This window comes from Triticum urartu, chromosome 1A (genome assembly GCF_056163025.1).
Source record: "Triticum urartu cultivar PI428250 chromosome 1A, HENAU_Tu73, whole genome shotgun sequence".
Classification (NCBI taxonomy): Eukaryota; Viridiplantae; Streptophyta; class Magnoliopsida; order Poales; family Poaceae; genus Triticum; species Triticum urartu.
The window spans coordinates 556,989,984-557,062,072 of record NC_141873.1 but is presented as its reverse complement, the minus strand read 5'-3'; the positions used below and the strand labels follow the sequence as shown (position 1 = coordinate 557,062,072).

Here is a 72,089-nt window from a genome sequence, read left to right as displayed (position 1 = left end):
ACTCCCTTGTTCTATGTGATTTTGGTTTAACCGCCTGGAGTTTTAGTTATGTCGACCACAGGTATGAAGACTGTGTCATGCCCCATCTTTGACGGTCACGAGTATCCCAAGTGGAAGGCCATGATGAAGAAGCGCCTCATGGGGACAAACAGCGAGCTGTGGACCATCACTGAGATTGGTCTGACCGATCTGTGCAAGATGGCGGAAGCTGATGACATTCGCAAGTACACTCTTCTCAACCTCACGGCGAAGGACGTCATCTGCTCCTGTCTATCTCAAAATCAGTTTAGGAATATCATGCATATCGATCATGCGAAGCTTATCTAGGACCGTCTCTCTGAAGTCTATGAAGGTCATCGAACTCGTCATGATCCTTGGTTCGAGGACTTTAAGGAGTCTCTCAAAGAGATGACATTCGAACCAGAATCATCATCTTCTGCATCATGCCTTATGGCAAATGATGCTAAGGTAATTGAATGCTATCTATCTGAATCCAGTGATGATGAATCTGGTGATAAATTTGGACCCAGCTATGCAAAACTTGCTTCCCTTATCACTAAACAACAGAAAGCTATGGAACATATTCAAAAACTGTTAGACAAAAGCGATGACCTGTTGGACGCTGAAATGACTCGATCTCAGTCCTTAGTTGAAGACATAAAAAATCTTCATGTTAAGTATGAGGAACTTGAAAGTCGTCATGAAACGCTCTCAACAACTCATGAAAAGCTTTCCTATGATTATCTTCAAAGGAAGCAAGAACTCGAGAAATTGAGAACGACTCATGAAGATCTTCAAACGGAAAACGAGTCACCTCATGTTGAACAGATCAGTCCCGCTCAGGAAGGATTTGAACCACCATGTCTTAAATGCCTTGAGCGTGATAACTCTACTTCTGTTGCTAAATGTTCTACTGCTGCTACTGTTGCAATATCTTCAACTATTGATGTGGTAACTAACTCCTCTGCCGAGGATACCACTGCTATTGCTGATGAGGATGCTAGGTTGAAGACACTGCTTGAAATAGGGATGTACAAAAGTCTCAAAGGGCATCAGACACTATGTGATGTCCTCAAAAGGCAGATCCTGAGCCGAAACCCTAGGAAAGAGGGTGTTGGGTTTGAAAGGAAAATGAATGATGATGGCTCTTACTGGAAACCTGAGCAGTACCCCAAAACCACATGGGTTGCTGCAAAGGAACCTTCAGCGGATCCATCCACCCTATCTGACTTCACTTGTGCTAATCCCATTGTTATTGATGAATCCTTTGATACAAACTATAGACTGTTTAAGAATCAGAATGGTGAAGTGTTTGCCAGGTATATTGGTACTAACTGCAGGAATGGACCACCTATGAAGAAGATCTGGGTGCCGAAAAGGTGTTTGGAGAATCTTCCTGTGAATGTCATCATGACACCACAGGGAAGCCATACTCAGGCCTGTGAATATGAGCGCGGTTCATCAAAGCGCCATGTTCATAAGACCAAGAACTATTCTGCCTATTCTTATGAGTACTATTGTCCACCTGCAAGACTTTTTGCTAGGGCTCCAAAGCCAAAGTTCTCAGATGTTGCACTTAGACTCATTGCTTCAAAGCCACCCTTGAAGATGTGGGTGGCTAAGAAAGCTTAACTCTCTTTTGCAGGGAAAGGTCTCCAGAAGAAAACCAAAATCGCCTGACACTATTGCTGGGGACCTTAAACATCTTGTAGGGCGCAAGATCAAATGCCCAAATGGTCTTATTATGTACTTTGTTCCCGAATCGCTTGCTACTTGCCCTATTAGTCCTAATCTCGATCTAAGCTTTAATAATCCACTGGTTCGTCAAATGTTTTGCTTCACAATTCTCTTCGTGAAGCCTATCCCCCTAACTACAATGTAGGGTACGACACCAGCTGCTTCAGAATGGATTATTGATAGTGGGTGTACAAATCACATGACTGGCAAGCGAAGCCTTCTCATGGACTCAACTTTACGTCCATCTGACAAAAGTCACATCACATTTGCTGACACTGGTAAAAGCAAGGTATTGGGTCTAGGTAGAGTTGCAATCTCAAAGGATCAACACATGGATAAAGTCATGCTTGTTGAATCCCTTGGTTTCAACTTAATGTCTGTCTCAATGCTTTGCGATTTAAACATGATTTTGATGTTTGGAAAATATCGTTGCCTTGTACTAATGGAATCTGACAAGTCTCTAGTGTTTGAAGGGTATCGGAAAGATGATTTGTACGTGGTAGATTTCTCAGCAGGACCACAACTTGCAGTATGTCTTCTAGCAAAAGCTTCTAAATGCTGGCTCTTGCATCGAAGGCTAGGGCATGCTGGCAAGGAAGAAGCATGTCATAGGCATCGAGGACGTGAAGTTCAAGAAGGATCACTTATGGGTTGCCTGTGAAGCAGGAAAGATGATGAGGGCCAAGCATCCCTCGAAGACAATCATGACAACGACTCAACCCTTCGAACTACTCCACATGGATCTTTTCGGTCCCACTCATTACTCAACTCTTACTACTACTGCTTGTCTCCATGGCTTTCTCATTGTTGATGATTATTCAAGATATACTTGGGTGCATATAATCCTCTACAAGACTGAAGTGCAGGATGTCTTTAGACGCTTCGCCAGTCGAGCAATGAACAACTATGGCGCCAAGATAAAGCACATCAGAAGTGACAATGGCACTGAATTCAAGAACACTGGCCTAGATACATATCTTGAGACCTTAGGCATCACACATGAATTCTCAGCTCCATACACGCCATAGCAGAATGGCGTCGTCGAACGCAAGAACAGAACACTTATTGAGATGGCCCGGACGATGCTTGATGAATACAAGACTCCAAGAAAGTTCTGGCCCGAAGCCATTGATACTGCATGCCATATCATCAACCGTGTTTATCTTCACAAGCTTCTGAACAAGACATCCTATGAGCTCCTTACTGGCAAGAAGCCATATGTCAGTTACTTCAGAGTATTTGGTGCTAGGTGCTGGATCAAGGATCCACATCACACTTCAAAATTTGCACCAAAAGCACATGAGGGTTTTATGCTTGGATATGGAAAGGATTCACACTCCTACAGAGTCTTCAACCTTTTTCACTATAAAGTGGTTGAAACAGTGGATGTGCGGTTTGATGAGACGAACGGCTCACAAAGAGAGCACCTGCCAAATGTGCTAGATGAAGTTCCATCCAGTGAATCAATCAAACTTATGGGAACTGGAGAAATCATACCGTCTGAAGCTCAGCCTGAAGAGGAACTTATCATCTCCCCACCTGATCAGCCTGAAGACAATCCCTCTAACAATGACAATGATCAGCAAGAGCAAAATCTTCGTCCTGTACATCCTCGTGTTGCAAATGAAGTACAAATTGAGAGAATAATTGATAGCATCAATGCACCAGGTCCACTCACTCGTTCAAGGGCAACACAGCTAGCTAATTTCTGTGGGCAATTCGCATTCGTCTCAATATCTGAACCCAAGAAAGTTGAAGAAGCCTTCATGGAACCTGAATGGATTCAAGCTATGCAATAAGAGCTTCAACAGTTTGAGCTGAATAATGTATGGGAACAGGTTAAGCATCCTGATCCTCGCAAGCACAATATAATAGGCACCAAATGGATATATCACAACAAGCAAGATGAGCATGGTCAAGTTGTCAGAAACAAAGCTTGTCTCGTTGCTCAAGGATACACTCAAGTTGAAGGGATTGACTTCGATGAAACATTTGCTCCTGTGGCTATACTTGAAGCCATACGCATACTGCTGGCCTATGCAAATCATCATAACATACTTTTATATCAAATGGATGTGAAGAGCGCTTTTCTCAATGGCAAGATTGAAGAAGAAGTGTATGTTGCACAACCGCCTGGCTTTGAAGATCCAAAACATCCTCACATGGTGTACAAGCTCAACAAGGCACTGTATGGCCTCAAACAAGCCCCTCGGGCTTGGTATGACACACTCAAATACTTCCTGAAGAGCAAAGGCTTCAAACCTGGTTCCCTCGACCCCACTCTCTTCACGAAGACATATGATGGTGAACTGTTTGTGTGCCAAATATACGTGGATGACATTATCTTCGGCTGCACCAATCAGAAATACAGTGAAGAGTTTGGATATATGATGCGAGAGCAATATCAGATGTCCATGATGGGTGAGCTGAAGTTCTTCCTTGGTCTTCAAATACGTCAGCAACGCAACGGCATCTTCATATCTCAAGAGAAGTACATCAAAGATTGCCTGAAGAAATTTGGTATGCAAGACTGCAAAGGCTTCACGATGCCAATGCCAGCCAAACATCATCTGGGTCCCGACGACAATGGTAAATAGTTCGATCAAAAGGTATACCGCTCCATGATTGGTTCTTTACTTTATCTATGTGCATCTAGGCCAGATATTATGCTTAGTGTTTGCATGTGTGCTCAGTTCCAAGCGGCACCAAAGGAATCGCATCACTTAGCTGTGAAGCGAATTCTTCGATATTTGGCTTACACCCCATCACTAGTGTTCTGTCCTCTACAGCATTCACTTATAACTATGTCTTCTTGTTGAATCTTTTGAACTAAGTGAATGTGATCGGACCCTAACCTCTCTATGCTTTCTATCTCAAACTCTATCTCTCCAAATCATATGTATTCTCTTTGAAACTGTCGAATGTCTACTCTGCGTCCTTGTCAGCAGAAGATACAGAGACAAACATTAAGTCCGCTTTCAATGCTAATTCCTTCACCTGAAACCCAGAGAAGTGGGAACGACCACCCGACAATCCAGGCGTGCATGGGAACGTGGAACAACCTACGATATGTTGCATGATACCCACGTGTCCTTCAGATGTGAATCGCCAGGGGCACCTGTGTAATAACGTTGTGCCATCCCTGTCCCTATAAATACACGCCTCACCACAGTCATTATCCTTTCTTCCACTCTCGCACAAACCCTAGCGCCACTGCTAGCCCTCGATGACGCCGGCGACGAAGCGCTTAGCTGCCGCGACCTCTCCGACACCGTCTTCACGCCGGCCGTGGACATCGTCATCTCCGCCGTCGTCGTAGGTGTCCTCCGTCGCCAAGTTAGGGCACGGACGATCAAACTGCTCGGCCTCCTCTTCCACTCCGTCTAGCAGTTCTTCATGTGGTAAATAAAACTTCCTTTTTACGGCCCCTTTGATCCTATAGATTCGTCACTTTCTATCACAAGCAGTTTCTGTTCACACAAGTCGGATCTATTTCATACTGCATCTCATAATGCCTAGTATGTTCACTTATGCTTCACAAAGTAGTTAGATTCCTCACTTGTACTGATCCGTGGATTCGTACAAATCTGGAACCAACTCCTTATCTATGAGTGAATGTCTTCGCACGATGAGGTCAATGTCTTCTAAACTGATTTATCTTCAAAATATTCTGAGAATGCATATGACATCTTCCCCTTCCCTCGCACCTTAATGCTGTCACAGGTACATGTCCGTGGGAGAATCCCTTGGTTCTCATAGTCTGCATTCATTTGCAGAATTCTTACAGCATCATATAAATTCTCCCGAAACCAATTCTTGTTTGTCCAGCAAGCGAAAACCTTTGAAGCCTTTGAACGTATTGAAGCCATTCAGTTTAAAGTTAATGGCTACAGAGAAATTAGTAAGGAAGGGTGGCAGAAAGCATCGAGGTGAAACATCAAGAGATCTGCCCGATGACCTCTCAGAGCTGTACAAGACAGATCCAGAAGAGGATTACAATCGGCGCAAGACACGAATCCAATGGATTCGACGATATTGGGCAGAACAGTGGTTCAAGTACAGGTTTGTGACCAAGGAATATGCTGAGAAGAATGCCATCAAGCGACCATGGGGAGACATCATATACAGAAATCTTCAACCCAGGTCCAGAGATGAAGCCATTGAACAAGGCTTCTATCCCTGCATGGTCCGTGGACCACAGCCTGCGGATGCTGACCCATCGTCATTGCTATGGTGTCGTGACGACAATCTGTTCAAGCGCAACTTCTAGTTTGCCCAGAATTCGGCGAAGCAGAACAAGAAGTCATTGGGACTAGACTTCAACCCTGGTCCCTCTGCTCCCCGTGCCGATGGCACACGCGAAGTTGAACCCAATCTTGTTGGGCCCTTCTACAACCTGGAAGGTCTCATCACTCATATCATGGTTCAAGGGACAGCCGTGGATGAGCCTGCAGATGACGTTGAATCTGATGAAGCGCCTGCACCTCCGAAGCCAAAGAAACTGAAGCAGCCTAAAGCTTCAAAGCCTGCCTCAGCACCAGAAATCTCACGGGTGAAGCCACTGGCTACTGCACCTCCTGAAGATAGTGTGCAGTCTGAAGATTTGTCACGCATCTCCAAGCCCTCGAAAGTCAAGATGCCTCTGCAACACACCAGCCAAGAACTGACTGCTGCTGCTATTCTGCGCAACGACGCCATTGATCTATCCAGCGATGAAGATCTTGCAGATGACGCTCTTGAGCAACTGATCAAGAGCAAAGAAGAAGCAGAAATCTTCAATGATTTGCCTCTCTTTGACGTGGCAATCATCCACAACTTCATTGATGAGTGGTTTGACACACCCAACCTCAGCTTTGAAGATCTGCAACTTCCAATTGGCCTCAGTGTCGCCTTCCATGGCGCCATTGCTTCAGAGCTAGCTATAGCTCAACGCATCGTTGAACTGAAGCAAAAGATCGACTTTGAGAAAGCTCAGTTCAAGAAGCACATGGCCAAGCTCAGCGTGCAAGAGGTCAAAAATTTCAAGATCATGCTACACGAGCTCAAAGAACTCAAGAAGCGTGAAGAAGCTCAAGGTTCTCGTGAGCGCATGAAAAGCCTGGCTGACAAGTGTGTGCAAGCCTACAATGAGGTTGAGAAGGGCAAGGCCCTTGGTCGTCCTGGCATCGACCCCTGGATGGCTGCAAAGAAGAAGAAGAAGCCAACTGTGGCCGAACCCGAAGCACCACGGCAGGAAGCACATCCCATTGTCTTCCCAGCCAGCATGACTGGCTCGGAGCCAAAGGTCAGGTCAACCGCTTCAGAACTGAAGAAGACGAGGACTGCTGAAGCTGAAGCGAGAAAGAGGAAACATCCTGAAGCCTCTGCTGCTGCTCCCTCCAAGAAGAAGCGCAAGACCAAGAAGGATCGGGCTGCTCCCACAGAGCCCTTAGTTGTTGAACCTATCTCCATGGTTCGCCCTGCCGTTGAACATCAAGAGTGCCAACTGACTGTCCATGAGCCTGCTTTCCTAGAGGCTCATGAAGCTGAAGACATTCCAGCAGTTGATCCCACTGCTGCTGAAGACATTGGTCATCATGACAATGTTGAAGATGATGTAGTTCTTCCTCAGATCGAGCACAACTTGGTATCATCGCCTGTGCTTACGCACAGCGAACTCATCAGCATTGGTCGTCCTCTGACGCCAATTGCTCAGGATGCATCATGGGCTGATCACCCACAACAACAAGTCACACCACCCCGGCAAGAAGAAAAAGATGACTTTGAGGCCCAGCCAACTCCGTCTCCAGAGGCGTCGCCAGTGTTACGCAGGCTTCGCAAAGGACCAAGGTCTCAAGTCCCTCTTTCGAGCGTTTCAGAAGGAGAAGTGCCCCACCAATCCGTTGCACGTCAAGTGTCTCCAGATGCCACTCCTACTGTGAATGTCTCCGAGTCTGAGGCTAAAGCAGCTGAAGACATTCCGGCTGCATCAACCGATGACACACAAGAAGAAGAACATGTCCCTACTCCCCCCCACTACTGAAGAAGCTGTTCTCGAGGAGAACGTGTCAGTGCCCGACCCTCCAGCTCATCAAGTGGAGGATGAGAATCTTGAGGCTGCCACCCCCAACACAAATGAAGCCAATGACGTAGTCATGGCTGAAGCAAATGTGGAGCCTGCACCAATGCCAGAAGTCATTGAAGCCAATGATACAACTGCTCTTGAAGCCTCTGCTGTGCAGCCCAATGCCTCTGCCACTGCTCCTGTTCCTGCACGTGCTGCTGGTCCTCAGTTTGATTATCATGTTGAGCACAGGCCTCAGGTACAGAAGCCAATGCCAAGGTTGCCCAGGTTTCCAGGTCCTACATCAGCATCCGGATCCTTTAATGTCAAGGGCTTCAAAGCAGACAACACCTTCTTCAATAGCGCCAAGAACCCCAACTCAAGGGAAAGAATATCTTCTGATCGGTTCTGGAGATATCCGCAGCGAAGTTATTACTCATGCATTCTGTACAATCAAGGTCGCATTTTCCCTCATATGCGTCTTGATACTGAAGCCATAATTGGTCTGCCATGCTTGGAAGAAGATCTGGATTGCTTCAAAGAGTCTGGACTGTTGCCTTTCGTCACCGACCAAGAGCACTGGAACGAAGACTTGCTGCTCCAATTCTATGCCACTCTTCACATTCATGGCTACAACAGAGATCCGAAGACTTGGGTCCTTGAGTGGATGACCGGCAATGTTCATCACGAAGCCAAAGCCTTTGATATCATTGAGCTCACTAGTCTGCCCACTCCGGGAGATCTTTTTGAACCTGGTTGCCAGCTTCACAGTGCAGCTATGGAGAGCATCTTTCAGAAGCCTGAACCGAACATGAGTCAGATGCTTAGCATGATGAAGCCTTTGCCTCCATATGCTTCATATCCTAAGGAGTTCTTTGTGGAAGACCTTGAGTATCTGCCACGCACTATCTATCACATTATCAGGCGAACTCTCTGGCCCATCAAAGGACATTCTCCACATGCAAAGCTGAAAGGTGCAATGAAGACTTTGGTCTTTTATATTCTTCACGGCAAATGCTTCAATGCACAAGACTTCTTCATCCACCAACTTGCTGCATCAGGATCTGATCTTTTTGGCTTGAAGTTTTACGCTCCATGGATAATGCGGCTGATCAAACTACACTCAGCTGTCTCATATCAGCCCTCTGCTCGCAATCATCGGATCTTTCTGCCTGACGTTAATATGTCCGTTGAAGCCATTTATCCAGAGCCTACCAAGGAGCCTCTTAGTCTTCAGAATGCTGAGCATCAAAGATTCTCTCAAAACATTGAAGGAGTTGAAGCAGTCACTCGTGTTTATCCTCTGGCTGGTACCACACATGCACCTCATCATGCCCTCACTGAAGCCACTGAAAGCACCATTGCCCAACGGCCCAAGAAGCGGTCTCGTGTTCTTAATGACCAAGAGCTTCTTGTTGCCCTTCATCAGAAACAGGATAGGCATCATGACTGGCTGAAACGCCAAATGCAAAGCCTCTTGGTGGATGTCAACCGCATTCGCAATCTTGCCACCAAGAATGCCTTTATTACCCATGAAACCTGTCGGCGTACATGGAAATGGCTAACGCTTATGTGTTCTGAGGATGATCTTCAAGAGGATGGCTTCTCTGAACGTTTCAAGTTTGACTCCACACCTCCAAGAAGGACTGTGCTGCGACAAACTCCGTCTCTTGAAGACTCTGAGTTCTCTTCCTCCGCGGCAACTGAGAGAGTCCTGGATTAGGGGGTGTCCGGGTAGCCAGACTATACCTTCAGCCGGACTCCAGGACTATGAAGATACAAGATTGAAGACTTCGTCCCGTGTCCGGATGGGACTTTCCTTGGCGTGGAAGGCAAGCTTGGCGATGCGGATATTTAGATCTCCTACCATTGTAACCGACTTTGTGTAACCCTAACCCTCTCCGGTGTCTATATAAACCGGAGGGTTTTAGTTCGTAGGACAACTTCATCATACAACAACCATACCATAGGCTAGCTTTTAGGGTTTAGCCTCCTTGATCTCGTGGTAGATCTACTCTTGTACTACTCATATCATCAATATTAATCAAGCAGGACGTAGGGTTTTACCTCCATCAAGAGGGCCCGAACCTGGGTAAAACATCATGTTCCTTGCCTCTTGTTACCATCCGGCCTAGACGCACAGTTCGGGACCCCCTATCCGAGATCCGCCGGTTTTGACACCGACATTGGTGCTTTCATTGAAAGTCCCTCTGTGCCGTCGCAATCAGGAAGGATACCTCTTCCCGTCTTTAAAGACGGCACCGTTACTATGGGAGCCTTGGCTGTCGGCCAAACTCTCCGGCTAGGCGGTTTTCTCATGACCGCCTGTTCGGCCATTGCGCCGACGGTGACCTCTCGGGTCATCAAAAGCAATCTTCACGTCAGCTCGGAACTCGTCGAGCAGTTAGATCCAATGGAGCTCTCTTCCGTAAACGAGCTCTTGGATCGCATCGCCGCCTTGGGGGTCACTACGGATTATGACCAGGTTGGGCTTAAACCCGATCTAAGAGAAATTAATTCTCCCCAAGTCACCCATCACGTTGCCGTGGTAGAGGCACAGTGCGGCGACTCTTCATCTATCTTAAGGACTACCTACGTCCGGATTCCCGATCCCTCCTGATACCCGCGGAGGGGAGGATGTAACTCAAGACCTGAACTTAGAATCAGGCAACGGGCTAGATTCACTGGACACCATCCAAGAATCCAAACTTCAGAGTTCGGAAACTCCTTGGCCTGTGAGTCTTAGATTGGGTGAAGTTCCGGATTTAATTCCACCCACCCACCCGAACATAAGCGATCTATCCCAAATCAGGCAAAAGCCCGAAGAAACAGTACATCATTACTGGGCAAGGTTCCTCCTGGTTATGAACAGGATAAAGGACTGCCGCGAGGAAGACGCAATCTCAATCTTTTTGCAATAATTGCACGGACAAGGGAATCCTCAACGCCACAGGTCGTCGTGATATTACACGCTTCTCTAACTTGGCATCCATAGTACAAAAGTACTGTGCGATGGAAAGCGCCCGGAAAACCAAAACTAAATTTTGGGACAATCCGGCCCTGAATAGAAACCTCGTCCGAAATAAAAGGGTGCATCATCATCAGACACCCGGGTTAAAAACCAAAAAACCAAAACCCTCTACAGGGCATGGAACCGTACTGGAGGGATGGCTTAATGGACCTTGTAAAATTCATAGTACAGAGGACGCCACACCAACTCATAGCCTTAGAGCATGTTGGATACTCTGGCAGGTGGCCAAAAGGGGCGAAGATCTCCTAATTTCGGAGGCTGCAGAAAACCACCTCAGGGACTCCAGTACAGTCTTAACAGTCTTCGAGACTTTCGCATCAAATAATATGCGAAAAAGAACACTCCGCAGCCTCGCCGAAGTCTATCAAGTCGCAACAATAAACCCATGGAGTGACACGGCTATTACTTTTAATGCCAGTGATGAACCTAAAATCCGAACAGCTCGAGCACCAGCCGCATTGGTACTCAGTCCTATAGTGGACAGCTTTCGCCTCACCAAGGTACTCTTGGACGGAGGCAGCGGATTGAACCTCATTTATGAGGAAACCCTTCAAAAATGGAAATAGACTGGAACCGCATTGAGCGAAGCAGCACAACCTTTAGAGGAATAATCCACAGTCGGGAAGCGCGCTATGCAGGAAAAATCACACTAGATGTGGTGTTCGGCACGCCGGATAATTATAGGTCCGAAGAGGTCACATTCCAAGTGGCCCCGTTCAGTAGCGGATACCAAAGAAGGACAAATCCTGGCGCCTGGCACGCCGGATAATTGGAGGCCGTATTCATCAGAGATATAGAACATCCGGACTGGCTAGCAAACTTGGTGATGGTACCAAAGAAGGACAAATCCTGGCGCCTGTGCGTTGACTTCAAAGACCTTAACAAGGCTTGCCCAAAGGATCCCTTCCCCCTCCCCCGCATCGATCAAATTATCGACGCCACTGCAGGACACGATTCGTTGTGCTTCCTCGACGCATACTCCGGTTACCATCAAATCAAGATGGCCGAGTCAGACCAAGCCGCAACGGCATTCATCACCCCATACGGCCCATTCTGCTTCAACACAATGACTTTCGGGTTCAAAAACGCCGGCGCAACATATCAGCGCATGATTCAGACATGTCTGGCAAACCAGATCGGCAAAACAGTAGAGGCATGCGTGGATGATGTGGTCGTAAAAACAAGACATGTCGAATCTCTAGTAGACGACTTGAGGCTTATATTTGACAACCTCCGAGCATATGACATCAAGCTAAATCCGGAAAAATGCGTTTTCGGCGTTCCAGCCGGAAAGCTCTTGGGCCTCAGTGTATCCGGTAGAGGAATCGAAGCAAATCCAGCCAAGATCCGAGCTTTGTCATAATTGGATATCCCAAAGGACCTCAAACAAATACAAAAATTAACCGGATGCGTGGCGGCTCTAAGCCGCTTTATCTCCCGGTTGGGAGAAAAGGCGCTACCCCTCTATCGCCTCCTTCGGCGCACCGAACACTTTGAGTGGACGGATGCCGCCACGGACGGACTCGAGGAAATAAAAGCCATATTGGCAACAAACCCCATCCTGGCCGTGCCAAACATCGGCGAACCAATGCTATTGTACATTGCAGCAACCCATCAAGTTGTCAGCGTAGTACTCGTCGTCGAGTGGGAAACGGACGGACACAAATTCCCCCTTCAAAAGCCGGTTTACTATGTGTCCACTGTCCTCACCCCATGCAAATCACGATACCCACATTATCAAAAGATTGCATATGCGGTATTCATGGCATCCCGGAAGCTACGACACTACTTTCAAGAGTGTTTAATCACAGTAGCACCGGAAGTACCACTCAACGATATTATAAACAACCGTGATGCAACGGGCCGGATTGCGAAATGTGCCATCGAGCTCCTCCCGTTCGACATAACTTATAGGCCACGGCGAGCTATCAAGTCGCAAGTTTTGGCCGACTTCGTCGCAGAATGGACGGAGGCCGAACTTCCTAAAGAGTACGGCACATATTCAAACTGGATCATGCACTTCAACGGTTCCAAAATGTTGGCCGGACTAGGGGCCAGCGTCGTTTTGACGTCCCCCATAGGAGACACAGTTCAATATGTACTCCAGATTCTGTACACGGACTCCAACAATGCAGCCGAATATGAGGCCCTTTTACATGGTCTCTGGATGGCCGTATCCATGGGCATTCAACGCCTAGAGGTGCGCGGGGATTCGAACCTCGCGATATCCCAAATAAATGGAGACTTCGATGCCAAGGATCCAAAAATGGCAGCTTACCGCAACGCCGTCCTCAAAATGTCAGCTCGGTTTGAGGGGCTCGAATTTCACCATATAGCCCGAGAAAACAATCAGGCGGCAGACGTCCTAGCACACATCGGCGCAAAACGCGATGCGGTCCCCCCCCCAACATCTTCCTGGAAAGGCTGTTCAAGCCATCCGTAGTATGGGAAGGGGAACATGGCAATATTAGCCCGGACCCAACCGCACTGTCCGACACCGAACAATCTGACATAATCGGAGGCGCTGCCAATGAAATCACAACCTCAGCCCACGTACTAATGGCCGTTATCGCCCCGTGGAATGATCCATTCCTAGCCTACCTTACTAGGCAGGAACTCCCAGAGGACCAAAACGAGGCACGCTGTATAGTGCGGCGATCTAAAGCCTATAAATCCATGAGGGAGAACTTTATAAGAAAAGCACTACCGGAGTCCTTCAAAGGTGCATCTCCGAAGAGGAAGGGCGGAACCTGCTGGCTGAAATTCATGCCAGACTCGGTGGCCATCACGCCGCAGCTCGGTCCCTTGTAAGCAAGGCTTTCCGTACTGGCTTTTATTGGCCGACGGCCCGGGCGGACACTCAGGACTTGGTCCAACGATGCGTCAGTTGCCAGCTTTTCGCAAACCAAAGCCATATGCCACCCACCGCCCTCCAAACTATCCCCATCACTTGGCCTTTCGCGGTCTGGGGGCTTGACATGGTGGGACCCCTTAAAGGCGGAACCCACAAGAAAAAATACTTACTGGTCATGGTGGATAAGTTCACCAAATGGATAGAAGCCAAGCCTGTTAAGACAGCCGAATCCGGACCTGTGATAGACTTTATATCCGGGGTCGTACACCATTATGGTGTCCCCCACAGCATCATCACCGATAACGGCACGAACTTTTTGGCCGGTGAGGTAAAACTCTGGTGCAAAAACATGGGCATCAAGCTCGATTATGCTTCCGTCTATCACCTACAAACTAACGGTCAGGTCGAACGTGCAAATGATCTCATCATGAGTGGCATCAAACCCAGATTAGTGCGGTCCCTCAAGGAATCTAACACGCATTGGGTAGAGGAGCTCGACTCCATACTCTGGGGGCTGCGGACCACACCGAATCGCACCACCGGATACACACCATTTTTATGGTGTACGGCGCAGAGGCAGTCTTGCCCTGCGACATAATTCATGACTCACCTCGAGTGCGCATGTACGAAGAAAGGGAAGCCGAGCTCGATCGGCAGGACGGTTTGGACGCCTTAGAGGAGGAGCGCGACGTGGCAAAAGCCCGTTCCGCATTCTATCAACAGCAGGCTCGAAGATATCAAAGCAGAGAAGTGCGGGCCAAAAACTACAATGTTGGCGAATTAGTTCTACGCGTGCCGGACAAGAAAAAGGACAAGCTGAAGCCCAAGTGGGAAGGTCCCTTCATAATCGACCAAGTCCCGACTGGTGGAGCATACCGCCTGCGAGATGCGTCGGATAACCGACTCGAGCCGAACGCATGGAACGCAGCCCATCTCCGAAGATTCTACGCCTAGCACCGGACTCTGTGTTTGTCTCCTTCCTCTATCTATTTTTTACATTTTCTGTCTTACATTTCTCTCCTTCCCCTCTTTTCTTTTATAGCCCTTAAAGGCTCCTCAAGTGACGTGCTACTCGCGCTCATTAAACCTGGGGGCTTCTTTAACAGAAGCTTATTTATATGGGCTTCACGCCCACCACATGTGTCAAACTTCTGCATGTACCTTTTCTTCACCATTATATGCATCGATATGACTTAAGTTTTGGCCAAGCTGGGTTGCCTGGCTCCTGTGCTTACCCCTACGTTCCCGATTGTTCGGCTAGGTGGTAAAGGGATCACCTCTGCGATTGTTACTTCCGGATCAGCCGGATGTGTACCTCAGACTGGGTGAAGCCGAAAGCTAGCGTTCTTAAGGGAATATTCGGTCGGTGAACTAAAAGATGACCTTTTTTACTTATTTATATATATGCCCCCAGATGATTTTCCTACGTTTGCAGTCCGGACATGCACTTTAGGGCATGCCTCCCAGAGAAAGGAACCCCTAACGGAACTATTCTCTCTGGAAGATGTTTCTTACTAACCATGTAATATAACATAACTAGTTGGGCACTTGTCTGATAAAGCACTAATGACCCCTACGCCTGGTCTCCATGCATACCCTGGTTCTTACATAACCGGTAGGGTATTCGGACACACTCCGGACCGTCAGGTCCTGAGGTTGAAGCGAAAAGGTCGGCAACGACAAACGATCTACAATCCGGCTACAAGGCATTACACATGTCAATTAAAAATTACATAGTCACTCTGACTGATTGTATTCCTCTTCAATACCATCTAACAGGCTGTCTAACTTATAGTCCTGCTGGGAATACTTTGCGGCCAATTCTACTTCGCCGTACACTAAGCTTACAGGGATCTCCTTCCCGTCAGGCCCCACAGGTCCGACCTCGGCCATGTGGTTGGGGTCAGACTTCGTGTACCGCGTCTTCACCATGGCCCAGGCCTCCCTAGCGCCTTGTCGGCAGGCCGATATCTTCCACAACCGGAAGCGCCGCCGAGCTCCCTTAAGCTTCTCCGAAAGCTCTCCAAGGCCCTCGGGCATGGAGTGGGAAGGCCATAAGGCTTGGGCAACACCTTGAAATCACCTGCCGAACTCGCTCATGCAGTTGCGAGAGCTTGGGAAGAAGGTCACCCGTAGAACCGGGCATCTCCTCTGCAGGACGACCCGTTAGCATACCTACAGACATTACTCTGTTAGTCGACTTCCTCGCCGAACTCTTTTCTTTCAAAGATTCGCTTAAGCACTTACTAAATATGCCATGTCGAAGCCGCTGATTCTCCTTAGTAGAGTCTGACAGCTGGCCACGAACATCTTTAAGTTCAACGTCCAGCTTGGTGTCGGCATCCTGAAGATCATTCTTCTCCCGCCTCACCCTTGTCAACATACTCTCACCGGCCTTTAGCCGGCGCAAGAGTTGTTGCCTCTCCGGATCTAGTCCGGCGCCATCTGCAATATGATTTGTCAGATTTACACCCACACCGCACTTCGCAAGATACTAATCTTTCGAAGTGTATCTTACCAGAGGGGGTCCCTTTGGGCTCCCTTGCCACGGCTAGTGCGGCCTCCAGTTGGGCTTTGCACTCTTCCAGCTCCTGGGACAGTACGGTATTCTTCTCTGTAAGAACCTGCATAACAAATGATCCTTAAATCATTTACTCTAACTGTTTCAAGTCTCGGGGGCTACTGGTATATATATATATTTACCAAAAATTTCTTACCCGTATGTCTTTTACATATTGCTCCGTGGCTCTGGCTAAACCATTTTGAGCGGCACGGAGATACGAATCTCCCGAATTGAAGGCATCTAATGCCTCTTGGGAGAAACAAGCGTCGTGAAGAACTGTCCGGCGACGCCTATGGTTCATGGCACTCTCCACCTCGGAATTGGTGGCAGACAGCCTGTCCGCATCCTCTGTCGAAGGAGCGTCCGGTGCGCGCCTTGTGTTCGCTTCCGCTTCCGGGCCAGGCGTTGGAGCCTGGCTGGTGGAGGCGCGATTGGCAACCTCTCCGGATGTAGTCCGGCGAGGTCTCTTCGTCCTGAAGACAGCACGAACATTAATATGCCCTGAAGGAATAGCACCAGGGAAAAAGAGGGTGCGCTATACCTTTGCGCCGGCGTCTCAGTCCTTTACCCCACGGGGCCCTGCGGCCCCTCGTTGGCTAGCCGCCGCAGGTTCGGCCTCCCGCCTCGGAAACCTCCCCTACAAAACATGGTCGTTGTCAGGAAAATTGAAATACGTGAGAATGGATTCCTTCTCAAGGGGATGAGACTCCGCTCTCTGTTACCTGGGAGGCCGGGATTAACCCTGGGTAATCAGCCGTAATGGCCACCAAGGTATTGTCCTTGTTTAGCTGATGAAACACCCCGTCAATCAGCTCCACCAATATGTCCGGATCCTCTTCGGAGTCCAGATCGAGGGACCGTTCTGGATCCTCGGGCTATGGGGGACGGCTGTTTATATCCTTTACTTCCTGACGCAGTTCCTGCGTTGAAATCGGAAGACTACATATTTAATCATGGGAATATAAAAGAGATGGGCAAGCCCAATTGTCCACTTACCCAACTCGGAGGGTTGTACATAGAAAATCCGCCCTGTGGGTTGACGCGGAGGAATTCCTCCTCTTCTCCCTTGTACAAAGAGGATAAGATCTTTACTAGAGCGGCAGCTGAGGCTGGCCCCTTACGACTGTAACGGGTGGCGTCATCCTCCCCATTAAAATCCCACATGGGGTGGCCTCTATATTGAAGCGGCTGCACCCCCCGCATAATGCATGCGGCCATGACTTCAATCATGGTTAGTCCGGAATGAGCCAATAGTCTTATCCGACCCATCAGGTGAAGGACGTCCCTGTCGCCTTCTCTCTGAGAGCTCCGCGGATGCCAGCTTAGGCGTTTCTTTAAGGGAGCATTGTTGAATTCGGGGAGACCGGCCCGGATAGGATCCGGCAGTGGGACATCATCTATATAAAACCATTCCGAAGGCCAGTCCTCGGACGCCTTCTTTGGGGTTCCGGATAGATATCCGGTCCCGGCGATACGCCACACTTCGGCTCCGCCCACTTGATACATAGACCCCTCTTGAGAGCGGGGCACCAGGCAGAATAACCTCTTCCATAGCGCGAAATGAGCCTCAACACCCAAGAATAGCTCGCAAAGGGCGATGAAGCCCGCGATATGCAATATAGAGGCGGGCGTGAGATTGTGCAGCTGGAGGCCGTAGAACTCCAGAAGCCACGGAGAAATGGATGAATTGGAAATCCAAGTCCTCTTATTAGATCAGGGACGAGGCACACCTGCTCTCCTTTGGGGGGATTGGGGGTGCTCTCCGCTTGCTCTCCGCCATTATAGGTGGCGAGTCCGGCTCGGACCGGGACCATATAGGCCTGAGGGAGAAATCCCTTGGCCTGAAGCGACACTAGCTCGCTGTGCGGGATGGAGCACCTCTCCCAGTCTCCAGGTTTAGGACTGGAAGGGTGAGAGGAGGAGCTGCGACGGCTGGCCATGTTGGAATGGACCTTTGCTGGAGGCGCTCTGATGGTTACTCACGGAGAGGAGAAGGTGTGGTTTGGATCTGAATCCCCATCCCATTAAATAGGCGGCTCATTTATGCCGCTAGGGGTGTGAATGTAAAAACACCCCGACTTTTCGCATTCATTTACAAGTGGAAGACAGCCATTATTGGGCGTGGAAGCCAAGGTGCACTACATTACGAAAATCGGACATTATTCAGCAGGTACACGGAATTTGGAGAAGAACCCGCCTTGCAATGCCGAAGACAATCTGCGCGCCGGACTCGTCGTCATTGAAGCCTGGTTCGGGGGCTACTGAGAGAGTCCTGGATTAGGGGGTGTCCGGGTAGCCGGACTATACCTTCAGCCGGACTCCTGGACTATGAAGATACAAGATTGAAGACTTCGTCCCGTGTCTGGATGGGACTTTCCTTGGCGTGGAAGGCAAGCTTGGCGATGCGGATATTTAGATCTCCTACCATTGTAACCGACTTTGTGTAACCCTAACCCTCTCCGGTGTCTATATAAACCGGAGGGTTTTACTCCGTAGGACAACTTCATCATACAACAACCATACCATAGGCTAGCTTTTAGGGTTTAGCTTCCTTGATCTCGTGGTAGATCTACTCTTGTACTACCCATATCATCAATATTAATCAAGCAGGACATAGGGTTTTACCTCCATCAAGAGGGCCCGAACCTGGGTAAAACATCATGTTCCTTGCCTCCTGTTACCATCCGGCCTAGACGCACAGTTTGGGACCCCCTACCCGAGATCCGCCGGTTTTGACACCGACAGCAACTGTGAATGCCAGAGTGATCGAGGACGAAGACGATGCCACTTCACCACCCCCTACTTCTGCCCGCATTGACACTGCCCCGAGTTCGTCTGCACCGCCGAACAACACCGACGACCTTGCTACTTCACCTACTCCTCATGGGAACGAGTAGATGCTCTATGTCTTCAAACCTTTTTGGTCCTTACTGACAAAAGGGGGAGAAGCATATGAGTTCGATAGTCTTCAAGCGGGTCCATATGGGCGGTTGCTTTATGTTTTGCCTAGTGTTTACAACTCTCGTTTTGATACATTTGGTTCTTTGAGTTGTAACACTTAAACTCGATGGTCGTCTGCTACTTATTTGCTATTCTGTGATGCGATGATAAATTCTGCATGTGCGGCGATAAATTCCGCACTTAGATCATTTTGCAGACGTCCATTTTTCATTATGCATGTCATTATCTTCACATACTTTTCATGCATGATGAATTGTCATCTTAAGTTGAAGAGGATCTCCACAAGTACAACCTGCCCTGTGCATTTGCATTCCAAAAGCAAATTACTTATATGCACATCTTCAGGGAGAGCCCTTGCAACTTATGAAGACAATTATCTATCCTTTACAATTTCACATATTATATTCCCCGTTGAAAACTTCAACTAGTTTGTCATCAATCACCAAAAAGGGGGAGATTGTAAGTGCATCTAGTTCCACCCCTAGTTGGTTTTGGAGTATTGACGACAAACCTAGTTGAGGGACTAATGTGTTTGTGAGAATTGCAGGATAACACAGGTAGAAATCCCTCATTGATTCGGTTTTCCTACCGGAGATGACCCCTAAAAATGTATGAAGACATTGAAGTCAAAGGTGGTATGTGAAGACATTCACATTGAAGACTATGACAAGAGAAGACATCGTGTGAAGACTATGGAGCGCGAAGACTTAGTTGTTTCGTCGTTCTGTGTTTTTCTTTGTTGAGTCATAGGAACCACCGTACTGTTAAGTGGGGTCCAAGAGAACCAGTCAGAATGACTGAAGTGATGCTTAACCAAAATCCTATCTCTTCTAGTGAAGACTATGAGAGCGAATCTTGTCCAGAGTTGGACAAGTCAGCTTTGCTTGTAGCCCAAGTAAAGTTGTCGTGTGTGTTTGAAATCTGACCGTTGGAACACATGTCAGTTCCTTAGTGACCCAGGGTCATTTCGGACAAATCAGGTCGGGTTTCCTAGTGGCTATAAATAGTCCACCCCCTACAACCATAAACGGTTGGCTGCTCAGAGTTAGAGTACGGCCTTTGTTGTTTGAGAGCAACCCACCTCGAAGCCTTTGAGAGAGAATTCCTTGCGAGGATAAAGCCCTAAACACCCAGAGCCAAAGAGTGTTAGGCATCACTTAAGTCTTCCTGTCTGTGTGATCTGAAGACTTATTACACTTGAGGACTGTGAATCCTCCAGCCGGTTAGGCGTCGCATTCTAAGCATCCAAGAGTCATTGTGGATCGCCGGTGAACGAAGTCTGTGAAGGTTTGGAAGTCTACCTTGAAGACTTACCAAAGTGATTGGGCGAGGTCTGTGTGACCTTAGCTCAAGGGGAATACGGTGAGGACTAAGTGTCCTGAGCTGCGTGTTCAGGACTAAGTGTCCGTGACTGAGTGTCCTCAGGTTTAAATACCTATCCGCCCTAACCAGACGTACAACTGTCACCGCAGTTGGAACTGGTCTACCAAACCTTTGTCTTCATTATGTACACTGGTTCTATCCTTCCCATCTCTTTATTTACAGTTGGCTCTTGTGAAGTCAATGCCTATTTGCATTATCTATTTGTCTTCATTGTGTACCTGATCCTTACTGCCTAGCTGCTATTAGTCATTATGGTTTCATTTCATTGAATACTTGACTATGGTCTGCCTAGTGTAGTCTACCTTCCGCTGCATGGTAATAGGTTCATTTCTATCATTTGTCTTCAAAACTTCCATGTATTGAAGACTTTCATAAAAATCGCCTATTCACCCCCCCTCTAGTCGATATAACACACTTTCACCCCCCACCGATTTGAACTAGGGGCCCTTTCAGCTCAGGGTTAGAAGGGGGATTTCATGTGTCAGGATTTGGCAGCTGGAGGGACTTTTCTCGTGCGTTGTAACTTCGGGTTAGCAAAGCGCGGGTTGTGAAGGCGCCAGTTTTGGGAGCACGATATCTGAATTCTGGAACAAAATTTCTTACTAAAAAGAATCAGATAGTCGACTGTCCGCCCTCCGGATGTAGACGATCTCAGTCACATAACTCAACAGCCCGGAGAGTCAGCCCGGAATTCTGGAACAAATTTCTTACTAAAAAGAATCAGATAGTCGACTGTCCGGACGCCGAAGCCCTAGCAGCTTTTAAGCATAACGTTCGAGACGAATGGCTCGCCAGACACCTTGGCCAAGAAAAGCCAAGAACAATGGCCACGTTAACAAGCCTCATGACCCGCTTTTGCGCAGGAGAGGACAGCTGGTTGGCAAGATGTAGCACCAGCGACCCAAGTACATCCGAAGTTAGGGATGGAAACGGAAAACCCCGACGCAGCAAGGACCAGCGCCGGAATAAGGGAAACAGCCCAAAGAGAACGACGGTCAACGCCGGATTCAAAAGCTCGTGGCAGAATCAGAGAAAGCCGCCCCTCAAGGATAACAGGGACGAGCTATCCAACTTAAACAAAATCTTGGACAAGATATGTCAAATACACAGTACTCCCGGGAAGCCTGTGAACCATACCCACAGAGATTGTTGGGTTTTCAAGCAATCCGGCAAACTCAACGCCGAACACAAGGGGCTCGACATACCAAGTGAGGACGACGACGAACCCCACAAACAGAGCACCAGGAAACAAAAGGATTTCCCACAAGAAGACAAAACAGTAAACTTACTTCACGTGACGAACAGAATGGCGCCAACAGAGATACGCGCCATACGGCCTATCCCAAAGGAGTCTCGCCAATGGCTGTTAAAACCGATCACCTTTGACCATCAGGATTACTCTAGAAGTATCTGGAACGCAGGTTGGACTGCCTTGGTATTAGATCCAATAATCGGCAGACTCCACTTTACAAATGTCTTGATGGACGGCGGCAGTGGTCTAAACCTGTTATGCCAGGACACAATCCGCAACATGGGGATAGACCCAACAAAAATTCGCCATAGCCAAACCTCCTTTCAAGGGGTAACGCCAGGCCCGGATGCCCGTTGCATGGGTTCTCTCTGGCTAGAAGTTATGTTCAGCTCCATCGCGAACAGCTAACTTTCCACATCGCCCCATTCTCAAGTAGCTATCAAGCACTGCTGGGACGCGAAGCTTTCACCCGCTTTAACGCAATACCGCATTATGCATCTCTTACGCTTAAGATGCCTGGTCCACGAGGCATCATCTCACTAAAGGGAAAACATTGAGTGTTCCTCCCGCGCGGAAGACTGCGGCTGCCTTGACAGCCCCACAATAAAGCGGCTTCACCAGCCAAAGCACCTAAATAGGTCGTCAAGACCACGGACACGGCTAGACGAGTCCGGCATAAACATACAATTGATAAAGGCTTAATAGCCGTATACCCCTGTACTAGGGGCTCCGTGCATATAAAACAAGAGATAATAAAGCTCAATTTTACCCATTTCAATTTATACTTTGTTTATTTCGTATAACTCATGTTCGGCACGATCTTTCTTCAACTAAGTTCCTCTCTTTTACAGATGAACACCGTGCTAAACCCGTCCAGGATACGGCACAACGGAGACACAGGCGTAGACGTGCAGCGGGGACCCGTTCCAAGGATTCTTTTCAGATTAAGACCCTGCGTAAACCTTTTTTACTGTCTCTTGTTGATACACATCCCCTGGTTTCTTGGTATAACCAAGGAGGAGGCTGGCGTTTTGGCATGTGGCCATGTCAGAGTTTTGCGCGTACCTGGACACTAGGGGCTTATTACTAAGGGCGTTATCCCGCCCGCCCTCATAAAGACCGAATACCTTAGGGAGTGTTCGGCATCGCGAGTTTGGCCTTATATGCATCAGCTCCGTATCATGTCTTTGGTCAAATGTTGGGTTTGCCCGGCTCCTGTGTTTTGCTACCTTACGTTTCGCTCTATTGGCTAAGGCGGCACCAGGAGAACTACTGCGATTGTGCCCCGGTTCGGCCAGGCGAGCACCTTAGTAGAGAAAGCCGAAAACTGACTGTCATGATATAGCGTGAGACTGGTCAACCACTCGATGGCTTACCGGAATCTTTAGGATTCCTCCGCATTAACGAAGGGCCGCTTCCCGGCCAGGCACGTACGCGCCCCGAGTTCGGGCAAGCGCAGGCGCCACCAGGGGCTATATAAGTAGCCTCATTGTCAAACTCCTATGGCTAAGTGAAAGTGATAAAGCATCATAGTCCGATTGCCTAGTTCGCTGCGCTATCACCTCCTTTGTAGGACCAAGACGTTGGATCAAGTGTGAAAATGCGCCTTCTGCGAACACCCCCGCATTATGTGCGTGGGGGCTGAAGCCGACGACTGCCATCTTTCAGATTATATATACATATATGTTAAACGGCCGCACATGAGGTATTATAATACTTGCAGGCACAAGTATAAAAAGCTTCTACAATTTATCAAAATATTGTTTTACAATAATATATGCTATTCGAATATAGTATCCTTCGATCACTGCGTCTCTATTAAACGAGCGCCTTGCAGAACTTCCTTAAAATAGTGCTCGGCAGGTACTCGCCTTCCATCCGGGTCTGGGGATGCAATAGCGGTGGCCTCCATTTCTGCCCAGTATGTCTTGACACGGGCAAGAGCCATCCGCGCACCCTCTATGCACGCTGACCTCTTCATCGCATTGATATGCGGCGCCGCACCAAGGAACTATTGCACCAAGTTGAAATAACTTTTCGGCTCTGGCCTCTCTGGCCACAGATGACTCCTCACATACTTCATGGCGAGTCCGGACAACCTATTTAGCTTGGCCCATTCGGCCAAACGATCGGCTAATGACAGTGGACGCTCCGGATTGTGGAACTGCGACCAAAAGAGCTTTTCCACTTCGCGATCTTCTTGATCTCGGAAGTGTTCGGCCGCATCTGCGGCACTCGCTGCCAAATCCAGATAGGTGTCCGCCGTACTCCACATCCGGTCTAACGGAGCATGTTTAGGATCACAGAACTTCCTCCGCAGCATAAAGGGCTTTCCAGCTGCGATCTCTCCGGCCTGACGCAGCTCCTCCTTCATAGCTCTCATCGCAGAGCGAGCATCCTTGGCATCGGCAACGGCCTTCTCTAGGTCTGTCTGTTCCGCCTGATCTTCTTTTTCAAGAAGCTTGCAATGGTCAGCAGCGCTCTTCAGCTTCACAGCCATCTCGGCCATTTCCTTCTTGCTTCGGCAGTGAGCAGCCTGTTCGGCTTTCAGCTCTTCAATTGCCTTTCCGGCAGCCGCATCATTTTTCCTGGCTTGCTCCTTGGCTCGGGCAAGTTCCGCCCAAAGATTCTCCATGGCAGCAGCACCATCTGCATCAAGCGCACAAATTGTAAGATACTGGCATAAAGCTCCTCTTACCAGGTGCCGTCGGAGTAATTACTGTTGGGGAACGTAGTAATTTCAAAAAATTCCTACGCACACGCAAGATCATGGTGATGCATAGCAACGAGAGGGGAGAGTGTTGTCTATGTACCCTCGTAGGCCGTTCGCGGAAGCGTTATATCAACGCGGTTGATGTAGTCGTACGTCTTCACGTCCGACCGATCCAAGTACCGAAAGCACGGCACCTCCGAGTTCTGCACACGTTCAGCTCGGTGACGTCCTCGCCTTCTCGATCCAGCAAGAGGGGCGAAGTAGTAGATGAGTTCCGGCAGCACGACGGCGTGGTGACGGTGTTGGTGAAGAACAATCTCCGCAGGGCTTCGCCTAAGCACTACGAATACTATGACGGAGGATAAACTAGAGGGGACGGGGTTGCCGGCACACGGCTTGGTGTTTCTTGTTGTGTCTTTGGTGCTAGCCCTACCCCTCTATTTATATGTTGAGCCCTGGGGTCGAAACTTGGTGTAAAAGCCTCCTCAAAGTCGGTTTCACCCGAAAGGCAAGAGTCCTTCTCGGACTCCAGGGCTAGACGCCAGGGTTCCCGGCGTCTACCCCCTAGACACCAGGGTTCCTGGCATCTAGCCTCTGGTCTCCGCAAAACTTACTTTTGCACTTTCCAAAAGCCTCATGGGCTTTCCCCTTTGGCCCAGATAAAGTGTTCTCGTGCCCAAACATTTCGGGAAACATCCGGAACCCCTTTCGGTGAATTCCGGAACCCTTCCGGAGATCAAACACTACTATCCCATATATCAAACTTTATCTCCGGACCATTTCGGAGTTCCTCGTCATGTCCGTGATCTCATCTCGGACTCCGAACAACATTCGGTCATCAACATACATAACTCATATAGTACTATATCGTCAACGAACGTTAAGCGTGCGGACCCTACGGGTTCGAGAACTATGTAGACATGACCGAGACACCTCTCTGGTCAACAACCAATAGCGGGACCTGGATGCCCATATTGGCTCCTACATATTCTACGAAGATCTTTATCGGTCAGACTGCATAACAACATACGTTGTTCCCTTTGTCATCGGTATGTTACTTGCCCGAGATTCGATCGTCGGTATCTCAATACCTAGTTCAATCTCGTTACCGGCAAGTCTCTTTACTCGTTTTGTAATACATCATCCCGCAACTAACTCATTAGTTGCAATGCTTGCAAGGCTTATAGTGATGTGCATTACCGAGTGGGCCCAGAGATACCTCTGCGACAATCGGAGTGACGAATCCTAATCTCGAAATACGCCAACTCAACAAGTACCTTCGGAGACACCTGTAGAGCACCTTTATAATCACCCAGTTACGTTGTGACGTTTGGTGGCACACGAAGTGTTCCTCCGGTAAATGGGAGTTGCATAATCTCATAGTCATAGGAACATGTATAAGTCATGAAGAAAGCAATAGCAACAAACTAAACGATCAAGTGCTAAGCTAACGGAATGGGTCAAGTCAATCACATCATTCTCCTAATGATGTGATCCCATTAATAAAATGACAACTCATGTCTATGGTTAGGAAACATAACCATCTTTGATCAACGAGCTAGTCAAGTAGAGGCATACTAGTGACACTCTGTTTGTCTATGTATTCACACATGTATTATGTTTCCGGTTAATACAATTCTAGCATGAATAATAAACATTTATCATGATATAAGGAAATAAATAATAACTTTATTATTGCCTCTAGGGCATATTTCCTTCAATTACATACCTTGCGCCTCGTCAAGCCGCTTCTTGACAAGCGCGATGTCGGCATCTGCCACGTCAAGTTGCCGCTTCAGCTCGACAAATTCATCAGTCCGGCTGGCCACCCGACACTTCGCCACCTACGTATGAAGGCGGCATATTAGACCTGGGATTATGATCCTCTGCGCACCGTCACTTTTGACAACGCATAGAGTCTCAGGGGCTACTATCTACACAGGGCGCATCTTATTTATGCGCAACTGTCCAAAAAGGGTACATTATTTCGCGTACCTCAAAACCTGTCAGTAAACTCCTGACGGCCTCGTGCAATCCGCTCTCCGCGGATGAAATCCTCTCAATCACCGTACCCATCAATGCACGGTGCTCCTCTAAGATAGATGCTCACCCTAGCAAATTCTTCAGCTCCTCCGACCGCGCACCAGATGACGCCGGACTCGTCCGATGGCCCTTTTCGAAGGCCGGACGCGGAGGGCTTTGGGGGGGCATATGACTACCTTCCGGCCCTGCCGGATTCGGAGAAACCCTCCGCGACGATACCTCAGGGTCGCCCGCCTCGCAAAGCGGTACGGCAGGGGGAGGCGTTCCGCTCTCCATCATCTCCGGAAGAAGATCCCTCGAAGACGAGCTCTGCTGAGAAGGGCTAAGGTCCGAGCTACAAGGTAAATTTTCGATTACTCTTCTCAGATATAACGCAAGGATTTCTCTCATTTCTTAAAAAGAAAAACTCCTCTCTACTTATGGATCGGTGGAGGGCTGATCCCCTTGAGGGCATAATTCGGCCGAAGTGTCCCCCGGTGCGGGATCCTCTAACGAAGATTTCTTCCCCCGCTTTGAGGCCATGGTCTCCGGGTCGTCAGAGGCGGTCCTCTTATTCCCCTGAGGAGAGGAATTTTCGATTCCTCCCTTCCATACAACCTTCTTTGAGGAGGCTGTAGCTTCCTTGTCCCCTCCCTCGCTTTCCTCCGAAGGCACAACCTCCAACATCCTGACTAGCACGAGATCCGGTGTGGTCTCAGGAAGGGGGCCGGACACCTGATTATCTTTGCTTTCGCTATCCACTCCCGTTTAAAGGACAACTCTTTTAGGGGCAATGTTATGATAAATATACGGATAGCGAGGGCACAAGGCTACTTACTTGAGTATCTGGGCGACTGCAGCTCAGGCATGCGTCCTCGGTCAAGTCCGGACACATTGCTTGTGATCCGAAGAAAAATTTGTACATCTCCACGGGCATTGCGCCCATGAAATGCTGGAGAGCTTGTGGTCCCTCCGAATTGAACTCCCACAGGCGAAGGGGGCGACGTTTGCCGGGCAAGGCTCGGCGGATCAATATGACATGCGTCACCACGACCAGGCTAATGTCTCTTTCTAAGAGATCTCGAATGTGGCCCTGCAACAAGGGCACGTCCTTGGATGGCCCCCAGTCCAGTCCTTTATTGACCCATGACACTAGCTGTGGTGGGGGACCCGAGCGAAAGGCAGGTGGCGCCACCCACTTGGTGCCCCTGGGAACGGTGATGTAAAACCATTCTCGTTGCCATAAGCTGGACTCCTCTTGAAAAGAGCCCTCGGGCCATGGAGCACTAGCATTCTTGCTTATAAAAGCATCTCCGCACTCCGCGTGCCATTCCTCGATCATCTTCGGCTCTACTTTGAAGGTCTTGAGCCATAGTCCGAAGTGAGGAGTAATACGGAGGAAGGCTTCACACACGACGATGAATGAGGAAATATGGAGGACGGACTCCGGAGCTAAGTCGTGAAATTCCAGCCCATAATAAAACATGACCCCCTCACGAAGGGATCCGTCGGGAAGCCTAGCCCCCGAAGGAAGTGAGACATGAACACCACACTCTCACCAGGCGTGGGAGTGGGAATGACCTGCCCTTGAGCAGGCAGCCTATGCCAGATTTCGCCGGTCAAGAACCTGGCCTCTCTCAACTTTAGCACGTCCTCCTCCGTGATGGAGGAGGGCATCCATCGGCCTCGAAGGTCGGAACCGGACATTGTCGAAGGTCCGAAGCGCCTGAAATCTGGAGCCTTGGGTGTTGGAACTCGAGGCGAAGGGCGAACTCGTTTGAGATTGAAAGAAAGGAGTAAGGCCTTGGTCTCTTTATAAGAGGCTGAATACCAAGGGCCCTCCCCGTGACCGTTTGGGACTCGCCTTTGATCGAGAAAACATACCAATAGGTACGGTTGGGTTACCCATGCCCGTATTGATGAGAATCCCGGAATAAGGGGACACGATCTCTGCTTTGACAAGACGTGCCAAGGAAACCGCCTCGCTAAACGCGCTGAGGTGGGACAGTAAAACGATTCGAATAAAGACTTGGTCGTGGTGTGATGTCACGCTACGGAATACGTAAGCAAATTAGATTTGTGTAAATATTATTCTCTCTATGGCAATATGTGGAAACTTATTTTGCAGAGCCGGACACTACCTTTGTGTTCAAAATCTTCTATGAAGTACTTAGAGGAGGAACCCGCCTTGCAATGCCGAAGACAATCTGTGCGTCGGACTCATCGTCATTGAAGCCTGGTTCAGGGGCTACTGAGGGAGTCCTGGATTAGGGGGTGTCCAGATAGCCGGACTATACCTTCGGCCGGACTCCTGGACTATGAAGATACAAGATTGAAGACTTCGTCCCGTGTCTGGAAGGGACTTTCCTTGGCGTGGAAGGCAAGCTTGGCGATACGGATATGTAGATCTCCTACCATTGTAACCTACTCTGTGTAACCCTAGCCCTCTCCGGTGTCTATATAAACCGGAGGGTTTTAGTCCATAGGACGAACAACAATCATACCATAGGCTAGCTTCTAGGGTTTAGCCTCCTTGATCTCGTGGTAGATCTACTCTTGTACTACCCATATCATCAATATTAATCAAGCAGGAGTAGGGTTTTACCTCCATCGAGAGGGCCTGAACCTGGGTAAAAACATCATGTCCCTTGTCTCCTGTTACCATCCACCTAGACGCACAGTTCGGGACCCCCTACCCGAGATCCGCCGGTTTTGACACCGACACCTATACTCAGGTGTCATCTCCGGTGCAGGATCTTGTCACTTCACTGTGAGGAGCAGCACGTAATAATTTGACCAACGGGTAGTACAGTGCTAGTACTCCTACTACTACATTGGTAGTACTACTACTAGTACTAGTAGCACCACCGTCTGGATTTAGGAGTACTACCACGTCCATCTAGATTTTATTATTTGACTAGCAATATCTAGTAATGCATGTCACCAAAAATGTACTACTCCCTCTGTAAATAAATACATGGTGTTTTATTCCTATCGGCGAGAGAACTTAATGTTTTTTGCTACTCCTAACTAGAGTACTAATAGGATTACATGCAATGAACTAAACACTGCATGTCATGTTTGGTAGTCTCAAGTCATTGAAAGCATGCACGGCCCACATCTCTCATTGGTTGATATGTCACGAAATAAGAAACAAGGAGGGAGTTAATCCACCGTGCCTAAGTATTTTGGGATTATTTGGTTTTCGTAAGGTGACTTACACAACATTTTTGTTTACATGCATTAACATTTTATTAGTTAAATCAAAGGTCAAAACTTGGCGCAAAATGCAAAGGGGACGAATAAACCAGTAAACATCAAACTTCTCTCGTTTGGTCCCAACTAGAGGTCCGGTGAGATGACTATACTGCACCGGCACGGAGGGGGACGCAGCTTCATTGACTTACGACAACTGCCTTTGGGTGAATGACACGTGGCCGCAGGGGGTGGCTGGCCCACCTATCATACAGCCAGAGGCAGGTGCAGTAGAGGGCCGAGGAGTAGTACGAAATCCTACGCACCTACGCACGCTAACCAAGGGCTGAGTGATCACTCGAATCGCAAGATGAGTTGACTAGAAGCTATGCTAGACCCATGGAGGTGATGAGCGCGAGCATCAGCCGGCTGTGCCAGATGGTCCACGACGCCGGCCTGTAGCCCGGCACCGAGGAACGTCTCCAGGTAGTATTGCTTGAGGCCGCCAAGGCGAGGGGCCGCTTGGACGACAGCTTCGTCTCCTTGTTCGACGAGGTCCTCGTCGATTTCCTCGACAAGTTCACCATCGTCAAGAAGCTTGCGGACGACTTTGACGTAAGCCTCCAGCCGACGCGCCCAGGCTCTGCGATGCGCGCCACCCTCAACGGCCACTATGGTAACAACCTCTTCGATGCACTGGTGGCCCTGCGACTGCCCGCCGTCGCGCCGGAGAATGTCCACCTCGAGGTCGCGCTCGCCGCGCAGCGCCTAGCGCAGCAAGACACCATCGACATAATCACCCACATCTACACGCAAATCGTCCACAAGGACTACTACATGCAAGAGGAGGACGATAGGACGTTGGCCTTCTTGGAGCGCAGGGCAACCTTGGACGGCACTGTTCAGAAGCATGTTGAGCTCGCCGCCAACGCCGCTACTCCTCACACGTCGGTTGGTGACCCGGCGCACTAGGGCGTGAGGATGTCATTGAACGTTGATGGATTCGTATGTATTTTTATCTTTCCGTCAAATCCATGTAGTAGTATATGATACTACAGTAATTATCTTACCTTTCGCATCAACTTCATAATTTTCGTATGTACTCCATGCATGAACGGCGCCAGAACCAAACTTCCCATTACTCTAGGCAAAATCGTTATTTTCTATCTATCGGTCGCGCCATGGAGCAGAACCAAATTTTACAAGTTACGAGTTCAAAAGGAAAAGCATGTCGTGTTCGCATCGCACCACCACACGGTTGGCCCGGTACGCCGCTCAAGCGGGAATGCGTGCGGTGTTGTATTTTCACTTACAAGTGGGACTGCAGTTGAGCAAACGGACCATCGGCAAACCCCCACCCCGCCCACCGCGCGATGGCTGAGAAAACAGGAGGGAGAAGAGATGGCTGTAGCACGGACTCTAAGAAAATTGGTGTCGGATGGGACTCGTGTGGGTGGCGTGTGCCGTACTGCTAGACGTGAATGCTAGTTATGGCCCATGCCACCCCACTATATCGAGCCTATATCGAGGTACGTAGAACAAATTTCCTGCAGTTCGTGCTCAGCCCTCCTCTATCTCTCTTCTCAGCCAGCCAGCGGACGCGCGGAGCCCATCATCTGTTTGCTCACATGCGGCCCCACATGTCAGTGAAAACATAAGAGGACCCACTGAACCCGCACATCTTTCACCTTGACGTGCTGGTGATGAAATTCAAATCCAATAAAGATCTTCGCTGGTTGCTTTTAGAGTTACTCAAGAGTAGTAAGATTCTATTTACAGTTTAACCCAAGATGCACATCTCGTGGCTTCAACTACCACTCTATTTTCTTTCATGACATGACCTGGATGCTGGATGTCCCACGTGTCGGCAAAAGGAGGAAGAACCCGACCAAATCTTCGGTTCTGCTCTCGGATTAGACTAGTTGTGCTAACTTAAAAAATTTATTGTGTACTCCCTCCGTTCCAAAATACTTGACTTCCATTTGTCCAAAAATGGATGTACCTATATACTAAGACATGTCTAGATACATATATATTTTGACAAATAGAAGGCATGTATTGTGCAACGGAGGGAATAGAATGGATGCAAGTTTTTGTATTGGGAAGAAGAGTACATCCATATATTGATAGAGCACAATTTAGTAGATGTTCTATCACTTTTAGCTAGCACAGACGCAAAATCGAGCCTCCGCAGATCAACAATGAATGCATCGAGAAGGCACTAATCCAACTTACAGGAGTAGTAAAATGTATTCTTGTGGTTCTTGTTTTCTTTGGTATTGCTTTTCTAGTCAAAATTATCGTTGGAGTTCGTGCAAAACGGAGGTGCGTTTGGGGTCATGCGTTGGAGTTGGCCTTACAAGTGGGACCACAGTTAAGGAAACCGACTATCGGCAAACCCACACCTCGCGCGCCGCGCGATGGCTGAAGTTAGAGAAACGACGAGGTTGAAGAGATTGCTCTAGCACGGACTCCAAGAAATAATGTGGTGTCAGATGGATGTCATGGTGGTGGCGTGTGTCGTACTCCTGGATGTGAATGCTTGTTCTGGCCCATGCCACCCTACTACTCCTACTACTTATTCCTACTAGTATATAGTATACTAGTATCGAGGATTCGAGGTGCTGGTTACGTACAACGAACACATTAACATATGGCTACAGTAAAAACACCCGCCCGAGACGCGAAGCATGTGAAGCTAGTACAAATTTAGAGAGGCGACTCGAAAGCCATTCATAAATTTAGTAAGTTTATCACAGGCATATCATTTTATTACATACAACAGGTCATCAACCCACATCGACAACGAGGATACATTATAAGTACTAAAGTTTTCACCACACAACAAATAACAAGCCATGAAATGAACTTCAACTCAACCATTCCGTGGCGTTGGAAACGCTTGCTTTGAACCACAAGTGATTCTCTGGGACGGGCCATCCATTGTCGATCTGGAGACCAACGCAGGACCGATCATCCAGGCTGAAGCGGCCTACTATATCAGTACCAGGGTTGGGAACCACCCAAATGTCCGAGGTATAGACACAGTTGCTTCTCATAAATGTGTCAACAGCAGTTGGATCGCCTTTCACCATCATCGGATAGTTTTGTCCAAGGAAGAGTGAGTTTTCTCCAAGACTATCAATTCTGTGCCAGGGAGAAGGAGTTGGCGCTAGCACACTAGTATCCATCCCGAATACCATGCAACGGGTGTTGGAATAGGTCCGAAGAGTGCGACCATGGGAGACATCTGCTTCCTTAGCAGTAACATCATCAGTGGGCTGTATACACACAAGAAGAGGTGATCCATCGGAATTAGTTGCCAGGCGCCACAGAGTATATGGGCGCTGCTCGTGATCATCACCATCGGCATCTCCCCCTTGGTTATAAAAATTTTCAAGTATAGGTGGTGGGATGTTCACAGGACCTTGGAAACAGAAGAAGAAGGTTAATTAGTAAAGGGAAACTTCCTAACCCGCATGCATGTGGATGAAACAATTATAATTACGGTGGAAGACAAACGTACCGAAACTACTTGGATGCCATGCAAAAACAGTGCCACGAGTGGTGGCAGCAAACACAAGGCCCTCGTATTGAATTGCATCACAGTACTCATCCGTGTACAGAAACTAATTTTTGAGCAATATCCATCGAGTCGAACCATGAAGGACGGCAACAAGCTTGTCGAAGATAGCAACAACTTGATAGTTGTTGTAATTCCAAGAGCGGTTGGGAACTCGACAAATTGCTATCTTCCGTAGAAGACAGTCACCATGATCATATTTGAACGTGCGTACATTACCGGTGTGCTCAACCTCTGGGCAGTGTGCTGAGATTTTTGGAAGTGGAACCCGGTGACGAGTGTACACATTCACAAGTTCCCACTCGCAGTTGGACCCAATGTAAACAACCCAATCTCCATTTGCGCCCGCCCAAGCCTTGCCCTCAAGCGATGGCATCTTAACATCATACATATCATTATCAAGCGGCATCAAATGGCACAGGGCGAGACCTCCGTCGTGCCGGCACCAGTCATCAGGGTCACGGCGAAGAAGATAGGGGAGATCAAACCGCTCCTTGACTCTTGGGTTCTTTGTAATGATGTTATTAGTTGAGTCGAGAATGGGCTTGAACGAACCTGCCATGCTAGCCGAGGTGATGACATCGCACCGATCAATGAGTTCCTCCACCACGTCATCTTTCAGATCGGGGCAAGAATAACGGGGTCATTTCCGGCCTGTTCCCTCCATGGAGAAGACGATTGAACAATGGCAGAAGAAAGGGTGAAGCGCTGAAGGAAAATGGAGGAGGGAGAGGAAGAGCGTGCGACAGCAGTTCCAAATCGAGAGGGAAAGGCGAAGAGTCGGTGGACGGTTGCGAGTTTGCCACGGTTCACGAAGAGGCGCCCCGGCCTACACGTCTGTTCGGAAATACTCCTACTACTCGCCGTCGTCTCACTGATATGTTGGAACGGGACCGCATGTCAACAAAACATGGTGTGTAATTTCTCGTGCAAAATGTGATCTGGCCGCGTTGGCCCGAGGTGCCGCATTAGTTATCGACCTTTATTTTTTTAATGGCGTGCCGATCAGTTTTGAAGCACGACTAACTGGTACTGTATGTGAAGAGGATGAAAGCAGGGACCCGCCAAGGTCATGGCAGTACGCAAGCAAGTGCCTCTTTATTTCAAGCCAATAAAAAAATGGCTCCTCCTAGTGGATTTCTGACATCTGGGTCCCATGCCATTGTCAACGTAGTCAATAAATGAGAGAATTGCACAACGAGTGGCTGACACCAGGGACCCAGCAGCTCGCCCAGTTATTTTTGTTTTGGGTTAATTTGATAAATGTCACTCCAAATCTGGTGTATCCGAGAAAGGCCACTGCAATTTCCAAACTTTGAAAAATGCCATTTCATGTCATTTCTAGTGGCATTTTTCGAAGTCTGGAGTGGCGTTTTTCAAAGTTTGCAAACTGCAGTGGCGTTTTTCAAAATTTGCAAAAAATGCAGTGGCATTTTTCAAAGTTTGGAAATTGCAGTGGCATTTTTATGAATCGCCATAATTGGAGTGGCATTTATCTAATTTGTTTTTGAGACGGAAGCAGGGTGTCAACTGGGCTGTGCGGGACACTCTGGCCTGTCTAGACAGCCTTTTCTCTTATGTTTACCACAGACCAGCCAAGTAGTTTTTTTTCTGAAAATGGCTAGCCCAGTTCTTTTGTAATTTGTCAAGTAAGTCGCTTTATCAGGCCTGTTGGGCTGCAAATCTTTCAAGACGAGGAGAGCTTCATTGGGCTAGCCGAGAAAATGGCCTATCAGTAATGAGAAATGGGTTGTACATTTTTAAAACACATCAAACCGGCAATTATTTTCAAATATCTTTTTTTCATTTCAAGATTTTAAATTGCATTGATTTTTATGCGTGGACAATTTATTGGATTTTATATTGATATACATTTATTTTTAAAATCAGTCTGAATGTGACTCGAAATTTCGGGATTAAAAACAGTTCAGACCGCACCGACATATGTAAAATTTCGTATAATTTTTAACCGTGGCCACAATATGGGCTGTAATGCTAACATAAAGAATATGGGCTCCAAAAAAACCTGTAAAAATTAGCAAATGGACTGTAAATTATTTGAAATAATGGCAGATGGGTTGTATGCTATTTTCCACATATTTGAGGCTTTCCACAGATGGCTTGTATACTGTTGGATGTCTATCCAACGGCCGTCGTGCTTCTTCAATCTCTGCTCTTCCTGCTCCAGCCGCTCAAACAAACGCCGGCGGGCCTGTCTGCTCCCTCCTCCCCGCGGCCGGTTGTGCTGCCGCGCAGGCCTCACCGCCCCACCGTACTCCCATCGCTGGTCTAGCCATCCCTCTACTCACCCACACCTACTGTTATTCTCCGGCGACAGCAGACGAACCAGTAAACCCTCGTACAGTCGTACTCCCCTCCACTGGGGAAACAAAAACAACGGCCGAGTCTTCCCTGCCTCCGTGTCGTTCCCTTCCTAGGCCTCACTGTCGTCCACCGCCCTGGTGCTCTCGGCATGGCGTGGTCAGCATGGTCAATGACCGACATGCATCTGAAGTGGACTGTACGTGGAGAGGCTGACAGCTGGGTCCACGGCCGCACACAAGGAAATGCTTCCTTATTACGCGCAAAATAATGATTTCCTCCACCTGACATCTGGGACCCACCGAAACGGCATCTGTATTTCGCGAAAAAAACGTTACCGCCGCTGACAGCTCGAACCCACCAGCTATATCTTCGCATGCAAGGAAGTGCCTCCTTATTACGCACAAAAAAATGAATACTCCCCCTACTAGCTAGGACCCAGTATAGTGGGCCTAATAAGTTGACGGGGATGAAGGGCTTTGTCAACTTAGTCAATATGCACGATTCTAGCTTGACTGACCGTACGATGTCCATCCAACGGCCGTAGTGCTTCTTCAACCTCTGATCTTCTTGCTCCAGCCGCCCAAAGCAGTGTCGGTCGTCCCGCCTGCTCCTGCCTCCTGTGGTCGGCTGTGCTGCCGCGGAGGCCTCACCGCCCCCATACTAGTCCCACCGCTGGCCAGGTCATCCCTCCACTCCACTCACCCACACCCCCTGTTATTCTGCGGCGACGGCACCGCAACCGAACCAGTGAACCCTCGTACTCCTCTCTGCGTGGGCATCCACTGTCGCGTCTTCCCCGACTCCGCATCGTCCCCTTCCTAGGCCTCGCCGTCGTCCACCACCGTGGTGCTGTCAGCGCGGCGTGGTCAATGTGGTCAACGACCGAATTCCATCGGAAGAATACTGTACGTGGAGAGGCTGACAGCTGGGTCCACGACAGCCGCAAGGAAGTGCCTCCTTATTACGCGGAAAATAATTATTCCTCCACCTGACAACAGGGACCCACTGGACGCCCACCAGTATATCGTGAAAAAAACATTTGCCCCTGACTGTTGGAACCCACCCGACGGGCCACCGTATTTCACGAAAAAAAGCGTTCCCCTGTTGTCAGCTCGGACCCACCGAAATGTCTCCTTATTACGCACAAAAAAATGAATACCCCCTGCTAGCTGGGACCCACCTTGGTGGGAGGCTGACTTGTGGGCCTACTAAGTTGACGGGGACGGAGGGCTTTGTCAACTTAGTCAATATGCACGATTCTAGCTCCAGTGACCGTACGATGTCCATCCAACGGCCGTAGTGCTTCTTCAACCTCCGGTCTTCTTGCTCCAGCCGCCCAAACCAGCGCCGGTCGTGCCTCGTGCTCCTGCCTCCCGTGGCCGGCTGCGATGCGGCGGAGGCCTCACCGCCCCTACTACTCCCACCGCTGGCCAGGCCATCCCTCTACTCACCCACACCCCCTGTTAATCTACGGCGACGGCAGCCTCACACCGCAGCGAACCGGTGAACCCTCGTACTCCTCTACGCGTGGGCATCCACTGCCGCGTCTTCCCCGGCTCCGCGTCGTCCCCTTCCTAGGCCTCGCCATCGTCCACCGCCCTGGTGCTCTCGGCGCGGCGTGGTCAACGTGGTCAAGGAACGGCTTCCATCGGACATGGACTGTACGTGGAGAGGCTGACAGCTGGGTCCATGGCCGCAGCAAGGAAGTGCCTCCTTATTACGTGCAAAATAATTATTCCTCCACCTGACAGCGGGGACCCACCGGACGGGCCACCGTATTTCACGAAAAAATGTTTGCCCCTGACTCCTGGGACCCACCAGCTACATCTTCGCACGCAAGGAAGTGCCTGACAGTCGGGACCCACCTGGTCGAAGCGTACGTAGCGTTGTCATTCTGGTCGTGAACATGTACGTACATATATACTGGTGGATGTAGAGGCGCGCACGTGTTGTAGTAGAGGCGCGCACGTAGCATGTACACGTACGTACAGTGGCCAGGGTGCAACAAAGAAAATACGGCCATGTATGTGTACATACGGGCGGGGTCTCGAACGCCTACTTGCGCATACGTACGGCCAGGGCTCGTGTACATGGCTGGGTCGGAACGGAGAAACAGCGTCGTCGTCGTGTTCATGGGGAGGCAACGGAATGTGTCGTGTTCATGGGGAGGCAACGGAATGCGTCATGTTCATCGGGAGGGCTTGGACAGAACAGGCGATGGAAACGAGGCCTGACGTACCGCAGAACGGAGGAAACGGCCTTGTATTCGACCGGCCACGTTCGAAACGGGATCCTGTTGATCGGGAGGGGTCTGGCGTACCGCAAAACGGAGGAAACGGACCTCCTGCGGTCAAAACGGGGGTCCTGTTCATCAGGAGGGGTGTGGCGTACCGCAAAACGGAGGAAACAGACTTGTGTTGGAGCGCTACGGTCGAAACGGGGGTCCTGTTCATCGGGAGGGGTGTGGCGTACCGCAAAACGGGACTCCATGGGATACTGTTCATCTCCACCGTCGACCCCCTCCAGTCTCCACAAGCTACTGTTCATCCACCGTCGACCTCCTCCAGCCTCCACCTGCGACTGTTCATCCACGGGCTCCTGTTCATCCAGCCTCCACCGCGCGCTACTCCACCGGCTACTGTTGAACCAGCCCTCTCCACGGGCTCCTGCTCAACCACCCCTCCACGGCCTATTGTTCATCCTGCCCTCCACTGTCTACTGTTCATCCTGCCCTCCACGGGGTGGTCCTGTTCATCCAGCCCTCCACGGGGTCCTGTTCATGTAGCCCCAACCGGCTCGATTGATCGGGGTCCTGTTCATCCAGAGGCAACACCACGGGGTCCTGTTCATCCACCCCCACCGGGAACTGTTCATACAACCCCCCCCCCCCCCCCCCCCGCAATGCTCACTGTTCATCCAGAGGCGGCATCGATCGGCTTTAGTTAGCAGCAGTAGCGAAGGAATCGCTCGATCGGGTTCAGTTAACAGCCATCGATCGATCGCTCGGGTTCAGTAACGCGTAGTCTGCAGTGCAATCGCTCGGGTTCAGTTACAGCCCAACGCCTCGCTCGGGTTCAGTTAGAGCCAACGCCTCGCACACATGCACGTACGTGTACGAGACAAGCGTGCATCGCTCAGCCCCCGACCTCCCACCATAACCGGGAACTCCCCGAAATTTTCCTCCACCTCGCTTCTACCACGGTTTTTTCCATCATGGACGGCCCAAAGAATGTCATGCAGCTGCGTCTCCGGCCCGCCCAGGACGAAAAGCCCAGTTTCTGTCATGATTTTTTGTCATAGAAGTAGGAGCCCACCACATCTATGATGATACCGGGTTTTGTCACAATTATCGTCATAGAAGTGTCATATGTATGACAGAAAAAAATTCGTTCGGCCCAAAATGTCACGGATGTATCTTTTTTTGTAGTGTCAACTAAACCATGTAGGATCATCACGCGAGATGGAGTAGTTTTCAATGGTGAACATCACTATATTGATCATATCTACTATATGATTCACACTCGACCTTTCGGTCTCAGTCTTCCGAGGCCATATCTGCATATGCTAGGCTCGTCAAGTTTAACCCGAGTATTCTGCGTGTGCAAAACTGGCTTGCACCCGTTGTATGTGAACGTAGAGCTTATCAAACCCGATCATCACGTGGTGTCTCGGCACGACGAACTTTCGCAACGGTGCATACTCAGGGAGAACACCCATACCTTGAAATTTAGTGAGAGATCATCTTATAATGCTACCGTCGATCTAAGCAAAATAAGATACATAAAAGATAAACATCACATGCAATCAATATAAGTGATATGATATGGCCATCATCATCTTGTGCCTGTGATCTCCATCTCCAAAGCACCGTCATGATCACCATCGTCACCGGCTTGACACCTTGATCTCCATTGAAGCATCGTTGTCGTCACGCCAACTATTGCCTCCACGACTATCGCTACCACTTAGTGATAAAGTAAAGCAATTACATGGCGTTTGCATTTCATACAATAAAGCGACAACCATATGGCTCCTGCCAGTTGCCGATAACTGTGTTACAAAACATGATCATCTCATACAATAAAATTTAGTATCATGTCTTGACCATATCGCATCATAACATGCCCTGCAAAAACAAGTTAGACTTCCTCTACTTTGTTGTTGCAAGTTTTACGTGGCTGCTATGGGCTGAGCAAGAACCGTTCTTACCCACGCATGGAAAAACACAACGTGGTATAGTGATTGCTTTTTGATCTTCAGAAAGAACCCTATTCATTGAATTCGATTCAACTAAAGCTAGAGGAATAGATACCCACTAGCCACCTGTGTGCGAAGCACGTCGGTAGAACCAGTCTCGCGTAAGCGTACGCGTAATGTCGGTCTAGGCCGCTTCATCCAACAATGCCGCTGAATCAAGAATCAACTAGTGACGGTAAGCAATATGTATATATCCATGCCCACAACTCCTTTGTGTTCTACTCGTGCATATAACATCTACGCATAAACCTGGCTCGGATGCCCCTATTGGGGAACGTAGTAATTTCAAAAAAAAATCCTACGCACACGCAAGACCATGGTGATGCATAGCAACGAGATGGGAGAGTGTTGTCCACGTACCCTGGTAGACCGTAAGAGGAAGCGTTGTGAGAACGCGGTTGATGTAGTCGTACGTCTTCACGATCCGACTGATCCAAGTACCGAATGTACGGCACCTCCGAGTTCAGCACACGTTCAGCTCGATGACGTCCCACGAACTCCGATCCAGCAGAGTTTCGAGGGAGAGTCCCGTCAGCACGATGGCATGATGACGGTGATGATGATGCTACCGACGCAGGGCTTCGCCTAAACACCGCTATGATATGACCGAGGTGGATTATGGTGGAGGGGGCACCGCACACGGCTAAAAGATCAACTGATCAACTTGTGTGTCTTAGGGTGCCCCTGCCCCCGTATATGTAGGAGGGGAAGAGGCCGACCCTCCAAGGCGCGCCCCAAGGGGAGTCCTACTCCCACCGAGAGTAGGACACCAATCCTTCCAAGAGTAGGAGTAGGAGAGAGGGAAGGAGAAGAGAGGGGGAAGGAAAGGGGGCGCCGCCCCCCTCCTTGTCCAATTCGGACTAGAGGGAGAGGGGACGCGCAGACTGCCCTGGCTGCCCCTCCTCTTCTCCACTAAGGCCCAATAGGCCCATTACACTCCCCGGGGGGTTCCGGTAACCCCCCGGTACTCCGGTATTTGTCCGAACTTGCCCGAAACCCTTCCGAAGTCCAAACATAGTCATACAATATATCGATCTTTATGTCTCGACCATTTCGAGACTCCTCGTCATGTCCGTGATCATATCTGGGACTCCGAACTACCTTTGGTACATCAAAACACATAAACTCATATTGCCGATCATCACCGAACTTTAAGCGTGCGGACCCTACAGGTTCGAGAACTATGCAGACATGACCGAGACTCGTCTCCGGTCAATAACCAATAGCGGAAACCAGATGCTCATATCGGCTCCTACATATTCTACGAAGATCTTTATCGGTCAAACCGTATAACAACATATGTTGTTCCCTTTGTCATCGGTATGTTACTTGCCCGAGATTCGAGCGTCGGTATCCTCATACCTAGTTCAATCTCGTTACCGGCAAGTCTCTTTACTCGTTCAATAATGCATCATCCCGCAACTAACTAATTAGTCACAATTCTTGCAAGGCTTATAGTGATGTGCATTACCGAGAGGGCCCAGAGATACCTCTCCGGCAATCAGAGTGACAAATCCTAATCTCGATCTATGCCAACTCAACAAGCACCATCAGAGACACCTGTAGAGCACCTTTATAATCACCCAGTTGCGTTGTGATGTTTGGTAGCACACAAAGTGTTCCTCCGGTACTCGGGAGTTGCATAATCTCATAGTCATAGGAACATGTATAAGTCATGAAGAAAGCAATAGCAACAAACTAAACGATCATCGTGCTAAGCTAATGGATGGGTCAAGTCAATCACATCATTCTCTAATGATGTGATCCCGTTAATCAAATGACAACTCATGTCTATGGTTAGGTAACATAACCATCATTGATTCAATGAGCTAGTCAAGTAGAGGCAAACTAGTGACACTCTGTTTGTCTATGTATTCACACATGTACTAAGTTTCCGGTTAATACAACTCTAGCATGAATAATAAACATTTATCATGATATAAAGAAATATAAATAACAACTTTATTATTGCCTCTAGGGCATATTTCCTTCACATATCTAGGTCCTTCTTTTGCTCTTTATATCTCTCCATAAATTGTCGTATCAAAAAATGGCTTCCATGGTTGACCTCTCAGACATGAAGCCAAACAGAATTTTGGTTACGCTTGTCATTTTTCTTAAGCGGTGCTCAATGACTTTCTCCTATAGCTTCATCGTTTGGCTCATCGCCTTAATTCCACAGTAATTAATATAACTCTGTACATTCCTCTTGTTCTTGAAGATTGGTACTAATATACTCCGTCTTCATTCTTCTCACATCTTGTTTGCCCAAAAAATGAGGTTGAAAAGTTTAGTTAGTCATACTATCGCTATGTCTCCGAGACCTCTCCACACCTCAACAGGGATACAATCAGGAACCAATCGTGTTGCGTCTTTTAATACTTTTTAAAGCCTCCTAGACCTTAGACTCCGAATTCACCACAGAGAACGTCTGCTGGAATCATTAAAAGAGTCGTACAGTTCAATGGTAGAGCTCTCGTTCTTCCCATTGAACAGATTGTCGAGGTACTCCCGCAATCTATTCTTAATCTCCTCACCCTTCATCCGGAGCTTGTCTGCTCTGTCATTGATGCCTTTGACTTGGTCAACATCTCTTGTCTTCCTCTCTCAAATCTTGGACATCTTATAGGTGTCCCTTTTGCCCTCCTTACTATCTAACCGCTGGTAGAGGTCCTCATACGCCGCCCCCTTGCTTCACTCACCGCTCGCTTTGCGGCCTTTTTTGCCACCTTGTACTTCTCTATATTGTCTGCACTCCTATCCAGGTAAAGGCATCTCAAACAAATTTTTTTCTTTTTTTTTGAGAAAAATCTTTCTTCTTCTTAATAGTCTTTTGGACATCATCGTTCCACCACCAGATATCTTTAGCTTCGTTTCTACTTTCTCTGGACACTCCCAACTCATCTGAGACCACCTTACAAATGCAAGTCGTCATCTTCATCCACATATTGTCTACATCACCTCCTTCCTCCCAAGGGCCCTCCTTAATGACCCTCTTCTTGAACGTCTAAGTTGCTTCCCCTTTAAGTTTCCACCACTTCGTTCTAGTGACATTGGCACGTTTATCCCTCTGGACACGAAACCAAAAGCCAAAGTCAACCACCACAAGCTTATGTTGAGAAGAACACTCTCTCTAGGTATTATCTTACAATCTAAGCAAGTACGCTTGTCTGCTTCTCAAGAGGATGAAATCGAATTGGGTAGTGTTGACAACTACTAAATGTAACTAGATGTGATCCTCATTTTTTAAAAGAGGGTGTTTACTATGATCATGTTGTAGGCTAGAGCAAAGTTTTAGATTTCTTCTCCTTCTTGATTACTGATGCTATAGCCAAGGCCGCCATGCACCCCTCCAAAACCTGTATTAGATGTACCCACATGGTTATTGAGGTCTCCTTCTATGAAGAGTTTCTCGTCAATTGTACACTCCTAACCATGTCCTTCAGGCTTTCTCAGAACTCCCTTTTGGTATTCTCATTGTAACCTACTTGCGAGGCATACGCGTTGATAACATTGAAAACTAAGTCCCCGACTACCAATTTGACCAGGATAATCTGGCCAAGAGCTGCAATGCAATAACTAATTTGAGGACATGTTTGACATGATTCAAACGGATACAAGTCACAAAGATTGTTGACATGTGTAGAACGGGCCGAGTGATCGTGGTGAATTAGGGTATATTTGGATGGTGGCTAAAAGCTTGCCTATGAATAGTTCGGCTATCACCAAAAACTTGTCTTTGTTTGGAACATACACACGGCATGCTAGACAAATACTTGACCAGTCTGGTCCGAGATCAGGGCACTAGCCCATGCCGGCAAACCACATCCTCATCTGGCAAAACACAAGAACTGGTAAAGCTGGGAGAGAAAGACAGGAGCAAAGCACGCCATGGGAATTGCGCTATAGCAGAACCAGCTAAATGGCCTCCCACAGCATACATATTAATCATATAGGGTAGTTCCAGCAGCCAAAAGTCACGCTGATGATATGGCCAACTAAGTTCTAGGTCACAGAATAACAACAACTCCACCGGTTATCATACAACTACTAAAGAGATACACAAGGTTCGACTGGAATGGTCAGAGCAGACGCTTCTCTGCTTTCAAATCAAGAATCACCAACAGATGACGATGATCGACTCGCGAATCCAGCCCGCCCTCTAGATCCTTCTTCATATCCATTGTTGGACGTCGATCGCCCTGCCGACAACAGGCCTCTGCTCATGAACCTGCACACAGCATTCAGTTAGCAGCCAGTTTTACTTTACCTATCAAGGCTTGAGGACAACAGTAGAAGCACTTACAGTGGCACAACTGTTGCCGAGGGATTTCGGTACTTGCTGCTTCAGGGGCTGAGTTGAAGATGGATAGTTGGCACCACCATCATCACAACCCATCTCATCCCTTGCCCGAACCTTTTCAGCCAGAGAAATGCCAAATATCTTGCAACTATTGGTAGGTGCAACACCCTTGTTCTCAACTGCAACACGAGTATCGATCACATCTGAACCAAGATGAGGCCGGAGCGACAACGTTTGCTCTCCCCTTCCAATGGCTTCAGCGGAGACAAACCTAGCATACGGATCATCCATGTTCTTATCCAAGTGCCCTTGCCCAAACTCGAATCGAGAGACCTTTGGATCAGCCTGCTGAAACATCAGCACAGAAGGTGGTGATAACGATGGTTGAGACGGCAGAACTGGTGCTGATGACCCGAAACCAAATGCATGCTGTTGTTGTGTGCGCCATTTATCCAATAGAGCAGATGCATAAGGACCATCTTGCTGATGAAAGCCGCCACTTCTCATGCGCGCATCAACCAGACTTCCTCGGTACGGACGGAAAACTTCTTGACCTTGCAAGACCTTTTGGAATCTCTGAGACTCCCCAAAGCCAGAGCAATGGTAGGGAATTCCAAGTGGTGTTCTCACACCATGGCTTGGGACCCCCCCTAGGACATTGTTACTCCCATTGTTAGAGCAACCTCGTTCATCGATGTACTGCAAGTTTCTTGCTTCACATGGCTGTGAAGTAGCAACAGCAGTACCATCATGAGTTCTATAACCCAATAATTCTTGACCTTGCAAGACCTTGCGGAGTTGTGCAGACTCAGCAAAATCAGGGCGACCACCTCCATCTATTAAAAGGAAGAAAATGATAGTTTCAGGTTAGATACAGCAAAAAATTATATTATTTTGTTGACAGTTATTTTAAACTACAATAAGAGACATACGTGGAACTGTGAATTCCGGATTAGCATGGGGAAGGTATGGCTTCATCCGCTTTGAAGTTGGTGCGGCCAGATGGGATCCTGAAGCTGAACTGGTCAGCTCAATCTCCCAAGGAGATACCCTGTTTGGTCGACGAAACTCACCATCATCATCCCACCTTACCTGTCAAGATGGAGGTAGGTTAATTAAATATAGTTAGAAGCCAGTTTTGTTTAATGCAATGGAAAACACTCTTACAGATGAAGGCCAGACCATCGTAGTGTAAAAACAGTATAATGCAATATAAGGAAAGACCATCAAACAGAGTAGAATTCTCCATGTGAAACAAAACAGTAAGAGTTTACGGTAAATGAATTACGAATAAAACACTTAAGAGTCTTGCAGAACCATTGTTGAACTGCAAAAACGTCTTATAATTTGATACAGAGGTAGTATTAAGTTATTATGACTTCTGAGTTCCTGTTCGTATTGCAGTCATTACAGCATAAGTTACAATAGGTATCTAGATTCAACCAAATCAATAGGTATTCGATTCATATTCACATCTGTTACAACCGTTGATCAGTCACTGTTTTCTATTCAACGAGTTCCTGTTCGTTTAGAGGGTAATCAATATGTCCAGTTGCGCACCCTCGGCATTAAATACATTTATTACTAGCTGTTACAGTATCAGAATAATAGGGAGGAATTCTGGTAGTACGTTTTTGCGCCTAGTGTGTGGTTAAGTTGCAATATTACTTTGACAGTACAAAACAGAAAGCCGTACTGCAAAAGTGCAAACGCAGCATTTACGGTGAACAACCACTATGAGAAACATTAAATTACAGCATACCAGCAGGCATTTCCACTTTGAACCACGCCACATAGGGTCTGCATCACCAGTTCCAGTAATTATCCCTGTGTACCTGTAGGATAATCTCATGCATTAGCAACCCAGCTGAATTCAGTTCAGATAATATGAGTTATTAGTAGGACAGTTGCAGCAAACAAACCTTCTTTCAGCAGCATCCTCACTTTCATATCTCATTTTGAACCTCGATCCAACAGAAAATGGTTGACTAAAGCTTTTGGTGAACTTCCAGTAGGGTACGATGAATTCAGATTGACTTAACCTATCAATAATTTAATAAACAATAACAAACATCAGTATTTACAATTCTACCTTAGAATCGATTTAGCATCACAACTATGTGATTTTAAAAGGCAAAGAACAAAAACTACGAGAAGGTGAAGTAGTACTCAAAACAGCTTCGCAAAACTACTTAGAATCAATTATCAAAGGCAAACCATGAAATTTCAGCAGGCACTTGAGCAGCCAAGAAAAACATGTAATGAAACATGCTAATGCGTCATTAAAAATAAAAACGTCAACTAATAAATACTGTGTGTCGAAGCATCAGTCCATCACTAAATAGTTCTAGCACAGCCACAACTTCTATATATATATCAGACCTTAAGCAAGCACAGGGCGTCCTATTTTTCCAAGAGTATTGCCGTAGTATAATGAAAATTTACCAAGTATCAACTTCTGAAGGCATTAATAAAACAACAAGCACGCCCATCATTACCTGGGGTTATAGAAGATCTGGAACATGCTCTTTGTAGCCACAGCATGAGCAACATTAGCTAGTGTACCAAGATTCGAGCATTGGCTATAAAGCGCCGGAAAAGCAGATCCATTTTTGAGCTGAACCGCACGGCGTACTCCCAGCCTAAGCTCCCCATCGTCGCCCCTGGAAATTGATGGAAAATGATTAAAATGGACCGGCAACATCTTGAGGTACTTGTATGCATGATCATGTTAACCTACCGCAGAAACAGTACGGCGTCCCCGGAGACAAGCTTCTTCTTGTTGACAAATGCACTCCATCCGGTGGTTAGAAGGTGCCTCCGCGGCTGGCCTGTATCACATTCAGTTAGATGTGGATGTATCAGCAATCAAGACACCCTTAACTTCTTATGGTTGTCCTTTGCATGTCTCGAAAGTGACCGAACTTCCCGGCAAAAAAGTTGTCTAGCAAATGAATAGTGCAGCTAACATTTCTACCAAGTGATAGTACAGTAGGAGTACCCCCTTGTAGAGCTACCCCCAACGGCACCGAGAGCATATGGTGAAACACAAGAAAGCAAAACGAGGGAGTGCTAAGAATACTCAAGACACACTTCAGAAGTGTACAATCATAAGCAATGACCACGCAAAAGCTCAGATGGACTTTCAAAAAGGCCAAGTGGTCAAACACAAGTACAAATCCAGGTCCAAGATGAGCAAAGGCAGTAAAAAAAATTGCGGGTGAAAGGCGGTTATATTTACTAGTGTTTACCATTCAATGAGAAACAGGGGTGCTGGTCCTCAGTGAACAAGTGAGCACCAGCAAAAATCGATGTATGGTTACTCAAAAATCTCAAATGAAAGGATTCAAGCTACTAGCTGGTCCAGCCATAGCATCAACTCAGAACCGGAAAGAAAATGAATGCACTGTACATAACTTGGAATGTACCAAGTGCACAGCTCATATCATATCTGAGCTACCAAAGCAAGGTAAAATCATGAATGTGTTTGTTCAGCTGTAGTACCTCGATAGATGTGGCGGAACTTCCACTCGGTGCCGTGCAAATCCTTGGCGACCAGCTCCTGAGACGGCCGCTGCTGGCTGTAGTCCTGCGTTCCCAGAACAGAAGAGGTTTCAGCAAACAACTCGACTGAGAAGTGAGAACGAAGCAGGCGTCCAATGGCAGAAATCAATGGAGAGAGGGGTGTGGCCAGGCCAATGCGCGCACCAGAGGGGGGAAGCAGTCCTCGGCGGCGCGGCGCGGCACGGAGAAGCCACCGTGGGTGCTGGTGTCGGAGGCGGTGAGCGTCTTGCAGAACATGTGCGGCATCCTCGCGAAGCGCTGCTTGACGGTCTCGCCGTCCTCGCCGCCGCTCCCGTCCTCCGTGGCCTCGCGCATCCGCCGGACCACCTCCTGCAGCAGGTCAGGCCGAGGCTCAGCAAAACGCCGCCACAGAAACTGAACCGAATCGAGCAGAGCCGCCATTGTAGGCGCGAGAGCACGGGCATGTTGCTGGCACGCACGCACCTCGTTCTCGGGGAGCAGCGAGAGCTGCGCGTACACCTCGTCCGTGGACGCGTCCGCCTGCGAAGCGCAAAACCAACCAGCCACAGATTAAGCTCAGCGACATGGTTGCAGGTGACACGGCATACCATCAAACACCCGAGCGACAAACACATTGAAGCCCGGAGTCACCGAACCGGCTGGACACTTACATGGAGCGTGACGTCGACGACGCGGCAGAAGACGTGGGGCGGCACGGCGGCGGGTGAAGGTGCGGGCGCGTCGCCGAGGTGGTCGAGGTGGCCCTGCGGGAGGTAGACGACGACACCCCCCTTGCGCGGCATGGGGGCCACGGGCCCCGCGCAGGCGTGCCACAGCTCGAGGCACACCGCGCTGGGCCGCGGCGGGGTCGCGGCCGCCACGGAGGAGCTCCCCTGGCCGTGGCCTGAGTGGGTCTGCGAGTGCGAGTGGGAGTGGGAGTGGGAGTGCGACTGGGAGGAGCAGTCCCCGCCGCCACCGCTCCGAGCGAGCAGCACCTCCGCCGAGGACTCCTCCTCGTCCTCCTCCACCGTGTTGAGGTCGATCCCCGCCATCCGCGGCAACCAAAAACGAGCGCGCGACGCGAAGCACGAGGCGGCGGGTCGACGCGGATGCAGGCGGGCCAAGTGACTAATGAAGCGACCGGAGCGGGAGTGGGTTCGGGGAGAGGCTGTGTGGCTATGGGCGGAGCGGGGGAGACGGCGAGGCGGGGCGGCGCATGGCGGCAATGGCCATGGACGGGGGGCTCCGGCTATGCTTGCTACGGGGGTGTGTCGATGCCGGGGTGAGGGGTGCTGCGGCTGCTACTAGTAGTGGCCAAAACGAAAGGTGGGAGGAGGGAGGGAAGCGGCCAAGCGGGGCGGAGACGACTGCAACGGCTGCGTGCGGCCGTCCGCGTGAAAAGGGGCAAGCGAGCGCAGTAGAAATCAACACACTTCCTCCAACTATTTGCGCGTGGATATTTTCAATCCGTCGTGGGATGGGGGAGGGGAAGGGTGGGGGCGTGGGGGGATTAAAGAAAGGGGGAAAGGCGAAAAGGAGAGCGGAAGAGGCGGGAGGCGGGCACAGTGATGGTGGCGCAGCAGCAGACCGCAGAGCAGCGGCGGCAGAGGTGGAGGGGGACGGACGGACGGAATGGGTGGACGGCAGGGAGGCATGTGCCCCGACTCCTCCTCCGCCTTATTGTAGACGACCGTATTCTGTATGGTAGACCGTGCGGTGCAGTGCAGCCGGAGCACTGTGCGTCGGTAAACAGGAGCAGTAATAATGACTGCCCTGCTGGGAGGGAGTGCTCATCTGCTTCACCCACCGGCCGGCGATGCCACCGTGTCTGATCCAACGCTGAATGCTCATCCATGGTGCACTAGTAAATAAGTGAGGTGTAATTGATTTTACTAACAAATTCTAAAAAGTTACTAGTCACGAAACATTGCAAGCATTCTAAACATTCCTTGAAGTTTACCACACCAAAAACAGATTTCTTTTGAAGGAAAAAAAAGCTATTTTCCTTGATTGTATTGCTCGCAACAAAAGCATTTCAACTCGAGCTGAGAAAGGTTCTTTCACACTAGTTGAGTTTTGCAATTTTCTTCCGATTCGAGCGGTTGTTCGATGTGAGTTGTCTTTTGGTAGTTAAACTATTGAAAAACTACACACTGCCTGAGTGAGGTTCTGCGAGATCATGAATGTTTTACACCTTTTTTTTGGAACGAGTGAAACCGCTCATTCTTTTGGACCAATGTTGAATATTGACATGGACACTATTTGTATGGAGCGGATGGCGCTAAAGTTGGCGTTAGAGACATGAACAAAATACCTCATTATACTGAGATTACTATTAGAGGCAATTGTAGAACAAGGATGGTACAATGGATTCAAGTGACATAATTCTCGTGGTGATACACAAGAGGATATGAGTGAAGATGGTGATCTTAGGGGCGGGGGGATAAAGGCAATATAAATGACAAGCAAGCTGGCAGATAGGTGATCTCTTTGGACGGCTTGAATTTGGCTCGATTTGAGGAAACAATAGAAGAAATGAGGAAAGTATGAGTACTCATTTTGGTCATGAGGCTAGATTGAAAGCCACAAGGAAGTTTGAGAATGACTTAGAGTTAGTTATGATGAAGATCATACTTATGGAGGGAGAGAGGGGGAGGGAGAGCTACATGTTAGTATTCAAAAACACATGCTAAAACAGTTAATACATAAAATTGATCAAAGAGGGGCGGCTTTGGATAAAGAAATTGTTGCTTTCCTTGGGGAAGATTTGGATGTTGGCAATAGTCATGAAAAAGCTAAAGACGGTGGTGCTTATTTGGAACCAGATGACTGCAATAGAAGTCAGGAGACCGTTGACTTCATTGAGTCAAAAACAGCTAAATCTTAGGAGCATCATGTGGGAGTTGCACAAGACAATGATGGTAATGGTCCTCCTAGAAGCTACCCTAGACTGAAAGATAGATAAGACATGAGAGTGAAATATTTGGCTAAAGAAAGAGTTGCTGAGAAAAACAATTATGGTAATAAACATGACTTCCCTCTCCAATTCTTTCCTTTTACCTAGGTCTGATTCGGTGGGAATTGATATTGGGTATTCTATTAAAATGGTTGATCATAATCTAGATATTATTAGTACGCATGATTTTAACAGGTGAGAAATGATTTTTACATCCAAAATATTGTTAACGAGAATGGTGTAAGTACAATTGACATTTTAGGTGCTCATATTCTACATGTGCTCTAATAATGATCATTCGGATGCTGGTGTTGAAGAAGATTTTTTTCACCAATTGAAGAATATTTTTTCTAGTCGAAAAAAGAGGAAGTGGCTCATCAGTGAGTGGTTGTGTGAAGCACACTGCTTCATTGGAGGAAAGAAAAGCATAGAAAGAAAACTCGATCTTTACTAATAATGGTAGGTGTTTTCTTGAATGTCGGAGGGATTGGCCAGGATATTGCGAAGAGATTTGTGAGAGGATTGATTTTGGAGGAAAAAACTTGATTTTGTTGGTCTATAGGAGAGTATTAAATATAATTACAAAAAAATGAACTTCATGACTTGTGTGGTTGGAGAAAATTCATTTGCAATTTGGTCACATCCTAGAGGCAGATCTGGAGATGTCGTGGTTGGCGTTAGTAATGACATGTTGGATGTGGTCCAAGTTGTACTTGGAGTTTGTTTTTTAGAATCATGGTGTTTGATAAAATGCTAAACTTCATTGGAATTTGATCATTGTTTTATGGCGATGCTCGGACTGATGGTAAAGATGCTTTCTTAACAGATTATTCATGGTTTCTCATGACAATCCCCTGCCATGTTTGGTGGGTGGAGATATTAATATCATTAGGAACGGTTCTGAAAAAAATAAACCTATTGTATTTAATGCTATTATTGGACATGCTAGGTTGAGAGAATTACCTCCTGCGAGAAGAAAATTATACCTGGGATAATAATATGGTAGATCCCACTAATGAAAATTTGGATAGAGTTTTTATTTGTCCTGATTTGGAAGAACATTACCCACTCTCCCTCCTTCAGGCAATAGAGGGAGATGTTTATGACCACACCCCTCTCATTCTTGATATTGTTTCTCATAATATTTCTCAGCCCATTTTTAGGTTTGAGCACTCTTAGATGTTGAGAGATGGCTTTAAAGAATTTGTCATTTCTACCTGTAATGTACATTATGGTGTTTCTAGTATAAATAGATGGTAGAAATGATTGAGAATCCTTAGGACAAAAGTTATGGAGTGGAATAAGAATGATGATGCTTGGTGTATGATGATCAAAAGTGATCTCCTAGCTAATCTAGACACCATTGATAAAAAATGTTGGGATTAGTGGTCTGTCTACTCATGAGAGAAATGAGCTCAAAGATCTAAAAGACCAATTGGGGCGAATTCTGAAACAAGAAGAGATGAAGTGCCTGGAGAGATATAAAGATAGAGAAATAATTTTGGAGGGTGATAGTAACACTAGATGCTATCATGCTAAAGCCACTGGCAAATGGATGAGAAATTGAATTGCTTCCCTGGAGCAAGATGTAGGGGTGATTGAGGGAGAGAACCTATCTATTGAGCTATATTACTATTTTTTATTAAAAAAATGTTTGGACATGTTAAGTAATCTACTATTTCCTCGAATGTTTCAGAGACTTCCAAAACCTCTGATAGATATGCTCAAAAATTAATGGAACCTTTCCATATGGAAGAGTTACAAACTGTGATGTTTCAAATGAAAAAGGCCTTGGTCCTGATGGTTTACCGGTTGGTTTATAGTAACATTTGTGGGGGTGTTGGAATGGGATTTATTAAATGAATTGCTAGATTACTTCCACATAGTTGTGTTAGATATTGATATATTGAATTGTGGTATTATTACCAAAAGAATTAAAAGTTTAGGCCTAACTTTTCATTGAATGTACGTCAAAATTATTTCTAAAGTTCTGATGAACAGACTTTCTAAAGCGGTGAATTATGTTATCTCACAAACTCAAACTAGTTTTGTTAAAGGTAGATATATTGTGGAAGGAGTGGCTATTCTTCATATAGCTTGATTTCTATACATCACAAAAAGAAACATACCCTCATTTTCAAAAAGCTTGTGACAAGATCAAATGGCTCCTTGTTTGTGAGATGCTTAAACTCAAAAAAATTCCCCAATCAATGTTGTGATTGGATTATGCATACTATGAGAGGGGGACATGTGGGAGTCAAAGTCAATAATGTCATTGGTCCTTCCTTTAAAACACATAAAGGCTTGACGCGGAAGGATGCCCTATCACCATTATTCTTTGATTTGGCTATCGATGCTTTGGCCAGTACTATGGGAAAAAAATAGGCAAAATGGTTTTGTCAAAGGAGTTTTAAGGACAAATCTAGAAAAGGGGGTGAATATGTTACACTATGTGGATGATACCATTTTTTATTGCAAAGATGATGAAATTAGTGCAAGAAATCTTGAATTAATCATGTGTCCGTTTGTGCAAATGTTAGGGTTGACCATTAACTTGTAGAGGACTGAGCTCTTCCTTTTTGGAGAGGCTATTCAAAAACTAGATTATACCAAGAACTTTTTACTTGTGAGTCGGGGAGGTTCTATAAATGTCCCTATTTGTAACACATGGATTAAAAACAAACATCGCAAAGTAATTACTGAAAAATTGAGAAGAGGTGTGCTTGCATGTATGGGAAGTTTTTTCTTGAACATTGGAGGTAGGGTTACCCTAGTGAAAGCATATTTAGCTAACATTCCTTTGTTCATGATGTCCTTCTATCCCATTCTTGTTGGAGTGAGGAAGGCTGATTTTTTTAGAGATAGGTTGGTTTTGCAAGCTGACGCGGATAAGAAAAAGTACCATTTTGCAAACTGGAAAACATGTTGCCAATCCAAAAATCAAGGGGGCTTGGGAATTTGACTTGGAAGCTTATGAATAAAGCTTTGCTTGCCAAATAGTTATTGAAACTAGAAACAGAAACTGGGTTGTGGTAAGATGTTTTGCTTAATAAACACGTGAAGGGGAAATTCAAGTATTTGGCCCAAATATTGGCAACCGCCTACCACGGGCGAGGGGGGGGGGGTTGGTGTTTTCCCATGTGCGAACGTGGCAGCGGCGGTTCCACAATTCCACTGGCGGGCGCGGCAGAGGAGGAGACGGGAAAACAAATTTTGGGGGGGAGGGCATGAGGAAATCAGCAGAACTTCTTTCCTTTTTCGCGTCGCGCATGGGAGTATTGTTTTTGGAATATCGCAGTTTTGCTGAATGAGTGGGCATAGCACGTGTGGTCCCCAAGCGTCAGCGACATAGGGTATATGATTGTGCTTTTCTGGGGTTCTTTTAATATTGTTATGAAAAAATTGTTGTATTGCAGAAGGGAGTTTTGAGCTTGAGGCCAACATGCATTTGTCTCCATGTTGTGTCGACTATAGAAAAAGGAGACTAATGTGATTACTTTCAGGCTATGGGGTTGGGGTACCGAGCTTCAACGAAAGGACGCATTGGCAGATATCTATACAGGATAGCCGAGCAGGACCTCTCAATCTTGCTAGACACACCTCCTTACGTGAATAGGCGGGTGTGGTGACCAACGTCTCTTGAGCCTTGTGTCAGAGCACCTCCAACAACTTTCATATCTCTAAAATAATTGATGTTTACGGAAAGTTGAGGTAAAAAATTGCTTCTACAATAGCTCTCATATCTCTAAAATAATTGACGTTTATGGGAAGTTGAGGCAAAAAAAACCTCTCCAATAGTTCCCGTGAGGTGACCATAACTTTACATGATCCCATAAAATTGGTGTTTCTTCCCGCGGGTTTATGGTCATCTTCACATATTTCTGGTATAAAACTCAAGGTGAGCGGACGTTGACCCTTCTATGTTCGTCGATAGTTAGATGATGAATTGCTCGTTCATGATGGTCGTGGTACGATCTTGCCATCGACAAGCCCACTCCCTTCTTCGGTTTTGAGAACTAGTCGAGGGGTGGACCGTTGTCATCTCCTTCGGCATATGCGTGATCTTCATCTTCAGCTATCCATTCACATAAGCGACGGAGATGAGAGGCCAGCGCTGTCGTAGTTTTCCATTAAATCCTAGTTGGGTAATAAATTTCTAGGTCAGCCATTGCTTCGTGTCACGGCAATGTAGAGTCAGCCACCCACATGGAAATAATTTTGAAGGAGTAGAATCCTCCAAAATTTTGGTTAGGAAGTCTCTGAATGAAAGAGGCCCTACGTAGAGATAGTCAAAGCTGCCGTGATGTACTATTGATGTTCATTTGCGGCGGACATCTTTTTCAGTAGATACACTTTATAAATGGGTGGAGCACTTGCATGGCATTTTGAAAACATAGCCGGAGTAGAACCATACAGGCTAGAAATAGCGAGCCACCTTATCCGTGCTTTGAATTCAGAAACAGCAAACCGCTGTAGATTGACTCAGAAATGCTTCCTGGAGCTGCAAACTATGAATTCTCGACAGCTCCCTAGCATTTTTAGCCAGTAGGAGTAGTAGATTTTCTGAACTTGGAACGGCTGACGACACCGCGCAAGACCAGGCCAGCAGTGCAGTGGAGTGCAGTCCGTCACAACACCGAATCCCTGTCTTCTCTCCGCGATACACGCACTCTTCCTGTCATCCACATTAACATTACCAGTACGTAATATTATTCTACTCGTAGTACTACACCATACCAGCACCGGTACTGTAGTAATCGAGCGTACTTGTGGCAGGTCGCCCTGCGGCGCACGGCACTGACCGTATTTATACTATTTATTTACGCGTCTAGTACGTACGGTGCGTGGTACGTGCATTGCCACCACCCACGCGCGCCAGTCTGTCTGCTACGCCTACCCGCGCTCCACTTCGGCGTCGCCGGTCCTGTATCCGCAGCTTCTTGTCCCGTGTACAGTACGGGCGTACAGTACTCCAGCTAGTATAGTAGTAGAGTATCACAAGCTACGCACACCACCACAGCAGTGGCATGCATGCTCTACGAGGTGAGTCGTTAATGGCGGGCTGCTGCTAGACGGAGATGGATGGGGTCAAAGCGCATCGAAGGCGGAGGAACCGTAGCCCCCCTCCTGCAGCCCGGGCGTCCATTACTCGGGTCGGGCGCTGTAGCCATCTGCCCGTGTCCCCCCACCTCCTCCTCTCCACGAGAGAAATCCCCAGCTGCAGCTGCAGCTAGCCCGGGCCGGAGTAGCGGCAGCGGCGACATTAACACGGCGAGTCTTGTCTCGCTCGCCTGGTTCGTTGGGGCGTTCCGGTTCGAGCGGGACGTTAATGTCCGTGCGGTGGCACGCCACCTCGCCATTATTGGCCCGGTCGGCAGCCCCAGCCCGTGGTCCATGTCCATCCATCTTCATGTATCGATCGCCGATGGAGGAGCCCGTATCACCGGTCGGGATCACATGTGGTACTGCTACTACGACGTGGTCCTCGCTCGCCGGCCGGCCGGGGTTTAAGGTCACGATTCGATTTGTCTGTCCCGTTCCTCCTTGTTAAACTCCCCGTCCCGTCCCGTCCACGGCTTCCCGTGCATCCACGGTGCGGCGACAGCGTTGGGCTGCCGCTACCGTGAGGCCATTTATTGCTTGCCCTCCACCTTCCAGGACGCGTCGACCCTGTCGGCCTAGGTGCCGATGATGCATGCATTTTCTCCCTATTCGAGCGCGATGGCTGTGTACTTGCGTACCGTCGGTCGATGCAGATATTTACTTATTTGTGTATGCGCTAGAATCTTCGTACAAACTGTGCGCGTCCACGTACCGCGCTATGCCATGCAAGCACCCACCACTTCGCTCATGTGTGTGCGTGCGTGTGTGTACATTGTACTTGGGCTGTTTTTATGCTTGGCGTGACCGTCCGGGCAGCGGATCACGAAATGCGGGGGGCCGGGGGAGAGGTGCGAACTGCGAAGCAAGTTGAGGAGCTCCCGAATAGGCACAAAACATCCATGGCTCACCATGCCTGGCTCAGGGCTCACTTCTGTCTACTGAGCGCGGCTGCCGAATTTGATGGCGCTGTCGCTGCTGGGTGCTGCCATGGCCATGCCATGCCATGCCAACGCTCCGTCGAAAGGGAAGGCGGAAAACGACCAAAAGCGGTTCGCAGTCACCACGCCGGCCGGCCAGATACACACACCCGTCTGATTCACACACAGGCACCAGGACACATACATGCATCCACCCCACGCATGCATGCATACCCCTGTAGTATATCTGTATCTATGCAGAGAGAGAAGACAGCCCACAGCGACGTGCGTGGTGCTAGAATAGATGTGATGATGATGAGCATCATCATCGTCTACTCATGGCAGAGCCCCAGGACACAAACGTGCATTAAACAAACGTGCACGCCAGGCCCCTCTCCTCAGTGTAGCTACAGCTACTCCGGTTAGGAGACATAGGAGGGCAAGCGAATAAATTGCCGAGTAAAAAAAGGATGCCTATAGTCTATAGGGAGCGCAGAGCTACACTACGTAGGAGTACCAGCGGCGACTGTAGCTAGCTGCGTGCGAAACTGAAACGGGCTAGGCTAGGCTACCTTTCTCCTCGCTTTTATCGGGCGTGGGGCAGCGCTGCCGTTGGCAGCAAGGAAGCAGTCGTCGTCGTCGGCGTCCAGCGGCAGCCTCTGCGCCGCGCGCTCCTGGGGACCCGGGCGCGCCCTCGCCTGCTCTGCTCCGGTTCCGCTCCATGGATCACGAGCGCTCCGCTGCTGCTGACGACGCTGTTGCCTGCTGCCATTGCACGGCACTGCCACTGCCGCTGCGTCGCGGTAAATGTGCCCGTGCTGTACGCGCTCCGTTGACACCGCGCGGCGAGCAACGTCACCGCCGGTGGCCATGGTAATTAAAACCGGCCGGCCGGCTCAGAAAACCCAGGACGTCGGGGTAGAGTAGAGTAGAAGATCGTCGCGTTTCCTCGATGATTCCGGGCGACGCAGTCAGTCGCATTGCATGGTGCTAGCTGCTACGGGAAGAAGATTGATTGATCCTGCGCTCCACTGTGGGGGTGGGGGCGGCGGTGTCCGGGCCATGGGCCGGGCGGGCCTACGGAGCCGCTCCCGTGTCGTCGCATGCTTTGCTCGCTTTAAGCCTGGCCGGTCTGGCTCTCTTCGGCTGGCTGCGTATGAGAGGGCCGGGCTGCGTCGTAGGGCCGGCGTGCACGGGCCCGCCGACCAGCCAGCTGTTGGGGTGCAGTACTTGAACAGTCAAATAGTCTTGTTGGCTTGCGACGAGAGGCTAGCTGCGAGCTTGGCTACGCTCCGAGTTGTCATTAATGGATGTCTGGGCGATATCTACGAGCAAGCTGTAGCCTGTAGGCAGTGACTAGAGAGACACCAGGGATGGGGCTGAGGATGACATGACGAGCCGGGGAGACGCCCCTCTGCTTTTCCGGGCGCGAGCAGAGCAGAGAGACAGGGGCAGCCACGTCATTTCCACGTAGTACTACAGGGAGAGTGAGTGACATGTGATCGTGGCAGCCATGTCATTTCGTGATCGCTGTTGCGTGCGCCGCTCTGCTCCCGTGTCCCCCCGACCAGAGCGTGATCACCGCCCCCGTAGCGAGCACGCTTGACCAAGGCCAGAGATGTCGAGCAGATAAAGCAGCGAGTGAAAAGAAATCTCGCCCGTGCCGCGCGGGGGGCAAGCCGGAGGTACGCGCACGGCATCACGTGGTGGGCCGTGGGGGTGGTCTCGTCGCCGTCGTCGGCGGATCCGTCTCCTCCTCCGATCCATGCACGGGTGGTGCCCGGGGCCTGGGCGCGGGTGGGGCTCGGCCCATCCATGCACCGTCGTCGTCGGCCAGCCGGGGGAACGGGTGCACGTTGCTCTCGTACGTACGGTGCGACCGGGATTAATGGTGCCCCATAAATGGGTGCTGTGGATCGCGCGGCCGGCCGCCGGGAGAGGCGAGGATCGGCGAGCGGTCGCCACCAATGGGCTATGGCTGGCTAGGCTAGCTACCGGAATTGAAGGCGGCTGGAGCCGATCGATCCAGCGCGCGACATGCGCCATTAGTAGTGCGGTGCATACTTCTATTTTGGGTTGTCACGACTCACGAGAGAGAAAGAGAAAAAGGAGTACAGATATCGGAGCTACCGAGCTAGTAGACGTTCGGTCGTGTGACTCGTGTCTATACGATGCACACCTGTCTTTTTCATGTAGTATGACACACTGTTTGCTACTGTGGATACGGTTAACAAGTGGGATTTCGATTTGTGGCTGCTATGATGATCGAGACTCGAGAGCTAGCAGTGATTAGCAGCCGCCTTCGGAGAAACTGCGTGAGTACGGGTTTCCTATCGGCTATTGCCTACAACGAGGTCTACGGAGTCGGAGTACTCCTCTAGCGACCCTGGCTATATCTCTAGGATAACTTTTTTTTAGAACGAAGGCTTAAGAAAAACCTGACTTTGAATTAACAAAGCCATCAACCGGCTAGGAGTACAAAAACAAAAACACCACACAACATCGGCTAAACGATAAAGGGGGCCGCAAGAACAGCTTACAACACTACACCTACAACCAGCAATCAGAAAATAAACTATGAAGAACTGCTAGTTGAGGATAAGCCCACTACAGCAAGGCACCAATATGACTATGAGTGCAGCCGCGAGGATCAGCACCGGCAGAGGAATCGAACACAGGACTGGAAACCAGCAGAGGAGATGACCCAACACTTGCCCTCTCTAACATCGAAGGGTATCTCTTCCCCTCGCCTAGGCTCGAAGGCGCCGCACCGTCAAATGAAGAGACGCTCACCCGAGAGCTTGAGCAATGGTTGGTCTCGAGACTGGGCCCGTCACGGAGCACGACCACAAGTCGAAGCACACACACAACAACAACACCGCAGACACCAAAGGCGGCCAATCGTAGAGGGTAAGCCGCCGGAAGAGTTGCCGAAGTGAAGGAGCTACCGAGCCACAAGGACTCGATAGACACTAGCCGCCCACCTACACGCTGCAGCACGCAACCCCAAAGCACCAATCTTCCCCAAGCGGCGCCTCCAAGGAGGACACGACGCACCTGGCGCCGCCGCCGCCCATCCAGCAAGGATTCAGGCTTTCGTCCGGGAACATTGGCCGGGGTGTGGAGGGGAGCCCACAACGGCGACTCCAGGGAGTAGAACGACGCCAAAAGGCGCCGCCGCCGCCGTGCTGGAAAAGACCAAACAGGGGTTTCCCCCGGGCTCAACCCACACCACCAGTTTGGGGCGCACCCCGCCGGCACCAGATCCAGCGGCCAGAGGCCCCAAGTCGAACGAGCCAGCGGAGGCAGAGAGCAGAGAGGGGAGCCTGACCTTCAAATCTGGAGCGGAGGAAGGATGACCTCACCGCCCCACGGCCGCAATCCGCCTGCTCCTTGCCGCCCGAGCAGCCGAGGAAGCCGGCCCGCACCTCCCGCGCACGCTGCCAGCCGGAGACGGCGCCGCCTTGCCGCCAAGGGCCGCCGTCCCTGGATCCGGAGTCCTTCTCGAGAGAGAAGCGACGGAGACCTCGCCGCCACCGTCATCGGCAGCCGCACAGGCGCTGCTCGGCGACCGCCTCGGGTGACGGCAAGGGAGGGAGGGAGGATGGAGAGGGGCGGCGCCGGGGAAACCCTAGGCGCCCTCGAGCCGCCCTGGGGAGGGCACCGCGAGGGAAAGGTGGGGCGCCTCTCTAGGATAACTCGACTGAATGATATTATATATTTGGAAAATGAAAACAAATTGATGTGGATGGCTGCGAGTAAGTAAAGTTGTGCATGTACACTCGGTGGTGGGGTTGATATTTCAGACTAATCACAGTGGGGAGTAATTTAGAGTAGTAACATGCATATGTTACTATTCTATGTTACTACCTCCACAGTGGGTAGTAACATATGTGTTGTGTCATGCATCACTTTATTTATCAGGTTATGGACTCATCTTTTCTTAATATGTGTGATGTTACAGTAACTACCTATGTTACTACATGCCTCTCTTTCTTTATTAATTACATGTCACATCATCTATTTTGCCTAGATAAGTGTGATGTTACCACCTATATTATTCCCACTGCAGGTAGTCTCAGGGATGGACATAAAAAATAGGACCATAATAACCAGCGACCGTTCGCAGGCCATGATGGCATTTGTGAACGGCGTGGTTGCCCGTTTCTGTGTTTTGAGATGATTTTTTTCACAAAAAGCATGACACTTTATTTATTTTATAGCATTTTTCATCAAACATTGTCACCATCTGATCTTGATCCTGTAGTTTGTGGGGCGTTCGCTGGGATTTCATCCCCACGGTCCCAAGATAACATTACCGTAAAAATAAATAAAACTACATGATACCTCATGAGTTGCTACTACAACTATTTTTTTCACGAATACGTAAAGCTTGCGTATCATTCATTGATAGGTAGAAGAGATATTACATCAGCTCAGCTCAGCTCAGCTGGCTACTATCCATCCTCTCGGGGGGGGGGGGGATGTCTGAGGCGACTGAGGCGACTCCCAGGGCGATTCCCCGGGGGACCACGGAGGCCGCCGCCGCGCCGTGCCTTCCCGCGGCGGCTGCTCGGGCAGGCATCGGCGGCCGTTTTTGGGCTCTGTTGGATGCGGACGACGAGGATGACGCCAGAGACAACGAGGACTCAGAAGGTTCGCCGCACTCGCCTACGCCTTCGGATTTGATATGCGATCTATTTCATGCAGGCTATGATGAAGATGATGTGGCCAAGGCCGTAGACACGGTAGTGCCGGTGGAGGATCCGGCGCGGGTGGGGCTTCATCCGGAGGAGAGGAAGGAATTGGTGCGACGTGTCGTTCATCGGAGAAATGCGACATTGGCGGTCAGGCCATGGAAGGGCCCTTTACCTAAGGTTCGCCTTCCAAATCTTACTCTTTTCGACAAGATTAGGCCGGATTCGTGGATTACTGTTAAGAAACGAAAGAACGGGAAGCTGAGGGGCGTGCGTCCGGCGCCGGCGGCGGCCATGGCGTCCGCAGTGCCCTCCCAGATCGCTGAGATGCGATCGGCTCGTTTGAATTACTTGGTGGGCTGCGATGGGCCGACTTTGTGTCGGTCGGGGATGCGAGGAGATGGGCCTGGGATGGCTGGGTATGTGGCCCAGGCTGGACCGGACCTGAGTCCCTCACGTAGCGATCCCCCATGCACGTACGCAACGATCTCTCTTTCTTCCACTACCGCGCCGTCGGCTGCTATCGCTAGGGTTCCTAGGCGCGGGACTCCGGGCTTCCCAGCGTGCGGTTCAGGTCGGGCGAAGAGGATCTCACCTCTCAAGGTTATGGCTGGCCGCGGGGCGGCAGCGCCGCCGGCCAAAAAAACCACCGCGGCGGCTCCCTCAGGTCGGGATGGGGCGGCGCCGCCGACGGCTGCGGCTGCCGGACGTGGGGCACCGGTGCCAACAGGCCAGAGGCAGCCGGCGCAGGGTGATGGCGCGGCGCCGGGCTTCCCTGGTCGCGGCGCTGGCAACCTGGGTACCCAGCGGCCAGGGCATTTGCAGCAGCTGCCTTCGGCCGGTCGGGGCGGGCAGCGTCCTCCGGCACCAGGCGTGGTTGCCGTGCAGACGGCTGCGGGTCGGGGCGGGACTCGGCCCCCGGCACCGGGCGTGGCGCCCGTTGTGCAGCCGGCCGCGGGTCGGGGCGGGACTCGGCCCTCGGCGCCGGGCGCGGCGGCACCGGGTCGGGGTGGTGCGGTCACAGGAGCTACGCCAACTATCGGCAACCAGCCTCGTGCCAAGCCTCCGCCGCACTACGTCGTGCGGCCCGCTCAGGATCGTTCGGGATCGGTGCAAACGAGACAGAGTTCCAACACTACAGAGTCCTATGATACGCCCCGAGGTCAGTGGGGGGATGATGGTTCTGACGCATATGGAGATGGACAGCATCGTGGGTCTTCATCCACGGGTGGCGGCCGTGGCTATGCCTGGCAGAGTGACGGGTCTGCTGAGAGACCGTTTCTTGGCCCGACAGGTGGTTTCGTCGAGGGGGCCTCCGGCCCGGATCACCGTCAGAGAGGAGGCTTTCGTGGCCATCGTGGTGGTCGGGGTGGGGGCCGTGGGAGATTCCGCCGACCGCCCCCGCCCAAGGCAGTTGATCCCGCGGCGTCCACAGCGGAGGATGACCATACTCCCACCGAGTCCCAGGCGATGGAGGTGACGAACGCCGTGGTTAGGGTCGAGGTTCCTGAGGCTGGGACGGTAGACGAGGCTACTGAAAGGGCGTCCAAATATGCACGAAAGAAGGAACGGATGCTTTGTTACCGCTGCGGTGAGAAGGGTCACTTCATTGCTGAATGTGTGGCCCAGCTGTGCGAGACGTGTGGCAAGCCTGTACATGACTCGGGGGAGTGCCCGTTGTTGCGTGACCTGCCTCCGACGCTGAATATTTATGGAGTCTATTGTGCTGAGCTCATGTTTTTTGAGTCCCCGGCGGCGAGAGAGGTCCCGGAGGATACCCTGAGCTTGACTTCCGGGATTGTGAAAGCAACCCAGGGCGAGGTGACTGAGGCACAGATTGTGAGGAGGCTTCAGGAGTTGGCTCCCGGGGATTTTTGATGGGAATTGGTGCTTATCGAGGACAGGTCTTTTAAGGTTGAGTTCCCAACTGTGGATGATTTGCAGCGATTGTTGAGCTTTGGCTTGTGTCGAGTTCCCGGTACTACGTGTATCCTGGAGTTCCATGAGTGGAAGCAGGTTGAGCCTAAGGGGAAGCCGCTTACGCAGGTCTGGTTGCGGTTTACAGGGGCTCCTTCTAAGCCTCTGCAGGACGCTCGAGTGGTGGCTAGTATGGGCATCATGGTGGGGAAGACAGAAAAAGTGGATATGGCTTTCACACGTGCCCATGGGGTGGCCCGGATATTAGTGAGTGTTCTGGATATTGAGTTCGTGCCCGATAAGGTCAACTGAACTTACAGGGGAGTGGTGTTCCCGCTAGACATCGAGTTTGAGGACACGGATTTATTTGATGATTCGGTTAATGGTAACGATGTTGACATGCAAGACAGTGATGGCAATGCCGGGGCCAAGGGGGCACCGTCTGATGAGCCCACGCGCGAGGGGTCTAATGGTTCTTCTTAGTTGCCTGGGGATGGGACCGGGGTTGAGCCTGCAGCTTCCCCAGCGGTGCCCATGACTACTCTGCGTTTTGGGTCCTTTGAGCCAGCCTCGGCACCTCCCAGACTATGGAGTGACCGGGTAGATTCTGATGATTGTCTTGAGCACACGCTCCCCCCGTTGGAGTTTGAGGGGGATGCTGGTTTGTTTGCTGGACGACCGGCGAGGTCAATGGTCGGAGCTACGGAGAGGAGTCCGGAGGGAGCTTCTCTTGGCCAGGTCAATGTGGACGCGACTCCGGTGTCGGCGTATACGGGCAAGGTGGGTCGTGGGGGAGGAGCTTCGGGGCAGGTGGCCTCGCCTTCTCCCCACCCCACCATGCTCTTGGCGGCGTCGGTCACGCCGGCCCCGTGTGGGTCGGCCGGTACGAGGAGCGGGAGCTCGAGGCAGGCGGCCTCGGCTCCTGCTTCCCCGACGGTGGCGGTAACCACCGCGGCAGGAGCGGCGCTGGGGGGGGGGTGCTGGGGCAGGAGGCCTTGGCTCCCCCTTCGCCCTCGACGATCAGGAGGACCGTCTCTCCCTCGCCGATGGCTCATACGTCTGAGCTGGCGGCTGAGGTCGGAGGAGGGCGCGGGCAGGCGGCCCCCGTCATCTCCTCTTCGCTCCTACCCATGACCAGGGTCCCTAGTGTGGGACTCCCATCTAAGGGGATCGGGAGCCCACAGATGCCTTCTCTGGTAACCCCGGTAGAGCCTTTGAGGGACTCTGTGCCAGGTGTTACTAGGGAGGAGGTTGTCGCGTTTGGCGGGATCCCGGACCCTATCGCCGAGGGGAGACGGATGAGTGCTCGCATCCTCGACATACCCGAGGTAGATGATATGCAGCAGCGGTGCGCTATGAGGGCGGCCAAGCTTCAGGAGGCTGCTTTGTCTTCCGGTATGTCCGTCAACCTATCTAATTCCTTATTGCATTTTTCTAATGAGGAGATTATAAATAATGCAAACCAATTAGGAGTTTCACTAGGGGCTACGGATAGTGAGATTTCCAATTCGGTGAATGATTTATTAGATTTGGAGGCGGAACGTGCCTTAGAGACTATTCGTAACCTTGCAGCTGTTAATCCAATGAAGGATGATGAGATTGATGCGTTAGGGGTCAGAGTGCTAGATAATCTATGTGCGGATTTAGCACCACCCAATCATGACTCTGACGAAGATGATGTACCCCTAGAGATTGATGATGGTAATATTTATGAACCCGGTTATGAGGACCGGGCGACAACACCTAGTAAACCTAAGCGTAAGTGGAATCGGAAGATCTATCCCGATTCCGCAGTTCGTAGGAGTGCTAGGATTCGTACCACTAAAAAAATTCCATGATGAATTATGAGAGGAATATTTTGGAATAATAGAGGTCTGAAGGACTTGGCTAAAAGAAGATTCCTTGCTGAGGCAGCTTTAGAGCAGAGGTTAGATTTTGTTGCTCTATCGGAGACGGGTAGAGATAACTTTGCACCCCAGTTTCTCTCTTCTTTGGTGGGTGGTATTGATTTTGATTGGCATTGCCTCCCTCTGCGAGGAAGGTCGGGTGGTATCTTACTGGGTGTGAGATGCGATTCGCTTGAAGTCCGAAGTGTAGTGATGGGCGACTTCGCGGTGAAGTTTCGAGTCAGGTCTAGGATAGATGGTTTTAACTGGGCTTTGGTGGCGGTGTATGGTGCCGCACAGTCCGAGCTTAAAGCGGAGTTTCTGGCGGACCTAGTTCGTATCTGTGGGTCAGAACAGCTTCCAATTTTAGTTGGGGGTGATTTCAATATCATCAGGAGGAGAGAGGAGAAGAACAATAATAATTTTGACGGCAGATGGTCGTTCATGTTCAATACCATTATTGAAAGCTTGGATCTGAGAGAGATAGAGCTTTCGGGTAGAAAGTTCACATGGGCTAATGCTCTGCCACACCCAACCTATGAAAAACTTGATCGAGTGCTTGCGAGCGTGGAGTGGGAACAAAAGTTCCCTCTGGTGACGGTGCAAGCTCTTTCAAGGGGCATATCTGATCATACCCCATTGTTCGTGGACTCAGGTGAGCCGAACCATGTGGGTAACAAGAACACCTTCTCCTTCGAGATGTCATGGTTTGAACGTGAGGGGTTCTTGGATTTGATTGCCCGGGAGTGGGATAGAGGTCTTGGAGGCAAGACTGCGTTAGAGCGTTGGCAGAATAAAATTAGGCATTTAAGGAGTTTCTTACGGGGCTGGGCTAAGAACCTCAGTGGTGTGTATAAGATGGAAAAGGATAGACTCCTTGCTCTTATACAGGCCCTGGACATACAGGCCGAATCCAATATCCTAACGCCAATTGAGCTTCAGGCTAAAAATGAAGCGGAGACGAGGTTGAAAGAACTGCTCCGCGAAGAAGAATTGAAGTGGGCTTTGCATGCTAAAGTCTGCAAAGTAGTCCAAGGGGACGCGAATACTCAGTTCTTCCACTTGATAGCCAATGGCAAGCACAGAAAGAAACGTATCTTTCAGCTTGAGCAAGACGAGGGTACCATTTTAGGCCAGGACAACCTAAAAACATATATTACCGACTATTATAAGCAGTTGTTTGGATCTCCGAAGGATAATTGTGTGTCCCTCGATGAGTCCAGGACTGAGGATGTGCCTCAGCTATCGGCTGCCAATAATGATATTCTGGTTGCCCCGTTCTCGGAGAAGGAGGTGTTTGATGCTATTGCACAGATGAAAAACAATAAGGCTCCCGGACCTGATGGATTCCCGGCAGAGTTCTATAAAAAGTGCTGGCACATTATTAAGGGGGATTTACTACCTATGTTCAATGATCTGTTTTGTGGCTAGCTTCAATTATTTCACTTGAATTTTGGGACTATCACACTGCTTCCCAAGAAGACGGACGCGGTGAGGATTGAGCAATTCAGGCCGATCTGTCTCCTCAATGTTAGTTTCAAAATTTTCACCAAGGTCGGGACAAACAGACTCACACAGATTGCACATTCTGTGTTGCAGCAGTCTCAAACTGCCTTCATGCTGGACAGAAATATCCTTGAAGGGGTGGTCGTCCTGCATGAAACACCCCATGAAATCCATTCCAAAAAATTAGATGGAGTAATTTTTAAGGTGGATTTCGAGAAAGCGTACGATAAGGTCAAATGGCCATTCCTCCAACAGTCATTGCGTATGAAAGGTTTTGATGAAGCCTGGCGCCAACAGGTTGAATCATTTACGCAAAAAGGTAGTGTGGGAATTAAAGTTAATGATGACATAGGTCATTACTTCCAGACACATAAAGGCCTAAGACAAGGAGATCCGATGTCCCCTATCTTGTTCAACATTGTGGTGGACATGTTAGCAATTTTGATAGGAAGGGCTAAGGAAAATGGTCAAGTAGGTGGATTGGTACCTCATCTAATTGATGGAGGTGTATCCATCCTTCAGTACGCTGATGATACAATCATATTTATGGAGCATGACTTGGCCAAGGCGAGAAATATGAAGCTGGTGCTATGCCTATTTGAACAATTGACCGGGTTAAAGATTAACTTTCATAAGAGCGAGCTGTTCCGCTTTGGTAGGGCCAAAGATGAACAGGAGGCTTATAGGCAATTGTTTGGGTGTGAGTTGGGCAAGTTACCCTTCTCTTACCTAGGGATTCCAATCCACCATCGTAGGCTGACTAACATAGAGTGGAAGTGCATCGAGGATCGGTTTGAGAAAAAAATGAGTTGTTGGAAGGGTAAGCTCATGTCATACGGAGGCCGATTAATCCTGATTAACTTGGTGCTCACAAGTATGCCAATGTTTCTCCTATCGTTCTTTGAGGTCCCAGTTGGGGCTAGAAAGAGACTGGACTTCTATCGATCGCGCTTCTTTTGGCAGGGTGATGAGCTTAAAAGAAAATATCGGCTTGCTAAATGGGACATCATCTGTAGACCGAAAGACCAAGGGGGCCTAGGTATTGAGAATCTAGAAGTTAAGAATAAATGCCTTCTTAGCAAGTGGCTGTGGAAGCTCTCATTGGAGAATGACGCTATGTGGGCTCAAATCCTTCGCAGCAAGTACCTCCAGACAAAAACTTTGTCCCAGGTCACTGTCAGGCCGACCGATTCGCCTTTCTGGAAAGGCTTGATGAAAGTCAAACAGTCGTTGTTTAATAGGACGAAGTTTGTTATTGGAAACGGCACGAGTACACGTTTCTGGGAGGATACTTGGCTCGGCGAGACACCCTTGGCCATCCAATATCCGTCGTTATACCGTATTGCGCAACAACGTGAGGTGTTCGTTGCACCGGTCTTTCAATTGATCCCCCTTAATATTCAGTTCCGACGAACGCTAGCGGGCAATCGTTGGGAACAATGGCTCCATCTAGTTAGGAGACTGATGGAAGTCCAGCTTTCACAACAACCCGATGAATTACGCTGGAAACTGACTAAATCTGGAGTATTTACGGTTAAATCAATGTATGTTGATGTTATTAACTCAAACTCCATCCCTACGTCCAAGCATGTTTGGGATGTCAAAGTTCCTTTGAAAATAAAAGTGTTTATGTGGTTTGTCCATAAACAAGTTATTTTAACTAAGGACAACCTCATGAAGCGTAATTGGACAGGACCTACTAGGTGTAGTTTCTGTGATCGGGATGAGACTATCAAACATCTCTTTTTTGATTGCCCGTTAGCCAAGGTACTTTGGCAGACGATCCACATTGCTTTTAGTATCAATCCACCGAATTCTGTTTATGCGTTATTTGGGGCATGGCTTAATGGGATTGAGCCTAACTTAGCGAGACATATTCGGGTTGGAGTTTGTGCTTTGCTGTGGACTATCTGGACTTGCAGAAATGATTTGGTTTTTAACAGACTATCATGTATACATTTTTTGCAGGTCATGTTCCGAACTACGGCACTGATCCATTCGTGGTCGCCACTCACCCAGACGGAGGCCAGGGAGCATTTGGTTACTGGGTCTTTCCGATGGGAGATGGTAGCTTGGGATATTTTCAACCGGTTTGGATGGAGGTCATGTAATAGGATAGGCACTTAGATTTCCTATCTATTTTTTAGCCAGCCGGTTGTGGCGTCTTTTCTCGGCTAGTTAGTGTTTCTAGCCCCTTTTTGGCTCTGTGTGAGTTTTCTGTGCTTTATTATTATTTGGAGACCTTTGGAACCATGTTGACACTACTTTTTTTGGTTAATAAGAGGGCCGTATGCATCTTTCTGATGCAGAGGCCGGGGAATCACCCCTTTTCCAAAAAAAAGAAGAGAAATTACATAGACATACAAGAGGAAAAGAGAGAAACACCACACAAGGTGTGGGAAAGACACAAGAAGGGATACAACACAACATAGACTCTCCTACCTCGAACTCCAGCCCGCGGCAAAGAGACGAGATACAAAGGTATCTAGGCCGCGTCGCGACCAACGCCGGGCACCATTACCACACGGCCACACCTCCAGGACGAACCAAATCAACGTACCTCCCACCTAAATGCCTAGAGGATCGGCAAGTGGGGTGCAGGATCTGGCTGAACTAGGAGGAGAAGCCACGGAGAGAGCGTCTTCGAGGCCGTACATAGCGCCCCGGATGCCCACGCAAAGAGGAGCAGCCCGGACCAGCAAAGCGTCCGAAGTCTTCAAATCCAACACCGAACACACCACGAGCAACAAGACAGTGCCTTCATGAAGGATACAATGCCGAGCCGCCGTCGTTGTCTGATCTAGCCGACTAGATATAGGGTTTCCCCCGATACTCGCGTAGGGGCGCAGAGAAGAGGCCATGGTGGCACCTCCAAGATGGAAACGGCACTCGCAGGTGTCGCTGCCACCAGCATCGGCAAGCTGAGCAAGGCTTTCGTCCGGCCAAATTCCGCACAAACCCAAAGGTTAGTGGATCAAGATTTAGAGACAAGGAAACCAAAGGAGGCCAAGACCACAACCACTGGAAGGAGAGCCGCGCCAATCACCGAGAAGATGACACTGGGCACTGCTGAACACACCACCACACACAGCCACCACGGGGCTCGATCCACCACTCATGACACACCACAACCAGCACAAGGGAGATGCATGGCTGGGAGCCTAGGATGAGGCTCCGCCGTCGGGAAGACGCCGGGTAGCCGAAGGCCAGGGGGAATCAGCTCCACCCCGGCCAGCCAGAGAGGAGGCACGGCTGGAGAAAGGGAGGGAGAGGGCGGCGACGCGGTTGGGGGCTGCCACCCGTGTCCCCTAGGGTAGGTGACGCGGGGGCCGAGCGGGACGGTCGTAAAGGTGATTTGTCGCCTTCTACTACAACTATTAACAAATAATTCACACTATACTACTGTTTTTCCCCTACGCCTAGGCTAGGGCTTTTATCCTCTCCGGCGATCCCATCGCTTGAGAGTCCCCCAATCGATCGCCGATCTCCCTGCAAAGGGTTCGCATGATCTCGACCAGCGCGTCTCACCCTGGTGGGTGATGCGTGCCTTCTCTCCAAGCGGCGATGGATCCGGTGGCCGATGCATTGTCCGGGACCAGCGATGGCGGTGGCGCCGCCAGAGCTTCGGATCTGGGTGATTTCATGGAACAACTCCATCTGGAAGACGAAGATTTTAATGATATGGTGATAGAGGAGGATGATACGACGGTTAACGAAGGAGTGCGCTGGCTAGCCCTTGCTAGGGTTCATACGAAAAAACCTTCAGCCCGACGGTGTTCTACAAAGACATGCGTGCTACTTGGAACACGACGAAACCCGTGAGGCTCAGACACGTTGGGCTAAACGTTTTCGTGGTGTGATGACCCACAAGTATAGGGGATCTATCGTAGTCCTTTCGATAAGTAAGAGTGTCGAACCCAACAAGGAGCAGAAGGAAATGATAAGCGGTTTCCAGCAAGGTATTCTCTGCAAGTACTGAAATAAGTGGTAACAGATAGTTTTGTGATAGGATAATTTGTAACGAGCAACAAGTAAAAAAAGTAAATAAAGTGCAGCAAGGTGGCCCAATCCTTTTTGTAGCAAAGGACAAGCCTGGACAAACTCTTATATGATGTAAAGCGCTCCCGAGGACACATGGGAATATCATCAAGCTAGTTTTCATCACGTTCATATGATTCACGTTCGGTACTTTGATAATTTGGTATGTGGGTGGACCGGTGCTTGGGTATTGTACTTACTTGGACAAGCATCCCACTTCTGATTAACCTCTATTGCAAGCATCCGCAACTACAACAAAAGTATTAAGGTAAACCTAACCATATCATGAAACATATGGATCGAAATCAGCCCCTTACGAAGCAACGCATAAACTAGGGTTTAAGCTTCCGTCACTCTAGCAACACATCATCTACTTATTACTTCCCAATGCCTTCCTCTAGGCCCAAATAATGGTGAAGTGTTATGTAGTCGACGTTCACATAACACCACTAGAGGAGAGACAACATACATCTCATCAAAATATCAAACGAATACCAAATTCACATGACTACTAATAGCAAGACTTCTCCCATGTCCTCAGGAACAAACGTAACTACTCACAAAGCATAATCATGTTCATAATCAGAGGGGTATTAATATGCATATAGGATCTGAACATATGATCTTCCACCAAATAAACCAACTAGCATCAACTACAAGGAGTAATTAACACTACTAGCAACCTACTAGTACCAATCCCGGACTTGGAGACAATAATTGGATACAAGAGATAAACTAGGGTTTTGAGAGGAGATGGTGCTGGTGAAGATGTTGATGGAGATTGCCCTCTCCCGATGAGAGGAGCGTTGGTGATGATGATGTCGATGATTTCCCCCTCCCGGAGGGAAGTTTCCCCGGCAGAACAGCTCTGCCGGAGCCCTAGATTGGATCCACCAAGGTTCCACCTCGTGGCGGCGGAGTTTCATCCGAGGAGATGGCTTATGATTTTTTTTCCTCATCGAAAGACTTCATATAGTAGAAGATGGACATCGGAGGGCCACCAGGGGGCCCACGAGGTAGGGGGCGCGCCCAGGGGGGTAGGGCGCGCCCCCCACCCGCATGGGCAGGGTGTGGCCCCCTTGGTGAACTTCTTGCGCTCAGTGAAGTTTCAGGACTTTTGGAGATGTGCAGAATGGGCCTCTAATATTTGCTCCTTTTCCAGCCCAGAATCCCAGCTGCCAGCATTCTCCCTCTTCATGTAAACCTTGTAAAATAAGAGAGAATAGGCATAAGTATTGTGACATAATGTGTAATAACAGCCCATAATGCAATAAATGTTGATATAAAAGCATGATGCAAAATGGACGTATCAACTCCCCCAA

At 49.2% G+C, this 72,089-nt stretch overlaps 2 protein-coding genes across 2 annotated transcripts; one reads left to right on the top strand and one right to left on the bottom strand.

Annotated features, from left to right (window-relative positions):
• Window positions 1–43,795: 43,795 nt before the first annotated feature.
• On the bottom strand, window positions 43,796–49,227 carry LOC125529004 (auxin response factor 15). The gene is made up of 11 exons (XM_048693417.2): window positions 48,419–49,227; window positions 48,231–48,287; window positions 47,931–48,116; window positions 47,727–47,811; window positions 46,963–47,053; window positions 46,721–46,885; window positions 46,145–46,264; window positions 45,985–46,057; window positions 45,155–45,314; window positions 44,226–45,058; window positions 43,796–44,150 (listed from the first exon to the last, which is right to left on the bottom strand). Exons 1-11 carry the CDS (start codon window positions 48,797–48,799, stop codon window positions 44,094–44,096), a joined length of 2,208 nt encoding a protein of 735 aa, XP_048549374.2. The 5' UTR covers window positions 48,800–49,227; the 3' UTR covers window positions 43,796–44,093.
• Window positions 49,228–61,207: 11,980 nt separating this feature from the next.
• On the top strand, window positions 61,208–68,856 carry LOC147992660 (uncharacterized). Its single transcript, XM_087539097.1, has 2 exons — window positions 61,208–61,600; window positions 68,698–68,856. The coding sequence occupies exons 1-2, from the start codon at window positions 61,208–61,210 to the stop codon at window positions 68,854–68,856; spliced, it is 552 nt and encodes a 183-aa protein (XP_087395223.1).
• Window positions 68,857–72,089: the final 3,233 nt, after the last annotated feature.

Excerpts from the sequence above, each read along its gene's own strand:
- LOC125529004 (XM_048693417.2), bottom strand. The coding sequence starts at position 48,799 with ATGGCGGGGATCGACCTCAACACGGTGGAGGAGGACGAGGAGGAGTCC. Across the intron at positions 48,288-48,418 it reads TCGTCGACGTCACGCTCCAT|GCGGACGCGTCCACGGACGA; the intron begins GTAAGTGTCCAG and ends TGCGCTTCGCAG. Across the intron at positions 45,059-45,154 it reads TCCGGAATTCACAGTTCCAC|ATGGAGGTGGTCGCCCTGAT; the intron begins GTATGTCTCTTA and ends TCCTTTTAATAG.
- LOC147992660 (XM_087539097.1), top strand. The coding sequence starts at position 61,208 with ATGTCTGAGGCGACTGAGGCGACTCCCAGGGCGATTCCCCGGGGGACC. Across the intron at positions 61,601-68,697 it reads GGAAGGGCCCTTTACCTAAG|GTCATGTTCCGAACTACGGC; the intron begins GTTCGCCTTCCA and ends CATTTTTTGCAG.